We start from the raw sequence: 72089 nt of genomic DNA on the forward strand, positions 1-72089 counted from the left end.
ATCTGTATAAACATGGAAATATCTACACCGCTATCTGTATAAACATGGAAATATCTACATGGCTATCTCTATAAACATGGAAATATATACAGAGCTATCTGTATAAACATGGAAATATCTACACCTGTATCTGTATAAACATGCAAATATCTACAGTGCGATCTGTATAAATATGCAAATATCTACACTACTATCTCTATAAACAAGGAAATGATTACACCGCTATGTGTATAAACATGGAAATATCTACAGGGATATCTCTATAAATATGGAAATATCTAAACCACCCTCTGTATAAACATGGAAATATCTCCAACGCCATCTGAATAAACATGGAAATATCTACACGGCTATCTGTATAAATATGGAAATATCTACACCGCTATCTCTATAATCATGGAAATATCTACCCAGCTATCTGTATAAACATGGAAATATCTACACCGCTATCTCTATAAACATGGAAATATCTACACCGCCATCTGTATAAACCTGGAAATATATACAAAGTCATCTGTATAAACATGGATATAACTACACCGCTATCTGTATAAACATGGAAATATATACACCGCTCTCTGTATAGACACGGAAATAACTACACCGCTATCTGTATAAACATGGAAATATCTAAACCGCTATCTGTATAAACATGGAAACATCTACACGGTTATCTCTACAAAGATTTAATTAACTACACCGCTATCTGTATAAATATGGAAATATCTACACCGCCATCTGTATAAACATGGAAATATCTCCATCGCTATCTGTATAAACATGGAAATATCTCCGCCGCTATCTGTATAAACATAGAAATATCTACACTGCCATCTGTAGATAGATGGAAAGGTCTGCACCGCGATCTGTATAAACATGGAAATATCTGCACCGCTGCTTTTATAAACATGGAAATATCTACACCACGATCTGTATAAAATTGGAAATATCTACAGCACTATCTGTATAAACATGGAAATATCTACACCACTATCTGTATAAACATGCAGATATCTACACCGCGATCTGTATAAATATGGGAATATCTACACCGCTATCTCTATACATATGGAAATATCTAAACCGCAATCTGTATAAACATGGAAATAACTAAACAGTTATCTGTATAAACATGGAAATATCTACACCACCATCTGTGAAATCATGGAAATATTTCCACCGCTGTCTGTATAAACTTGCAAATATCTACAACGCTATCTGTATAAACATGGAAATATCTACAACGCTATCTGTGTAAACATGCAAATATCTACACAGGTATTTGTGTAAACATGGAAATATCTACACCGCTATCTGTGCAAAGATGGAAATATATACACTGCAATCTGTGCAAAGATGGAAATATCTACACCGCTACCTCTATAATCATGGAAATATCTGCTCCGCTATCTGTATAAACATGGATATATCTACACAGCTATCTCTATAATCATGGAAATATCTACATCGCCATGAGTATAAACATGGAAATATCTACAGAGTCATCTGTATGTACATGGATATATCTACACCACCATCTCTATAAACATGGAATTATCTACACTGCCATGTGTATAAACATGGAAATGTCTACACAGCAATCAGTATAAACATGGAAACATCTGCACCACTATCTCTATACACATGGAAATACCCACACTGCTATCTCTATAATCATGGAAATAACTACACCTCTATCAGTATAAAAATGGAAATATCTACACCGCTATCTGAACAAACATGGAAATATCGACACTGCTATCTGTATAAACCTGGAAATGTCTACAGCGCCATCTGTATAAACATGGAAATCTCTCTACCGCTATCTATATAAACATGGAGATATCTACACCGCTATCTGAATGAACATGGAAATATCAATAGCGCTATCTGTATAAACATGGAAATATCTCCACCGCTATCTGTATAAACATGGAAATATCTACACCGCTATCTTTATAAACATGGAAATATCTACACCGCAATCTGTATAAACATGGAAATATCTACAACACTATCTGTTTAAACATGGAAATATCTACACAGTTTTCTGTGTAAACATGCCAATATGTACACTGCTATCTGTGTGGAGATAGAAATATCTACACCGCAATCTGTGCAAATATGGAAATATCTACACCTCTATCTCTGTAAACATGGAAATACCTACACCGCTATCTGTATAAACATGGAAACATCTACACTGCTCTCTGTATAAACATGGATATATCTACACCACGATCTGTATAAATATGGATATATCTACACCGCTATCTGTATAAACACGGAAATATCTACATGGCTATGGCTATATCTATAAACATGGAAATATCTACACCACCATCTATATCAAGAAGGAAATATCTACACAGTCCATCTATATAAACATGGAAATATCGACACCGCTATCTCTATAAACATGCAAATATCTACACCGCCATCTGTATAAACATGGAAACAACTACAATGCCATCAGTATACACATGGAAGTATCTACACAGCCATCTGTATAAACATGGAAATATCTGCACCGCTATCTGTACAAACATGGAAATATCTACAACTCTATCTCTATAAACATGGAAATATCTACAACGCCATCTGTATACACATGGAAATATGTACACAGCCAACAGTATAAACATGGAAACATCTACAACGCTATCTCTATACACATGAAAATACTTACACCGCTATCTGTATAAACATGGAAATATCTACACCTCCATCTGTATATACATGGAAATGTCTACACTGCCATCTGTATACACAAGGAAATATCTACGCAGCCATCTGTATAAACATGGATATATCTACACCGCTATCTGTATAAACATGGAAATATCTCCACCGACATCTGTATAAACATGGAAATATCTCCACTCCCATCTGTGCAAAGATGGAAATATCTACACCGCTATCTCTGTAAACATGGAAATATCTACACCGCCATCTGTATAAACATGGAAATATCAACACCGCTATCTGTATACACATGGAAATATCTACACTGCCATCTGTATAAATATGGAAATAACTGCCCCGTGATCTGTATAATCATGGAAATATCTACACCGCTACCTGTATAAACATGGAAAAATCTACACCGATATCTGTATAAACATGGAAATATCTACACAGCTATCTGTATAAACATGGAAATAACTACACCGCTATCTGCATAAATATGGAACTGTCTACACCGCTATATCTATAAACCTGGAAATGTCTACACCGCTATCTGTAAAAGCATGGAAATATCTACACAGACTTCTGTATAAACATGGAAATATCTATGCTTCCATCTGTATAAACATGGAAATATCTACACTGCCATCTGCATACACATGGAAATACCTACACAGCCATCTCTATAAACATGGAAATATCTCCACTGCCATCTGTGTAAACATGGAAATATCTCCACCGCAATCTGTGCAAAGATGGAAATTTCTACACCGCTATGTCTGTAAACTTGGAAATATCTTCACCGCCATCTGTATAAACATGGAAATATCTACATCGCCATCTGTATAAACATGGAAATATCTACACGGCTATCTGAATAACTGTGGAAATAACTACACCGCTATCTATATAAACATGGAAATATCTACACCGGTACCTGTGTAAAGATGGAAATTTCTACACCGCAATCTGTGCAAAGATGGAAATATCTACACCGCTATCTGGGTAAACATGGAAATATCTAAAACGCTATCTGTATAAACATGGAAATATCTACGCCGCCATGAATATACACATGGAAATATCTACACCGTCATCTGTATAAACATGGAAATATCTACACTACTATCTTTGTAAACATGAAAATATCTACACCACCATCTCTATAAACATGGAAATATCTACACTGCCATCTGTATACACATGGAAATATCTACACAGCCATCAGTATAAACATGGAAACATCTACACCGCTATCTCTATACACTTGGAAACACCAATACCGCTATCTCTCTAAACATGAAAATATCTACACCGTCATCTCCATAAACATGGAACTATCTACTCCGCCATCTGTGTAAACATGGAAATATCTACACCGCTATCTGTATACACATGGAAATATCAACACTGCCATCTGTATAAAGATGGAAATATCTACACCGTGAGCTGTATGAACATGGAAATGTCTACACCGCTATCTGTATAAACATGGAAATACCATCACCGCTATCTGTATAAGCATGGAAATATCTACACCGCTATTTGTATAAACATGTAAATATCTACACCGCTATCTCCATCAACATGGAAATACCTACACCGCCATCTCTATAAACATGGAATTATCTACACAGCTATCTCTATAAATATAGAAATATCTACACCGCCATATCTATAAACATGGAAATATCTACATCGCCATCTGCATAAACATGGAAATATCTACACCGCCATCTGTATAAACATGGAAATATCTACACCGCCGTCTGTAAAAAGATGGAAATATCTACACCGCAATCTGTATAAGCATGGAAATATCTACAACGCTACCTGTAGAAACATGGAAATAACTACACCGGTATCTGTATAAACATGCAAATATCTACACCACGATCTGTATCAACATGGAAATATCTACACCGCTATCTGTATAAACATGGAAATATCTACACTGCCAACTGTATAGATATGGAAATGTCTACAGCACTATCTCTATAAACATGGAAATATCTACACCGCTATCGGTATAAACGTGGAAATATCTACACTGCCAACTGTATAAATATGGAAATGTCTACACCACTATCTCTATAAACATGGAAATATCTAAACCGCTATCTGTATAAACGTGGAAATATCTACATGGCTATCTCTATAAACATGGAAATATCTACTCAGCCATCTCTATTAACATGGAAATATCTACACCGCTATCTGTATAAACATGGAAATATCTACACCACTATCTGTATAAACATGGAAATATCTACACCGCGATGTGTATAAACATGGAAATATCTACACCATCATCTGTATAAACATGGAAATTTAACACCGCTATCTGTATAATCATGGAAATATCTACACCGCTATCTCTATAAACATGGAAATATCTGCACCGCTATCTGTATAAACATGGAAATATCTACACCGCTATCTCTGTAAACATGGAAATATCTACACCGCCATATGTATAAACATGGAAATATCTGCACAGTCATCTGTATAAACATGGAAATATCTACACCACCATCTCTATAAACATGGAAATATCTACACTGCCATCTGTATACACATGGAAATATCTACACAGTCATCAGTGTAAACATGGAAACATCTACACCACTATCTCTATACACACGGAAATAGCTACACCGCTATCTCAATAAACATGGAAATATCTACACTGAAATCTCTATAAACATGGAAATATCTACACCGCCATCTCTATGAACTTGAAAATATATACACCGCCATCTACATAAACATGGTTCTATCTACACCGCCATCAGTGTAAACATGTAAACATCTACACCGCTATCTGTATATACTTGGAAATATCTACACTGCCATCTGTATAAAGATGGAAATATCTACACCGTGATCTGTATAAACATGGAAATATCTACACCGGTATCTGTATAAACATGGAAATACCTACACCACGATCTGTATAAACATGGAAATATCTACACCGCTATCTGTATAAACAAGGAAGTATCTACACCGCTATCTGTATAAACATGCCAATATCTACACCGCTATCTGTATAAATATGGAAATGTCTACACCGCTATCTCTATAAACATGGAAATGTCTACACTGCTATCTGTATAAACATGGAAATATCTACATGGCTATCTCTATAAACATGGAAATATCTACACCGCCATCGGTATAAACTTGGAAATACCTGCACGATCTTCTGTATAAATATGGAAATATCTACACCGTCATCTGTATAAACACGGAAATATCTACACTGCCATTTGTAAACATGGAAATATCTACACGGCCATCTCTATAGACATGGCAATATCTACACAACTGTCTCTATATACATGGAAATATCTACACCACCATCTCCATAAACATGAAAATATCTACACTGACATCTCCATAAACATGGAATTATCTACACCACCATCTGTATAAACATGGAAATATCTACACTGCCATCTGTATAAAGATGTAAATATCTACACCGTGAGCTGTACAAACATTCAAATATCTACACCGATATCTGTATAAACATGGAAATATCAACACCGCAATCTGTATAAACATGGAAATATCTACTCCACTATCTCTATAAACATGCAAATACCTACACCACTATCTCTATAAACATGGAAATATCTACACCGCTGTCTCTATAAACATGGCAATATATACACCGCCATCTCTATAAACATGGAAATATCTACACCGCCATCTACATAAACAAGGAAATATCTACACCGCCATCTGTATAAACTTGGAAATATCTACACTGCCAGGAGCTCAATAGCAGCCTGGGTAATACAGCAAGACCTCATCTCTACAAAAAAGTAAGAAAAATTAGCTGGCCATGGTGGCGTGCGCCTCTAGTCCCTGCTTCTTGGGAGGCTGAGGTGGGAGGATCCACGGAGCCCAGGAGTTTAAGGCTGCAGTGAGCTTGGATAACGTCTGCACTCCAGCCTGGATGACAGAACAAGAACCTGTTTCAAAAAAGAAAAACGAAAAAAACCCTAAAAACTAAAAACTGGATGTAGTTTGCTAATAACTAAACAGCAAATTAATTGTAACATGCTTACATATCAACGATGTCTTTCTTCTTTGATCATAAACCTGCTCACTAAGAAGCTGCTGAAGTCCATGGTAGTGACAGGTACATGTCTGCATCCTTGTCCTGACCTGCATCTTCTTTGATTGTCCCCATCTGTGTCTCCGACTGGCACTGCCGAACCGGCTTGCTACCTGATCAATGTTGTACTGAACCGGACTGCTAACTGATCAATGTTGTTGAGCTCACTGCACAAAGCTGTTCTTACATGGTACATTTCTGCCTGGAATAGTCATACTTACACTGTTTATATTCCTTACTCCTGACCCATCCAACGCAGCACAAGTTCTATTTATTGCCATAGAAACATAGGTCATTTGGAAACACCTCCTTCATTTCTATGGAATTTTCAAACATTTCTGACATTTTGGACTCTGTCCTAGCCTCTTGTTAAATATATCCGGAAAAGAGACAAAGCTTTATGGGGGCGCTATATGCACACATAAGCTATAGAATAAGCTATCTAAATGTTTAAAAATACTTTCCATCTGGCACTGCACCTTAATAGGTAGAGAGAAATTAAGTATGTGTATATCTATCTGTATAGATACGTATAAATATGTATCACCAAAACAAAAACTCATTCTCTTGCTTATACATAGGTAGAATATAGGTGAATATACATATACATTTATAGGTAGAACAAAAAAAACCCTCAGCCTCTTTAGGGCCATGTGTTTTCTCTGAGTAATTGTCACAATTAATTAAAATACATGTGTATGCCTTTTTAGATAAATTGCATCAGACCAGTTTCTGTCTGGTTGGAAAATAATAACTGCCTATTTGCTAAGTGCCCCTGCCCCTATACTATGTTCCAGTGAACTAAAAACCTCTGGCAATCATAGATTTACAACTCAGCAAGATTAAACAATTTATTGTTATTTATGACATCCAAGCTGGATCTTCTGTATCATATTCCACATTAGCATCTATCACTTTACATTTGGGAGATCCTGTCCAAAAAATGATTATGCCTCCTAACCAAACATTCAGCAGGGCTGCAGGAACAGGCCCCCTGAACAAACATCCTGCCAAAGTACTTTAAAGCACCGTGAGCTCCCACAGCTGTGCATTTTCAGATGACTCAGCAGATTAGCGTGGAGTCTCTTAGCCTCTGCTTGGTCTGTTCCTTTCAGTGATCTCTCACATGGCCCAGTCCATTCGGTTTGAAAATCCTCATGAAATGAGCAGATTATGATCTGGCTTCCGTAGAGGGCCATGGGGTGGGCATGGAGGGGAGAGGGTTTGCTCTTAACACAGCCTGAGCCTCAGAAAGGTTTCACATGGAAAAGCATGGCACTGACTCAGCTCATGCTTAACAGGAAATAATGCACAGACCACACCAAAAAAGCCCTTTATGTTGTGTGAAAGTCTATGCCGGAGCAGCTGCTGCCACCTCATGTACTGTGATAGAGTGTGCATGTGTGTGTTTGTGTGTGCGTGAGTGTGAGTATGCACACAAATGTGTGCTGGGAGGGGGAGGAGATCACAACTTCCACAGTCGCCACCTCAGCCTTAGCTAGCAGCATGGAGAAATGCCAAAAGTCAAGAGGAAGCTGCACCAAAGCAACTGTGATCACCACATCAGCAGGCGCTTTCTGGTTAGTAAAGCTACTGGGACTGAAAAACACACACGATCTCGTCCTTCCTTTATTTTAATCAGAGCAAACTATTTTTATAATAATTGTGTTATATGAATAAATAATTCATAATGCTGTAACTCATTATCACATTCAATCCTCCCAACAACCCTAGAAGATATGTAGACAAGTATTATTACTTTCCCTATTTTTATAAATGAGGAAATAAACCCCAGGAGGCTAGGCGACTTCCCCACGGTCATAGAAGTTGCAAACAGTAGTATCATGATTCAAATCCAAAGCTTCTCCTTTTGTCTTTATCATTTTAATTTTGAAGGTAATGCATATGCATGTATGATCTTTTAAATCCAGAGATGGATATGGAATAGATAGGAAAAGGGACTCTCCTTCCCCATTATACACCCCCTCCACCCAAGCTATATACACTGTTGACTAGAGTATGTCCTTTCAATCCTATTTTCTATGCCTACATTATATACAGAAAAGCAGGATTACGTTACACACAATATTCCAGTCATTGCTGTTTTTCACCAACAAGCTATCATTCACATCTTTTTCATACTACATATAAATTTATATCCTTTATTTTAGGGGTGTATATTGTGCAGTTGTGTCATAAATTATGTACCTGTTCTCTGTTGAACATATAGATTTTTTCTGAGTTTTTCCTTAGCAAAATGCTGCAGTGAGTACCCTTGTACACAAATGTTTGTACATTTGTTCTAGAAAAATCTACAGTAAAGATTCTTAGATTAAGAGATTCCCAGGTTATTAGAAAACTACTCTATTAATTTAGATATATACTTCCAAATTGCCTGACCAAAAAGTTATGTCAATTTAACTTCTATGAACAGTATACAAACATGACAATTTTCCATCACCTACACCAACTCTGGGTAATTTCATCTTTTTTACAAGTTGATGGATTGTTTTAATTTATATTTCTCTGGTTATTAATAAGGTTGGCCACCTGTTCATGTGTTATTATTGATGATATTTGTATTGAATTGTTTGAATTTTCTTGATTTCAAAAAACGTTTTACATGTCATAGATATTAAATATTTGTTGTAAAACTCTCCTTCCAGTATTGTGTATGTGTTTGGTTAAGTAGAATAAACTCTCGTCCTCTGATTTCAGATTCCTTTCTCTTTCCATTAGAAATCCCTAAATGTAAAACTACATATTGATAGCTAAAAACCAGGACGTTTACTAGAGAAAAAGAATACAAAGGCAATAATTAAATATTATATTTATACAAAATACCTACTAGTACAAACTTAAAAAGAGAAAGTAAAAGTCAAATGCTTCTACGACTTCAGACTAAGAAAAAGAACTTTTGAGGTTGAATGTTCCTGAAATTTTTCTTTTCATACAACTACGGACATGACTTCAAAAGTTGATATGACTAAAAATGTAAGATATGAAAGACATTTGAAAACTCAGAGAAGGTGGATTTTCATTTTAACAAGTCACATATATATTCTAGATATCCTCTTATTCGTAACTAAGAGAGTCAAATCAGATGAAAGTATCTAAAAATTTCCCTTTGACTGTGTTAAGTAGAATTAGTAGAGGCATATTGGCCAAATCTTGAGTGTTTGCAAATTGACTCTTAAGGCTATAGGCTGGCACAGGTCATTGAAGCCCTAGCTTTTTATCTTTAATTTTAAAATCCCCAAACAATGTATACTAATTTTTCTTGTCCATTATTTCCAAATAATCTTGTTTAAATGTTATTACAGTGCTTGCTCATGTTACTGTTGCTAACAGAAGGGTATCCGGGGCCTTAAAACTGAGAGGGTTAGGATTAATGATTCCAATACCTATGCTTGGACATCTCCAAAAGTGGGTTCCAACTTCTTGTCCTCAAGTCTGTATAGAAACTAGCAAACTTCCAGAGTTCACAAAAGGCTCAAAGAGAACAGATGTTTTATAGAAAATTCTTAGAGCAAGTTTCACGCATAATGTTGCTGATGCCTGTCTGCCTTTTCAATAAACATCACTATGCTTTATCACAAGATTTAATAAAGCAGCTTAGTTAAAAATGCCATCTGGGTCTCTGGACACATTAAACAAAGCTTAAAATAACCACCCCAGCAACTGGGAGGACCCAGCTGTTCTCATAATCTGTCCCACTCCTTTTACTTCCCCATAAAAAGAGTGAATGAAGACCACAGACTAAAAGCATCCAGAAGGAACTGACACAAACAGGGAGATAGATGGAGCCAAGGGCTCCTGTAAGTTTGCTATTGCTCACATAATAGATTTGCTAATTCCACAACCTGCGGATGGTGATTAAGAACGGGAAGCAGAAAGAGGGAAGAGAGAATCATAGAAGGGCTCATTCAAGTTTTCTAATGTATCACAAACCTGTCCTCCCTGATGTCTGGATCATAGCAGCCCATTCCATTCACCTATTCTGTAGTGAACTCCAATAGAAAATACAAAGCCATCACCACCCAGTTCTTTCTCCCTTCTAGAGATGAGCTATTAGCCACCCAATCCCAGATTCTCAGATCCATTCCAGGAAAGAAGCCCTAGGTATTGAAGCACAGCTTTCCCTCCCTCCCTTCTTTCTTCCACGCCAAGATTTGTTCCCCAGATAGTTCTAGTAAATGCAAAACCAAGTATATTCTCATTCTTTAGAGCAACCAGCTTTTCATGGCCAACTGGAATCAAATACAACCTGCACAAACATCTATCTGGAGGACACTCCCAAGGCTCCTACTGAGCCAGCCTTCTGCATACCACTGCATTTCAGCTTCCTAGTTCACAAGACACTGAGACATTCTTGAATTCTGCAAGGTGCACTGTGTGTTAATATCTTTGCTGCTCATCATGTGGCCAATAAAGGGCATGACTAGTCAACAAATAAATTTTCTCTTGGCTAAAACTTGCAACAAAACTGTAAGCTGTTTACCAAGGGGCCCACTACAGGTTATATTCAATATATACAGTCAAATCATAACTATCTGAGATATATTCAGTTGACCATACACCTTTATATTTCAGTAAAAGGTCTTTATATTTCCCAGTGCTATCGATGTTACAAAGTGCTTCCATATGCAGTGCTTCATCTGATTTCCAGGATAATTAAATGATCCTGTCATACCTGATTTTTAGATGAGGAAACAAGCGGTTTCTGGGTATTTCAAGAGGCTAACGCATCTGCCCTCCAACTTGTATGTGAAAACCAAAAACAAAATTCCAAGGCCCTTCAACCATCTGAATGGATTTTGACTCTTTTGGTCAATATATGGCAGAGCTAGGAAAAGAAGGTGAGTCTTCCAGCTGCTGATACAGGGTTTTTCCTGCCATACTCCATTACCTCCAAGGCTAAAGTCAAAAGAGGGTGTGGTTATCACATGAAAAAATCTGGTTTGGATTTCCCAAATGTGTATGTAGTATTTGGTGATTTACCTTAATTTAACCTACAGTTCTTTTGGGTTGTAACAGTCTGACTCCATTTTTGAAAACAAAACAAAATCGACTTTAAATGCTGAATTATAGACCTTTGCTGTCCAGTATGGTAGCTACTAACCACTTATGGTTATTTGCATTTCTATTTTAATTAATTAAAATTCAGTAAAATGCAAAATTCAGTTCTTCAGTTGCTCTAGCCACATTTCAAGTGTTACAGTAGTCACATATGGCTAGTGGCTGGGACAATGCAGATTATAGAACAGTTCCATCATCAAAGAAACTTCTATTGAACAGTGCTATTATATAATGTCATCTCCAGAGAAAGAAGACTTTAGAAAAAGTCAAACGGCCGGGCGCAGTGGCTCACACGTGTAATCCCAGCACTTTGGGAGGCCAAGGCAGGCAGATCCCTTGAGGTCAGGAGTTCAAGACCAGCCTGGCCGACATTGTGAAACCCCATCTCTGGTAAAAATACAAAAAAATAGCTAGGCGTGGTGGTGCATGCCTGTAACCCCAGCTACTCAGGAGGCTGAGTTGGGAGAAGCACTGGAACCCAGGAGGCAGAAGTTGTAGTGAGCCAAGATTGTGCCACTGCACTCTAGCCTGGGTGACAGAGCAAGACTCCATCTCAAAAAAAAAAAAAGAAAAAGAAAAAGAGAAAGTCAGAAACATCTTGAGGCAGGCATAGTGCTGTCATCTGTCCAATATTGAAGATGATTTAAGAATAAGAAAGAAGAAGAGAACAAAGAAGAGAAAAAGAAGTTGCCTTAGGTGTACCTACCCAGAAAAGGACAAAGGCATTCTTGTAGTCATTGTGTTGTATTTTAGCTCTTAAACTTTTTAAGAGATTAGAATAATTTGACACATAGAAGATCTAAACCACTGAAGAGGCTCTGAAGCAGATAAAAGTAGAAAGAAAATAAAAAACGAATTAGTTACAAACTAAGCTTAACCACAATTCGTTTAAACGATACTATTTACTCTTCACATGATTGGTTTTTCTTTTGCTTTATAGTATGACATAGTTTATATCTTTAAAGGGGAATTAAAATATTTCTGGGAATTTTTAAAAGTAAGTTCACACAGCCACATAAAAACTACAGAAACAGATAAAACCTATCTTCTCATTTATTCCCTAATCCATTCAAATTAAATATAAAAATCCAAGCAGCCACAGTGATATTCAAAAAAGCAAAAGTGAGACAAAACAAAATTCATTTGTCACCTGTGGAGGTAGTTAGCTCACATAATCTTCACTCCAAACACCAGTAATTTTTAAAAGACAGAAATAAACATATGTTCTGCCTTCCCGGAAGGAGCTATGTTTCAGGGTAGCCAAATAACCCAGTTGTGAAGAAAATGGTCTGCTTATAGAAAAATGCCAGCTAAAGCATGTAGATAGAATTAGAGAATTAGAAATTCACCATTTTGAAACCCCTAATGAAATAATCAACTCAAGCAAGGATCATTAATAAATGCTAAAACAATCAAGTAACTATTGATACAGAATATAACTGAATATACACATGGTACAAAGTTCACGTCACAGACTACTGGCTTGACCCAAGGGGGAATATAGCAGAGGAGATAGGCAGTGATCACCCTAACCTTGCGATCATCTCACCATCACTAATGATGGGATGTGAATACACATTATTGCCTATGAAATAGTCTTTAAAAAAAGAAGTTGAACCTGAATCTAACTAAACCTTGCAATGGGCTGAACGTGTATGTCTTCCCAAAATTAATATATTGACATCCTAACCCCAAAGGTGCTGGTATTAAAAGGTGGGGCCTTTAGGGGGTCATTAGATCATAAGGACAGAGGCTTCATGATTGGAATTAGTGCCTTTATAAAAGAGGCCCCAGAGAGCTAGCTAGTCTCTCCCACTATGTGAGGGCCCAGCAAGAAGGCCAATCTATGAACCACAAAGTTGGTCCTAACCAGATCTCAAAACCACATGCTGGTTGATTTTAAACTTGCTAGCCCCTAGGACTGTGAGAAATAAATTTCTGTTCTTTATAAGTCATCCAGTTTTTGGTATTTTGTTATAGCAGGCCTAAAAGCCTTTAGAACTAACTTCCAGTTAACCAGGAAAAAAACAGAGTGAAAAGTTAAATGACACCATAAAAAGCAACCAGAAAATTCCAGAAGGGGAAATATTCTACAGGACAACTGACTAGTTTTTCAACAAGTCAATTTCACTAAATAAATACATAAACAAAGAGTATGGGTATTTTCCAGGTTAAAACAGTCTTGTGCTAAATAATCAAATGCAATGTGTGTCCCTTGATTAGAAGAAACTAATTTGAACAAACCAGCCACAAAAGATATTTCAGGGAGACCAAGCTGGAAGGATCACTTGAGGCCAGGAGTTTGAGACCAGCCTGGGCAACGTAGTAAGACGTCCATCTCTACAAAAGCAATAAATTAGCTGGGCATGTTGGTGTGCACCTATAGTCCTAGCTACTCAGGAAGCTGAGGCAGGAAGATCACTTGAGCCCAGGAGTTTGAGGCTGCAATGAGCTATGATTGTTTCACTGCACTTCAGGCTGTGTGAAAGAGCAAGACTTTGTCTCAAAAAATAAAAGGACATTTCATAATAATTGAGGAAATCTGAATGTGGACTGGGTAATAAATGATATAAAAAAGCCATTTTTTATTTTGTTTGAAAAGATGATTTTGTAACTATACAGGAAAATGTTCTTATTTTTTTAGAAATCTGTACTAAAGAATTTAGGGGTAAAATATCATTTTCTTTAATATACTTTCAAACACAAGCAAAAAATAGTCACGGCACAAATATAGCAAAATGTTTACAATCTATGTTCTATGCTTGCCTGTGAGTGCCATTAATCTCATCTCTCTGCTTTTCTGAAAGTTTGAAAATTTCAAAGTTTTATAATAAATTTTTTTACATCCCATAATTTTATAATAATTTTTTTAAAGTTTGAAGCAAATCAACAACTATAGCTTCAAAAATATCCTGACCCACAATAAACATTGAACAGGGTATATTTCTCCCATTTCCTAAAAACATTGGCCCAGGAAGGAGTATGAGAGCTCCCATAGCTCTCCCAAGGCTCATTATTCTCCATCACTCCATGGGAAATCCGAAAATAAATTTTTTAAAAAGTTGTTTGAATTTATAATGTTTTTGTTTCTATAATAATTTTATAATAAAATAATTGTAAAATGTTTTTGATTTTATATTTTTAATTTATAAAAATTTACATGTTTATGTTTGAAATGTCTATTTCAAACTTTATGAGATATTAAAATATAAGTAATATAGTTCATCATTTTAGAAATGCCATGCTTTTCTTCTCCAGCAATTACATAATCAAAGAGTAACTGTAGTTTTTCCTAGAACATTGCTTTGTAGGCTGGGCATGGTGGTTCATTACACATTAGGAGGCCAAGGCAGGCAGATCTCTTGAGATCAGGAGCTTGAGACTAGACTGGGCAACACAGAGAAACCCTATGAGTAGTAAAAACACAAAAATCAGCTGTGCGTAATGGTGTGCACCTATAGCCCCAGCTACTCAGGAGGCTGAGGTGGGAAGATCACCTGAATCTGGGGAGGTCAAGGCTACAGTGAGCCAAGACTGTACCATTGCATTCCAGCCTGGGCAACAAAGTGAGACCCTGTCTCAAAAAAAAATGAAATTTAATTTAAAAAAAGAAAATTGCTTTGTAAAATTAACTTTTTCAATCAAAACCAAGATTTTTCAGATATAGAGAATGCAGCCCACTGGTCAGATTTCTCAGTTCAAAGAGAATAAATTCTAGTTTCCTATTTTTCTAGCCTGCTTATGATTATCCAATAGGATATCAAAAAAGACCAAAGCCTTTGGGATCCATGTTCAGTATTCCTGAGTCTAACTCAGGATGCCAAATCAGGAGACAAGCACATTCTCATCAATTTTCAATCATTCGAGACCAATTTTGCTTATAATTATCCAGTTCTTTTAGACCACCTTTCTCCTGAAGCCAGCCTTATGGCTATTCACTTCACTTTAGCATAAGCCCCCAAGAAGGTGAACAAAATGAGGAAACGATTGGTTAAAGTTGGCATTTGAAATTCTGAAACATGTCCACCATTCCCTTCACCCATGCCCGCCCCTCTTAGAAGTAGTACTTTCATATTATTTAAGAGTCGATGCTTCTATGTGGATTTTGTCATCTGTCCTTTATAACAGCTAGTAGGTTTAATTTGACTCTATTTTAAGCATATATTGACCTATGCTAATTATCTGTTAAAATAAATTCCACTCTTAGAGTTAATAAAGTGTGTTTGTCATGGAAGACCCATTGAAGTAAGAAGCTGAGGAGCCCTTATGGTAAATTGGGACAAGAAATAATAAGACATAATAATTTTCCCATGCAAATCAACAACCGTAGCTTCAAAAATATCCTGACCCACAACAAGTATTGGACAGGCCATGTTTCTCTCACTCCCTAAAAAGTTGGCTCGGGAAGGAGTATGAGAGCTCCCATAGCCCTCCCAAGGCTCATTATTCTCCATCACTCCACAGGAACAGCCTGTCAGAGAAGAGTGAAAGGCCATTTGTCAACCTCTCTTCAACTCCCTGATTCTAGCCAAACTTCATCAATCTCAAGTGAGGAGCCAGAGAGAAATCAAACCCCATATATCCAGCATCATTGTCTACTGGAGTCAAAAATCACAATTCCACTACCCACCCCAACACCACTGGCCCTGTTTCTCCCAATTGCTTTTTATTGTGTTTTTTAAAAAATCCTCTTTCCCCATCCCTGCAACACCGAGAAGGAGGAATTATAGTAGATAAATATGAAGCATGGAGATCCATTAAAAATGTTTTTAATAATAAATGAGAAAATGAAAAGGAGAGGGTTGGGAAGGAAGGAGGGAATTCAAATGCCAGGGAAATGTTCAGTTTCGCTTTTAAAGATGTTAACACTCATTTATACATCTGCAAGACATTCCCCTTAAAGAAAAGTTCTATGAGTGTGGGTCTGTTTGCATGAATAAGGATAAAATTACTTTTTTAGACGATGTTTCCCACATATCATTCAGAGACCCCTGAAGTTAGGTATCCCACTTCTAGATGTCCTTGAGATGCAGCTGGACCTGGGAAAGAGGAAACTGGGATACGGGTCTATGCCAAAAGGTGCTTCTAGTTATAGGACAGAGAGGAAAGGGGCAGAGGGAGAAAAACCCGAAGTCTGAGAATCTGGATTGCAGAAGACTACCGAGGTCGTGGGAGAAGGGAGAGAAAGCAAGGATGAAAAGCGAAAGGGGAAGAGGCATGAAATGTTGTCAAATGTCAAAAGGCATTTGGAGAGAAGTTGGGAATGGCATTAAGAAAACCACTGCCAATCTCATTTCAGACCATTTAGAGATATGCCCCCTGGGAACTGGGAGCTCAGGCGGTTTAGCATCAAACAAATGGATCCACTCCATCCCTACCCTAATTAAATAAATCATTCAGTAATTCCACTGGGTTAAAGAACCAAAATATTAAAAACCTTCAAGGCCTACTCTTGCCAAATATGTCAGGGATCGTGTGTGTGTGTGTGTGTGTGTGTGTGTGTGTGTGTTCTGAGACACCACTACTGTTAAATAGGCAGAGCTAAGACTTAAGGCACTGGCAGATTATTGCAAAAAGGGCACGGGGCAAAGGGACTATGTTGTGAGCCTGGGAAAGAAGTTTGTGTGGGGACTGTGGGCAGTGAACGCGTTGGGAACAATATGGAAAACTGGGAGCTGCCTTGGAATCTACAGGGCCGGGTAAGAGAATGTCTGAAAGAAAAATGAGCAGGTGCGGGATGTGTGCAGAGTCAGAGAAGAGTCCAGGGCGCCCGGAGAGGCTCCAGGAACGACGGACATCCCTCAAGGCTTTTGGGGGCGGTGGGTACTAATAGAACCCAGTGTCCGGGGTGCACCGGGGAGGCTGCGAGCGCGGCGGGATTGGGGCACTGGAGGGTGAGGACGCGGGAGTGAGGAAGCAAAGCCGGGGCCAGGCAGGGTCCTCCCAGCTGGGCCCGGAGGCAGCAGGGGGACAAGGGCTAGGAGAGGGCATGGCGGCGGCGCGGCGGGAAGCGAGGGGCATCTGGACACTCACCCCGTTGGCCGCGGCCATCTGCCCCACGATCTCGATGGCCGTCCTGCTAAAGTACCTGCCGTCGCTGCCCACCACCGTGGTGCAGCCCCGACGGTCGCGCAGGTCGATGGACGACAGCACGCTCTGGATGAAGTTGGGCAGGTAGTTGCACTGGCCCTCGAAGAGGCCGGTAGGTCAACACAGACCCCCGCCGCCGGCCGGCCGCCGGTCCTTGTAGGGCGTGGTGGGCACTGTCAGCACCGGGATGGGGCACCCCTCCGTGGCGCCTCCTGGCCGGTCCTGCTGAGGCTCCCGGGGCCGGAGGGAATCTGCAGCCTGCCGGGGGCCTCCGCCAACCTGGCCACGCGACGGGACTCCACCTCACGCCCGTTCCCCCTCTCCGGCAGGTCGGCACCCTGCGCCCTGCGCCCACCCGCCTGGGGACCGCCCGCCCCTCCTCTCCGCGCGGCCGCTCGCTGACTCCCTTGGCGGAGATTGCTTCTGCCTTCCTGTAAAGTTTTCTCCCGCCCACCTTCTCCGCTGCCAGACCGCCCGAGGTGTCCTCAGTTTCTCCCCAAGTTGGACTCATTTTCGGGGTGTCCCAAAAGCCTGATTCCAGGGCCTGCTAGCCCGACCCCGGTGACGCCTGCACCCGCGCCTGGCCCCAGCCTTCACGCGTGATCGCCACCCTCCGGGGCACACCCTCCGCCAGAAAACAGCCGGCGGGCGGCGAGACTTTGGGCAGAGTCCGGGTTGCTCTCCGGAGCCAGGCCCGTCTCCCTGTCTCCCTGGGAGTGCGCAGCCTACACGCACCAGTTTCTCTTTAGAACAAGCACGGGGAGGGATTTGGGCGGGGACTGAAACCTTTTGCCATCAGCGAACAGCCTCAGCCAAAAATAACCCTGGAAAGGCGAGCTAAGAATGGTTATCTCCTGCCAGCGCTGAAATCGGAGGCTGGGCGCTGCGTGTGGGGTGTGTGTGTGTGTGTGTGTGTGTACCCTCCCACCCCGACCATTTGTTGAAGGGAATCACCACTGTCAGACTTCAATCCAACAGGACCCACTCGAGCCATCTACACTTTACCCAGCCTCCTCCAAAACAGCACACTTTCCGGTATGGACAATTCTTTTTTTTTTTTTTTCACTTGTTTGTTTGTTGTGGTGGTTGCAACAGCAGCAACACAGACGACACATATTTCCCTATTCTTCTCGCCCTTCTCACCCTCCCTACCCAGCTCCTGCCTTAGAAACAGGCTTGGCCTACACTGTATCTGTCCACACTGCCTGAACTCTTCCCTGAATTAATCGTTTTCAATAGGAGGGGGCTAAATCCCTTATTAATGCCCTACCAGGAGTGAATGAATAAAGCCAAGTTAAAGGGGAACTGGGTACCACATACTGTGCTAGGTTCCTTTGCATGTATCCTTTCATTCTGCTGGAGCTAAAGATGTTCTGCCTCCTCTCCATAAAACGCACCCAATCTCCAAAACCAGGAAATTCTCCATAGAAAATAGGAGTGAAGAGAGAAAAGACTAACAGGATAAACCCCAAAGCAGGAAGAAAGTTTTGTCTCCCATTTCGCTCAAGGAATTTTTGGACCCACCAAGGCTACTGTCCTGAAAGATCCTGCTGCTTCTCCTTCCCCAAATATTGTCCACTTCCTGAGAGTAAGGCTGACTTGCCACAGGCTTATAAAGTGTTTGGTCACAGTAAGACAACTGTGAGTAATAACACACATTGTATACTGTTTTGCAATTGATAAAAGGCTTTGCATCTGTTTTTTCTTTGGAGGCTGAAGAAAAGAAGAATGGTATTCACGCAGTTCCCATTTTACAGATGAAAACAAGAGGACTTTTTCTGTGAAGTCAGGAAAGTGGTTACAATGGTACTTTCCACCTGTCCGAATTATGTATTGCCCCTCCCTTTTCTATTAATAACATTGAAGTGTGATGGGACAACCACTGAAGCCGTCAGTTGAAACCTGCTGGGACTTTTTAGCCATTCTCTTCAACATAAAGAGTGGGTGTTTTTGGAGGGTGTGAGAGGAATGGGGAAATGTTGTCAAAGAGTACAATGTTTTAGTTGAGACAGGAAGAATACATTTTGTTGAGACCTACAGCACAGCATGGTGACTGTAGTTAACAATGAAGTATTGTGTATTTCAAAATTGCTAAGACAATAAATTTCAAATGTTCTCACCGCAAAAAAGATAGGTTTTGAGGTGATGAATCTATTAATTCTCTGGATTTAATTATTCCACAATGTATACATATATCATAACATCACATTATACCTCCGTAAATACATACAATTTTAATTTGTCAATTAACATTTTTTTAAAAGAATAGTGTGGCCAGTTGGGGAGGTAGTTTTTTTTTTTTTCCTCTAGTCTCTACTCAGTCTCCAAGATCCCATTCCCCAGAAAGTTCCTGTCACCCAGGTGGAGTGCAGTGGCACAATCATGGCTCACTGCAACCTCTCCCTCTTGGGCTCAAGCGATCCTCCCGCCTACAGGTACATGCCACCACGCCCAGCTAATTTTTGTAGCTCTTGTAGACATGGGGTTTCACCATGTTGCCTAGGCTGGTCTCAAACTCCTCAGCTCAATCAATCTGCCCACTTTAGCCTCCCACAGTGCTGGGATTCCAGGTGGGAGCCACCAAGCCCAACCCATAAAGTTCCTAACTTTTTATCTCCCTGGGAGTGCACAGCCTACACACACCAGTTTCTCTTTAGAACATACTTAAGAGTCTTGGCTTAGCATCCAACAGACAGAACTTTAACACTTCTACAGATCTGTGCACCTGTCTATGGTGTGGGGTTTTTAAGATCTCTTTCTAATGACACTTTATTTTGCAAAGCAGGACAGTTTCATTCCCAGAAGAGCAGGTATGGTAAATCCTTTGTTCCAGTAACGAAGACAATGATCCAAACCCTAAGCCTCAGAGAAGCCCAGAAACCCTCCAGGCCTCCATCTCTCTGCTCCTAGCACCTGCCTCTCTCTTGACATCAACATCATTCTCCCCTCTCACAGCCCAGCTCCTTCCACAGACCCAGGGATTAGGCACCAGCACCTCAGACTAGATTTTAGAGAATTACCATTCAAGAGGCAATCCTCTTCCCTTGGTTCCAATTTCAAGGTTCTCAAAGACTGGAACAGGGCTAGTTTGAGGCAATGTGCCCCATCGCATAGCCAGAAAGAACCTTACAGTGAAAAGGAAAACAATTCTTCCAAAGTAAGGGGGTGCTGATCACCAGGGGGAGGACAGATGGGCAACCAAACAGTAACCGGGCCACCACATGCTTCACACTCACTGATCAAGGATTTCTAAAACCACTTTTCTTTTCTCTGAATTTATATAGGACTTTGTATCACTCATAAAGGAATGTCTTATAGGCTGATAACACCTTTCTATTCATGCTTATACTTAACATTTAGGCTAGGATAATTTCCTAACCTCAGTGTCCTCACTATAAGATGGGAATTATTATAATCCCTACCTCATAAATTGTTGGGAGGATTAAAATACTTAGTAAAGTGCCTGACTAATAGAAAGGCATTTAATAAATGTTAGCTATTCATGGTGTCATCATCATTATATTTACCATTATTACTAATCTCCTGTATTGCAAGAATTACAGTTTATATTTTTGTAGACCATCACTGTAGCTAAAGGGTCTTTGGGCCATAGGTGATATTCCATAAAGGTTGGTTAAATTGATCTGTGGTTTTTGACTCTGGAAAATCAGAAGTCCCTCAAAATGTACAAAACAGATTTACCTGCTAAATAAATCTCTTCAAAGCTGACCCCAGGTTTAATTCAATTAATTCCAATGAATTTGTCACAATGATGGAGAAAGGAAACTTAGAGGGCCCCACAGTTGTTTGCTGGTAAAATGAGAAGTTTGGATTAGAACAATGTTTCCCAAAATATTTTCCTCAGAATGTTAGTGCCCCTCGAATCCTGCACAAAGCAAGAGTTTCATGACCAAGTAGCTTTTAAAACTCCTGTACACTCTACTCCCATTCTTCACAATGCACACTTTCATATTAAAAGTTCTGAGAGGTCCTCAACAGAAGACATCACTTAACTTTTTTTTTTTTTTAAGACAGATTCTCACTCTGTCACCCAGGCTGGAGTACAGTGGCCACCACCCCTGGCCTAAAATTTTTTAACCTGGTGCTTCCCAATCTAAACTCACAGGGACCAGTTTTCTTAATGAAAGAGAATCAGACTAGCTTGTAACCATAGCTGGTGACACTCTCCTGCCCCATTCCTTGTATGTCCTCAGTGGACTAGGTCAGGAATAAATAAATTTTCCTGATTCTCAAGGGCTGGTCACTCCTTTGCACTGAGCTCAAAGCTTCTCTGTAGCATGGGTCACAATGAATGGTAGCCCTGATAGCCTAGAGTAGCCGTTCAGCCTTCTCTGAGCCTCTAAAGACTGAGGATCCTTGGCATGAAATGGAGCAACTGATATACCCTTGCTTCCCCTGGGGACTCTCTTGCTCTCAAAAAGACATCAGCCATCATCTCCATCTAGAGAATATACTAGCTGACTCAGCTTGACCAGCCTGTCCAAAAATGAGAATCTGGGTAAAATAAGCATTGAAACACTTCATTCCTTGTAGATTCAGAAAACATATTAGCATATTAAAGACTATGAAGTTCTGCAGGAAAAAAAAAACCTATTTAACTTTAATCCAACATTGCCAAGTTTTATTTGACCATGGAAGATTTTTCCAAAACACTTACAAACAGATCAAGGACATTAATCTTTCATGAAACACTAGATCCCCAGGGTCCTCTCCAGCTACATCATTCTGTGATTTTCTTTTTTATTTATGATGCATTAAAAGATTAATCTCTATCAGACTTCCATTTAGAAATTCACCAGAATGTTCAAAAGCAGCGGGTAAAATTATTGAAGGGTATTATAAAAATACCCTCCAGTGGTTTTTGAAACTTAAACTGAAATATTTATATAACTATATATTTCAGTTTGTATATTATATATATAACTATATACACACATATATATGTGTGTATATATATTGGTGTATGTATATCTATATCTATGTATATATGGCATTATATCCATTTTACAGATGCAGAAACTGATCTTTAGAGGGGGTGAGCAATTGGTCCAAAGCCACACAGCACACAGGTAGTCATTGATAAAGGTAAAAACAAGAGTTGAAGCCTGAGGTGTAAGGACACAGAGACAAGTACACAAATGTTTACAAGTTACACATATGACACGTGCCTTTAACATGAATTTCTTGAACATTCATTTAGAGGCCTTACAATGAAGACATCAGAGTGGCAGCAAGTTCTGTTGGAATCAGGGGAGCGTGTTCTTCTATAATCCCCTGGCTAAGAGGAAAGCACACTGATTTGGCCCATGGTAGTTATACACTCCCATTGAGTCAGGGGCCACTTCTATGCACACAGGAGGTGCTAAAAATATGCTGTTGACTCATTGCCTCTAAGAGCAGAAGAAATGCCAAAAGTATAGGACAAGAGGCAGAAAAGCACACGGAAAAATGTCGTAGGGCAGTCCTCTGAGGAAGTGTTAGATCCCTTTGAAATCTGTCCAAACACTTTCTTGTGCTGGGGAAAGTCAATTACATATTTCAAGCAAGCCCACATGTCATATGAGTATCTTGTATGTGTTTGTGTACTCGTGTCTGTGAACTTACATCTCAGACTTCAACTTCTCGCTCCCCACCCTTATCAATGACTGCCTGCATGGCCTTGGGCAAGTTGCTTTCCCTCTTCAAAGCTCAGTTTCTGCATCTATAAAATGGACATAATGCTACCTACCTCATGGGGTTAGTGATCACATTTAAGGAGATAATATGTGGAAATTGCTTACACAGTACCTATCACATAATAAGGGTTTAATAAGTGTTTGATGTAATTGTTTTGATTATTACTACTATTACTAAAATAATAATTACTACAATAATAATGATTCTTATTCTCTATATTAGTATTATCTTTGAAAATGGGCATGGATTATGTCTATGTAACACTTTTGGCACAATATCTAGCATTATATCACACACAAATTAGAGAATTCATGTTATTAAGGATGAAAAAATATTTTTACTGACCCTTAAATTCTTCGTAAGTAACTGCAAAAGAAGCCATTATCCAAACACATGAAATAAAAAAAAAATTCAGTTCCTCTGGAGTTTGTTTTTGGAGGTAGCCACAGGACACCTAATTTTTTTTTCTTTTCAGAGAGACCGAGGGGCTCACTAGGTTGACCAGGCTGGTCTTGCACTCCTGGTCTCAAGCCATCCTGCCACCTCAGCCTCCCAAAGTGCAGGGATTACATGCATGAGCCACCACATCCAGCCTACCTAAAATATTGAATGCTGTTAATAAATCTCCTGAGGCCAGCATAAGAAGGTGATGGGCAAAACTAATGCAGGTATGTTTTTCTGGCTTTTTCATGTATTGGGCCAAACTTTGAAAAGCACTTACTATTAATGGCTAACTTGCAAAATTTGTGATTTATTAAAGGCAGATTTTAATTGTTTTACCTAAAAATAATAGGCCTCTGATCTGCCAAAGATGAAAATTTAATTTCTAGGTGTTCCCCACAATACCTAGAAACATCAGTGGAATCCATTATTAAACACTTTAGAAGTATTCTCATCAAAGTTCTTTAATATATAATACAGCAAAAGAAAAGTTTCTTTTCTAAAGGCTTCTCTATACTTTTTTTAATAGTTGAATTTCATTTCTGAAGGCTCCTAAAAAGAATAGAATTTAGATCTTTATTAAAGAGGAAATATATTTTCCATGTTAATTTAAATTACATTCCATCAGTCATTTGCAATCTTAGCCTACACGGAATTTTTTTTTGGTAGTTTTTATGTTTGGGCTTTAGGAGGGGATTCCCAATAATCTCTATATAAATATTTCTAATCTCTATATAAATATTTTAACATTTCAATGTAAATTAGTTTTTTAAAGCTATTTTATCCATAAAAATAATGAATTTGCATGGCTGAGGGTGAAATAATGTGTTATCAGGACCCGTCAGTTTTGGGGGTTGTGAGTAGATCCCATCTTCATGTTCCTCCAGCCCAGCCCAAGCCTGGCTCAGGTCCTCCTCCCCCATTTGTCAGGAACCACCATCCCCAGGGATTCTATGTGCCCTGCCTGACCAGTGTTCTCCATCAGAGTTTACCAATCTTTTGTTCATTCCCTCAGAGCACAGCTAAGCAAGAGTACACTAATTTGAAAATTAACTCAAGCAAATAGAGGAACAATATCCCCAACACATTGCATTTTAACATAGGGTTTCCTGGACACACTGTTTCAACCCAAGTGTTGGGCTAATAGTAGGAGTTCCATCTGCAAAAATACGGCTGTCAGCTTCAGAGGGAAATTCATGAACGTCTTCGTAGTTTGTTTTTACGTTTCACTTGTCACTGTTTCTAAAATTTCCTCTGAAGTCAAAAAATAAGTTATTTCCCAGCACACTGGGCACTTTTCATTTATCATTGGATTGATTTTTGTAACTTGCAGTAGGAGCTGAAATCGACCAGGGGGTTCTTATCCAACAGACAGCAGCAAAACTCTTTGTGTATCTGCGTTCCTTTCAACAAGCGTGACTTCCTCAATGGCATCATTCGTGAGCGTAACACAGAGCTCAGCAATAACGTTTCTTCACTAACCCTACCAGGTATCCAACATAGGATGTTACTTCCTTTCACTGTTTTCCGACTCCTGGCAGATATTAATCATTGGGATTTGGGAACAAGGAAATAGAACTTCTGAGAATGCTTGGGAATTCCCAAATTCATATGATTTTCATAACACTTCACTTACAAGTTTTTGAAAAATAATAAGTGACTATAATAACAAGCAAATAGTCGTTTTTTTCTGTAACAGGATTATATGAAAAGTTTTAGTAGTCTTCTGTTTTAAAGAGATATGATAACAAATGATGATTTATTATTATTATGAGCCAACATATTGTAACAAGATTATAAAATCCAATAGCATTAATAGAGAAAACATTAAAAAGAAATGAATATTATCACAAAATAAATGCTAAAGAAAAGTCCTTTAAAGATTGAAAGGTAACACCACAAATACTTAATGCTTTAATCATTGTTTACATGGCATTTTTAAACAAGGCATCAATCATCCCTTCCAATACCATTTAAATAACATAACATTCTGATCTCCTGGCAAGATGAATAGCACTAGAAAGAAGCAACTGTCAAAATGGCCGATTTAAGGGCATATTTTGTTTCTAAAACTTGGCATTGCTTAGAAAACCTCTCATAGGATTTGTAAAACATATACTATGCCTATGAACACATTAATATTTATTTGCAGAAATGGTTCACTGTTAGCAGTGGACAAGGCCATGAACACACACTTGTAACACAGCAACAGATACAAGAAAGTCTGACTGAGGCTCCTTTACTGCTCCTGTCCTGTTCAGCTTAACTTTCATCTCCACATGTCAGTGCTTCCTCATCTTGCTTGACTTGAAGTCAGTGCATTTCTTCAAGCCAGTAAGTTCTCTATACTGACTATTAAGCTGTAATTTTCACAGGAAAATTAGAATGTTCCTTCCCATTTTCCTAATTTCTCAACTGATTTTTCTCAGAATTCAGAATCCATAAATATTGAAATGCCAGGAGAGAATTTCCAAATGGAAATGCTGTTCCCTTCGTCCATTTTCAGAAGAAACCGTAGGATAGTGTTATCCTTCTCTTCTCCAATTTTTTTTTCCTGCAAACTTATGTTTATCACCTCTTTAAGTGAGTAGCTCACAATTTTGCCTCCCCTGCAAATGGTCCCAAAACAGTGAAGTGGGTCCTCTTTAGCTGTGTCTTTAGTACATAATCCTGCATTTCTGACCATATGCAGGGAGTGTGACCCAGGGAAGGATCCCTGACTCAATGGGATTTCTCTTGTTGTCTCTAGAATTTGAACACCGGAACCCAGACGTACAGAGGCTGGGAGCCATCGTGGTGTGCTATATTGATGACGGCAGCAGTGGGTGGTGTGGGGGCAGTTAATTGACAGCTACCTGTTGCTGACATCCCAGGAACTGCCTGAACCTCCTCTTTCCCAGTCATAAGATATCTAAGATTCTGCAGTATTCTTCATTAAATCCTAGCATGGTTTAAGCTAGCCAGAATTAGGTTCTGTTGCTTTCAATCAACAGAACCTTAGCTAATACATTGTTATTTCCTGGTCTTTGTTCCTTTAATTTTCCAGGAAAAGAAGGGAAAATGGCTTACTGGTTTTAAAAAGAGACAAGGGACAACATACCATTTATGCAAAATTTAGAAGCACTCAAAGGAAACTCTGGAAAGTTCCTGAGACATATATAGGTAGGATCAGCATAAAACTTGAACAGTGTATCTAGATCATGGTTGCCATGGTTGCCTTGACACAATGAACATCTGTATCAAGATCATATTTTCTTGGTGGGACAGAGAGAAGCACAAGGCGGGACTCACATTTACAGTAATCCTTGTTTTCCAGGGACCATACAACCCAGTTTGTCCAGAGCTGTGCATCTTAAGTTTGTTATCCCACCATAATTATAAATAGAACCTCCTTTTTCTCTCAAGAATATCCCACTTTGGATGATAATTTCTGTGACTACCCATTAAGAATATTTAATAACTATAGAAAACTGCTTCCCTATATTTTTTGTATGTTTGAAACATTTTATAACAAAAATATCTTTAAAGTTATCACCTACACAGAATATAGCTGCCAAATGCTCCTACTCTGCTATTCTAACCATGAATCACTCTAGGGCCCCTTCCTCCTACGGCGCTTGTGAGGATGAAATGAAATAAGCTCTATGAAGTGTCCAACAGTGACCAACACTGAATAAAATACAGCCACCATAGGTGGCCTTCCCTTATGTTCACCAAACTCCTGATAAGTTATTCGGTGATGTTTTAATCTTAATATTTTATGTAGATTATACATTCATCTGATTCAAAATGCAAAAGGTACAAAAGCGTATACAGTTAAAAGTTTCCCAACCCACTACCATTTTTCTCCCTGGAGGCAACTGTTTCCTGATTTTTGAATATCCTTAAAGAATATCATATGTATGGAAAAGAAAGATTATATATTATGGGGTTATATTCCAATAAACTTATGAAAATATTGTAAGCTGAAAATGCATTTAATACACTTAACCTACTAAACATCATAGCTTAGCTCGGCCTACCTTAAACACTCACATTAACCTACAGTTAGGCAAAATCATCTAACAGAAAGCCCATTTTATAATAAAGTGGGCTTTGAATATCTCATGTAATATAATGAATACTGTACTGAAAGTGGAAAACGGAATGGTTGTATGAGTACTCAAAGTACAGCTTCTGCTGCATGTGTATTGCTTTCAAACTATCTTAAAGTTGAAAAATCGTAAGTCAAAATATTCTAAGTCAGGGATTGTTTGTACTTCTACTTTACATCATGAAATTGAGCCTTGAAAAGATTAAGTGACTCGCCCAAGGTCACATAGGCAGTTAAATAGTGAAACTTGGATCCAAATTGTTCAGTCACTACATGTATTGTCTTGAAATTTGAAAAAGAGGAAGAGGAATTAAACTACTAAATTGAAGGACTACTTTAGGCATAGAAGAAGCAGATGCCTTCATGTCCAAGTGATTGTGAAAAGCCCACTTGCCCCAAAATATGTCTCCTGGTCACATGAAATTCCACCATTTCAGATTTTTACCTGGGGATTTAGAGTAATCTGCTGTTTTCCTAGAGCTCCCCTAAAATAGAAATAGAAAATTTTGGAAGGCTAAATATATGCTAACATTGGAAAACTCATTTTCTCCCCTTTGTAAGGCAAGGTACTGAAGGAGGGGGCCCTACGGGCTGTGCAGGGACATCCTGGAGGCATGGGGAGAAGAAACTGAAAGGCAAGTTTGTATGGAACAAAGAATACCGATCTCAGGATTCTCCCTTGAACCTGCCCTAACTTTGTTCAAATAGACTTAGCCACTGACCTGCTGTCAAAAGACCACAGCCAATCTGACTTGTTTTCAATATAATGATGAATATTGATTTGGTCCCTTCATCCAACATTCTCAGCTGGATCTTTTTTGACCAAGGATATACATTACTAGGTGAGTACAGGCAGTTAATTCTTCCACACGGGACTTCGGAGTTTCTGAGTTAACCAGAATCACCCACCTTAACATCTGCCAGTTTATACCCCAAGTCCTGACCAGTGCCCCCTACCTGCTATGCCTCATGTTTTCAATAGAGCATAAAATCAGAAATGAAAGATGAAACATCATAGCCAATATCACAGAAATACAAAGGATCCTAAGAAACTGCTAGGTATAATTACACACTAACTAATTGGATCATCTAGAAGAAATGGATAAATTCCCAGACACATAAAACCTACCAAGATTGACTCATGAAGAAATTTAAAAATCTGAACAGACTAATAGCAAGCAAGGAGGTTGAATCCGTAAGAAAATGTCTCCTATCAATGAAAAACCCAAAACCAGATGGCTTCCCAGATTAATTCTACCAAATATTTTAAGAAGAACTAATACCAGTCCTTCTCAAACTCTTCCAAAAAGCTGAAGTGGAGGGAATACTTCCAAACTCATCTTACAGGGCCAGCATTACCCTGATTCCAAAGCCAGACAAGAACACTACAAGAAAGGAAAATGACAGGCCAATATCCTTGATCTACATAGATGCAAAAATCCTCAACAAAATCCTAGCAAACCAAATTCAATAGCACATTGAAAGAATCATTCACCATGATCATGTCATGGTTCAACATAAGCAAATCAATACATATAATATACCATATTAGAAAAATAAAGGATAGAAAATATATGGCCATCACAATAGATATAGAAAAAGCTTTTGACAAAATTCGAAACCCTTTCGTGGTGAAAAAAAAAACACCCAACAGATCACGTATTGAGGGACTGTATCCCAACAAAATAAAGGCCATATATGACAAACCCATGGCTAACACCATGATCAATGGTGAAAAGTTGAAACTTTTCCTCTACCATCAGGAACAAGACAAGGATGCCCACAGACACCACTTCTCAGGGTAATTAGGCAAAAGAAAGAAATAAAAGGCATCTTAATAGGAAAGGAAGAAGTGAAACTGTCTCTACTGATGGCATGATCTTGTTATATATAGAAAACCCTACAAACTTCACTAAAAAAAGGTTAGAACTCAACACAAAGAAGGGAACAATAGACACTGGGGGACTCCAAAGGTGGGAGGGAAGGATGGTGGGAGCAAGGGTTGAAAAACTACCTATCGATTACTATGCTCACTGCTTGGGTGGTGGGATCATTAGAAGCCCAAACCTCAGCACCATGCAATATACCTGTTTAAGAAACCTGTACATCTACGCTCCTGACTCTAAAATGAAACATGCAATATTTAAAAAACAAAAACAAATAAATAAAATTTGAAAACTGTTAGAACTGAACTGATAGGTGATATCAGTAAAGTTGTAGGATACAAAATCAACATATAGAGCCTTGAACACAGCAACATCCAGCTGTCTGACACGAAAGTCTCAGGGGCAAGAAAACCTCTATATGAACTCAGAAACAATGAGCTAAGTTGTGTTTATGTCTGAAAGGATGTTAAGAACTTCATTCATGTTACATCAGAGCCAACAGAAAGAACCAACAGGAAACCTGTACCCAACAAACAGAAATGACAAGATGAAGGGAAAGCAGAGGTAAGGGCTTACCTTAGAAAGGGCAAGTGATTAGCTCAATATGCAATACAATGTTTGCTCCTGAGCCAAAAATTTGTACAATAATTTGGATATTACTTGCACAACCAGAAAAATCAGCCACTCATTAGGAAAATGTGTTTCTGTAGAAGTCTTAGGACTCAGCTATCTATAATAACATGAAAAGACAATATTTTCATCCAAAATGAGTATTTTTGTTTGTCTTGGCTTGTTATTCTAACGTCAACAGCCTCTAAATAAACTGTTGAAGTACATGATATAACCACCTCTTTCTCCATCTTTCCCATTGCTCCCATAGGGTTTCAGTTGTGCAATTTCACCATTAGCAAAGCTTTTTGCTGAAATCTGGCTTTTCAAAGGGAGAGTATCCAGAAACAGAAGATGCTGATCTGGGAGGCTCTTCCTAATAGAACTGCTGCTTCAGTTTAACTTGAAAAAGCCCACACCCAGTTCCTAATGACAAACATCTGAACACCGGGTCTTCCCCTGAGCAAGACCATGCTATGCCTCCTGCTCGCTCTGTTCTATAAGCAACCCACAGATTGCTCCCTGTGAAGAGGAGCCTGCCAGGGGAGCAGCATTCCACCAGACCCTGATTTAGCAAGATATTTCCGTATCATTCCCCCAACCAGCTGGAAGTCCTCCACTGCTCTTGTGTAAAAATCTAACTCATCTCGCTGAATTTCCTGATTTAAAAGTCTAATTCATTTCACCAAAAGTGTGACAGAAGGAAACCAAGTACACCATCTCTCTCTTACCAAACCAAAGCTATTGCATGTGCATTCTGGGGGGAAAACATGGTCCAAATATGTTATGGAGGGGGTGCCAGCCCAGTGTCATCCTCTTACTATTGCCATAGGATCTTGGCTGATGGCATCAGAGGAAAAACAAGTTTATCGATTACTTTCAACCATTAAGCTCACTCCTCCATGAAAAATAAGTCACAAGTCCAATGTCTCTTATTAAAATAAGCACTGCAAAATATAAAGGAGTCACAGTTTTAAAATGGGACACACGTTCTCTAAGCAGTGAACCATGTTAGAGGTGCACTGTTTACATTGTATAAAGTCCCCTGGAGCCAGGGTTAGGAAGCGCATCTGTTCTTTGGTGTTCTGGGATGAAGGAGAAAGGAAAATGTGCTGCCAGAAGTGAGTGGGAAGGAGCCCATGAGATAAAGGAAGTAAATCCATTTGCTGATTGCAATAATAATGGTAATACACGAAGCTATACATACATACATACATACATACATACATGCAAATTTTCACATTTTTTAAAAAAAAGAACTTAAGGCTTCCACTCATGTAATCAGCCCTTATGAACTCTCCTGATTAGCTGCAAGGAAAATCTTCCTTTCTCCTCTTTCTTGCACCATCCTGGGCTCCCTTTTGACTTGTTTTTTTTTTTTTTTTTTTTTAACTTATAAACGATCAGCTCATATTCTGAAGTTTGTAGTCCCCTCCCGCCCCCTCTCTCTCTATACGGCTCATTTACATTGGCAGCTGTCGTGCTGCTGGGCATCCTCAAACCCACAAGTTTCCCTTTAATGTTTGAGCAGACAAACATGATCATGCACTAGGCATCACTGTGCCACTCAAAATGCTTTTTTGTTTTTTTTATTGCATCTGAGAGAAATCTCAAGGTTGCAAACCTGGAGTCAGAATTGTCTCCATGTGTCTCAGTGGGAAGAGTATCGTGTGAAGAAACAAGTTGATTCTACTAATCAAAAGGAATTTTTTTTGATATCAGGTCATCCTCCGAATGAATTTATATTACCGAGTGGAGGGTCACATGAAGAAAATGGTCAAACAGCACCACCTAGAGCAAGAGCTGAGAAGTGCAGCGGAGCCGGGCTGTGTCAGGAAAGAAAAGCAAGCTGGGGCCTGGCTCAGCGCTCTCCCCTCTGCTCCTGTCTGCATGGAAAGATTAGGATGACAGTGGCAGGAAGCCTGTGCACCTAGTATGCATCACTTGAAGGGAACACACAGATTCTAGTAAACAATTGGAAGGAAATGTTAATACCAGGCTCTGCTAAACAATATCAAATGAGTCCTAGATGAGACAAGCGACTTTCATCAAAGTTTCCTGATACCTGAAAAGACAGCCCAGGGGATCCTGCACTACATGTGGTGTATGTAAATTAAGCGGGTTTTTTCCCCTTTGTAATCAAGGCTCATACACAAACAAAATCACACTTTAGAAACGGCCTATTTCAACTTGTAACTAGCTTGCTTTCAGGGGCTCCAGGTCAAAAAGAAATAGAGCACAAAGACGCTTTCTCCTTAGGGATCATACACAAATTCACTCTGTCCGTTTCTTTCCCACATGGAGCAACAAAGCCGTCAGACCTCTCCATCCACCCATCGGGTCCTTCCTGATTAAAGTGAGATAAATCACAGCCCTCTCTCTCCAGATGGCAGGCGACAAGAGGGGGATGCTTGCCTCAAGAAGTCCTCCCCATCCCTCTGCATTCATGCAAGCCTGAGCAGAGAGATGCAAGAAATTACGGATGCATTTTAATTCCCCAGACCCTGCAATTAAAAATGGAAATTTTTTGGCCACGCGTGTTGGCTCACGCCTGTAATCCCAGCACTTTCAGAGGCCGAGGTCGGCGGATCACCTGGGGTCAGGAGTTCGAGACCAGCCTGGCCAACATGGTGAAACCCTGTCTCTACTAAAAATACAAAAATTAGCTAGGAATGGTGGTGGGCGCCTGTTGTCCCAGCTACTCGGGAAGATGAGGCAGGAGAATCACTTGAACCCGGGAGGCAAAGTTTGCAGTGAGCCAAGATCGCACCACTGCACTCCACTCTGGGTGACAAAGGAAGACTTCATCTCAAAAAATGTTTTTAAAAAATGGAAGTGTTGTTCTTTCATTTGTAAATCTGTTTTGGTAAAAGAGGGGCAGTTTAAGCAACCCTTTCTATTGTCTACATTGTTAAAATTCATCCGACATGGACTCTTGACTCCGTTTTGCCTGGGCAGACCCAATTCAAGCATTTACAACAGCTATAACCTCCTCAAATCAAAAAGAGGAATCAGCATTATTGCTAAGTTCAAATAAGGTCTTGTTTTATTTCATTTTTATTTTTGAATGCAGCCATTCCTCCAGGTGCTGCCATCAGGGAAGATTGTCAGTCCTGATTACATAAAGGTATTATTACAAAATGCAATTCTTAAACATTCAGTGTCTAACTACACTTTTAATAAGCCTTTCCCCCTCCCCTATGTATTCTCCCTTAGACACCCCTTCTCAAATTTAAAATCACAGAAACTAAAATATGATGCCTAAAGAGAGCCTAGCGACTGCCCAGTCCTCTAATTTGATGAGTGGGAGTACTGAAGCCCAGAGGAGGTCAAGTAATTTGCTCCCAATGTCTTAGATAAGAAGAAAATGACCAGCTGGGAAATCCCACTCATGTCAAGGCAGAGGAACAGGGCCACAGACTGTGATTGAATTGTGCCACACTCCTACATCCTTCTTTAGGAATCACAGAACATTCCTGTGTTGAGTCGGAGTCACTGACTTCCTTTTCAGGCTGATTGAGTTCTGTCCTTACAGGCTGCGACAAGAAGTTTTGGTATTATACTACACCAAGACCATTTCTCTAGTTCAAGAAATGCACAGTCCTTAGAGCCCAGCAACTTTCCCCATGTCCAGTAAATGTAGCTTCTCCATTAGAAGCTGTCAGAATGGAGCCTTCTGGCTCATCTTGATTTTGATTTGTGCAAGAATGAATGGTTGTGCTAAGACAGCTTTCCTAGCTGATAGAGAGCGAAACTTTTTTCTCATAATCTATAAAAAAATTAAATTAGAACTTTTTTCTCATAATCTGTGAAAAAATATTAAATTAAATCTGGCTCGTCTTGATTTTGATTTGTGCAAGAATGAATGGTTGTGCTAAGACAGCTTTCCTAGCTGATAGTGAGCAAAACTTTTTTCTCATAATCTATAAAAAATATTAAATTAGAAGCATAGAGTTTATTTCATGACTTTTATCTTCCTGCAATTTTCTTGTGGGCATAAATGATTTGTTTTTATCCTGCCTGACCCCAATCCCTTTTCCAAGAGACTAAAAGAGTATCTAGTGCAAAGTAGGGACTCAAATATTTTTTAATAAACAGTGATCCCAGCCACCCAGTGCATGTTGCCAAATGCCAACCCCATAAATAATCAAACACATCATCTCATTCAGCCAATCAAAATCAAGTGCTACCTATTTTTTTAAGTTTTCATAGCCCTTTGGCATCTGCTTTCTCAACATTTCCCAAACTTGAGTCATTCTCATCCTGCCTTCCTAATTTTGATCTGTCAATTACCTCTACTATTGTTTATTTCATATATTTTTAAATAGACCCACTTTTGAAACTTAAATACACGCCTTTTAAAAGGAAGCTTTCTTACTACTATACATCAAAAGCCATTATTACTTGTTCTAAGTACTCATAACAAGATGGTCACAACTATTAAAATTTACTGATGTGCATCCACATACTCTCTAAATTCATGGAGCATCTGCACACACTTTAAGAAACAATTCTGCATTACTCACTCAATTTTCTTGACATCCTTCTGAGGCAGGACAAACCTTGGGCCCAAAGAATTGAGGTAGGAGTCCAAGCAAGTTGCCAGCCACATAAAGGCAAACCTTGGCTCGGAAGGCAGGACTACCAGCCCCTAGGTTATGGTTCATGCTCTTTCCTCTGCTCTCCAGAACCTCCTATCTCCAAGTGTAGTTAGCAGCCCAGATGCAGCAGCATCCTCTAGAGACTTGTTAAAAATGCAGAAGCTCAGGCTCCACCCCAGGCCTATGCAGACTGAATCTGCATTTTAACAAGGTCCAGGTAATTCACGTGCACATTAAGGTTGAAAAGGCCTGGTCTAGATCAGCGGTTCTCTAACTTAGCAGCACATTAGAACCATCTGTAGAGACTTTAAAAATACCAGAGCCTGGGCTTCACCTCCCAGAGAATCTGACTTAAGTGTCTGGGGTTTGCCCTGAGTCTAGGTATTTTTAAAAACTCCTCAGCTTATACAAAGCTGGCAGGGCCGGGCACAGTGGCTCATGCCTATAATCCCAGCAGTTCGTGAGGCCAAAGTGGGCAGATTGCTTGAGTCCAGGAGTTTGAGATTAGCCTGGTCTAAAACCCCATCCCTACAAAAAAAAAATACAAAAAGTAGTTGGGCATGGTGGTGGCACATACCTGTAGTCCCAGCTACTCAGGAGGCTGAGTCCTCGCTTGAACCCAGGAGGTCACAGTCTGGTCAACAGAGCAAGACCCTGTATCAAAACAAACAAACAAGCAAACAAAAAATGCTAGCAGCTTACCAGCTAGGGAGGCCTGTTGAGCCAAGTTTTCCAAAAGGGGCTACATTAGTTGTTCCAGAACTTTAGCTGCATCAAAACCACCTGGATGGCTTGTTCAGCTACAGAGGGTCTGGCCATGCCCCTAGAGTTTCCAGCTGAGGGTCTGGAATGAGGCCCGATGATTTGCATTTCTAACAATCTCCAGGTGATGCTGATGCTGTGGGTCCAGGGACCACATTTTGCGAATCTATGCTAAATGAATCGGAGAAGACCAAAGCTCAAACTTATTCCAAGAACTTTTCAAGGCCCACCTGCAAGTTGTAGTGGAAGTAAGCATCTAAGGGTGCAAAAAGTTTCACTGTAGACTAAGGCCTTTTACCTGAGCTCTCAAATGTTCACATTTCTCTTATCAACCTAAATAACAAACAGAAAGAGGCTCTCCACAAGAAAAAGATATTCGTTTGGAAACAGAGCCTTGCAATAGAAACAGGCAAGCCAGAGTAAACTATATGCATATTCACGGAGGTAAAGGAAGACAAAAGAAAAAATGAGGAAGATTATATGATCATTTGGAAATGATTATCCTTGGCTACAAAGATCAATAACAAAGGTGATGCCAGGCCCAGGTTGGACAGGCAGTTTTTTGGCAAATATCCTTCAGAAGCATTGTTGTGTGCAAAGTTGCAATGGGCTTTGTGCAAGATTGTGTTTTTTGCAGTCTTCTGTGATAAGTTTTTGTTATCAGGCATACAAGCCCAAGAATCCTTTATTGCATGGCCTTCCCTGGCTCTATTTGTCAGGGTTTTGGTTAGGGGAGGGGTATTTTTAACACTCTCAATGTAAAAAATGCCATAAGGTAGGTACTCCAATTGCTTGTTTCGTCTTCATAAAATAACTTTTCCACCCGAACAAAGTCTACACATAAATTGGAAAAATACCATGGCATGCAGTCCCTGGAAGAGTCTGGAGTCATTCTCGGGGTTCCCACCCAGGTGGGCAAGCGTAGCCACCACAGATAAACACAAAGTAGGGGTCCCCGCTGGGGTTCAGCAGCAGGCAGTGGCCCTGGTTCTGATATTTGGCTGAAAACACAGCTCCTCTTTGTCACCCTCAGGACATTTCAGCTATTTCCTAGATAATAATCTCACTTCACCCTGCACAAAACAGGCACATGATGATGTCACTCTGACCTGGTTTGAGTCCAAGGAGAATTTTGTTTTTAAAATAATTTAGGTTAGTAGTTAAAATATGAACTTTGGGCCAGGAGTGGTGGCCCATGCCTATAATCCCAACACTTCGTGAGGCCAAAGTGGGCAGTTTGCTTGAGTCCAGGAGTTTGAGACTAGCCTGGGCTAAAACCCGATTACTACAAAAAAAAAAATACAAAAAGTAGTTGGGCATGGTGGTGGCACATACCTGTAGTCCCGGCTACTCAGGAGGCTGAGTCCTCGCTTGAACCCAGGAGGACACGGTCTGGTCAACAGAGCAAGACCCTGTATCAAAACAAAGAAACAAACAAAAAATGCTAGCAGCTTACCAGCTAGGGAGGCCTGTAGAGGCAAGTTTTCCAAATGGGGCTACATTAGTTGTTCCAAAACTTTAGCTGCATCAAAACCACCTGGATGGCTTGTTCAGCTACAGAGGGTCTGGCCATGCCCCTAGAGTTTCCAGCTGAGGGTCTGGAATGAGGCCCGATGATTTGCATTTCTAACAACCTCCAGGTGATGCTGATGCTGTGGGTCCAGGGACCACATTTTGAGAATCTATGCTAAATGAATCGGAGAAGACCAAAGCTCAAACTTATTCCAAGAAATTTTCAAGGCCCACCTGCAAGTTGTAGTGGAAGTAAGCATCTAAGGGTGCAAAAAAGTATCACTGTAGACTAAGGCCTTTTACCTGAGCTCTCAAATGTTCCCATTTCTCTTATCAACCTAAATAACAAACAGAGAGAGGCTCTCCACAAGAAAAAGATATTCGTTTGGAAACAGAGCCTTGCAATAGAAACAGGCAAGCCAGAGTAAACTATATGCATATTCACGAAGGTAAAGGAAGACAAAAGAAAAAATGAGGAAGATTATATGATCATTTGGAAATGACTATCCTTGGCTACAAAGATCAATAACAAAGGTGATGCCAGGCACAGGTTAGACAGGCAGTTGTTGGGCAAATATTCTTCAGAAGCATTGTTGTGTGCAAAGTTGCAATGGGCTTTGTGCAAGATTGTGTTTTTTGCAGTCTTCTGTGATAAGTTTTTGTTATCAGGCATACAAGCCCAAGAATCCTTTATTGCATGGCCTTTCCTGGCTCTATATGTCAGGGTTTTGGATAGGGTAGGGGTAATTTTAACACCCTCAATGTAAAAAATGACATAAGGTAGGTACCCCAATGACTTGTTTGGTCTTCATAAAATAATTTTTCATAAAATCTCTGTAAACGTGGAAATATCTACACCGCATTCTGTATAAATGTGGAAATATCTACACCGCTATGTCTGTAAATGTGTAAACATTTACAACGCTACCTGTATAAACATGGAACTATTTACACCGCCGTCTCTATAAACATGGAAATATCTATACCGCTATCTCTATAAACATGGAAATATCTACACCGCTATCTCTATAAACATGGAAATATCTACACCGCTATCTGTATACACATGGAAATATCTACACTGCTGTCTCTATAAACATGGAAATAACTACACCTCTATCTGTATAAACATGGAAATGTCTACACCCCTGTCTCTATAAACATGGAAATATCCACAATGCTATCTCTATAAACACGCAAATATCTACATCACTGTCTCTATAAACATGGAAATATCTACACCGCTATCTCTATAAACATGGAAATATCTACACCGCTGTCTCAAGAAACATGGAAATAACTACACCGCTATCTCTATAATCGTGGAAATATATACACCGCTATCTCTAAAAAGATGGAAATATCTACACCGCTATCTCTATAAACGTCGGAACATCTACACCGCTAACTCTATAAACCTGGAAATATCTACATCGCTATAAGTATAAATGTGGAAATATCTACACCACTATCTGTATAAACATGGAAATATCTACACCGCTATCTCTATAAACATGGAAACACTTACACCGCTATCTGTATGAACATGGAAATATTTACAAAGCTATCTCTATAAACATGGAAATATCTACACCGCTATCTCTATAAACATGGAAATATCTACACCACTGTCTGTAAAACATGGAAATATCTACACCGCTGTCTGTATAAACATGGAAATATACACACGGCTATCAGTTTAAACATGGAAATATCTACACCACTGACTGTATAAACATGGAAATATCTACACCGCTGTCTCTATAAACATGGAAATATCTACAACCGCTTTCTGTGGAAACCTGGAAATATCTACACCACTATCTCTATAAACCTGGAAATATCTACACCGTTATCTGTATTAACGTGGAAATACCTATACCGTTATCTGTATAGACGTGGAAATATCTACATCGCTATGTCTACAAACGTGGAAATATCTACACCGCTATCTGTATAAACAAGGAAATATCTACACCGGTATGTGTATAAACGTGGAAATATCTCCACCGCTATGTGAATAAACATGGAAATTTCTACACCGTAATCTGTATCAAAGTGGAAATATCTTCACCGCTATCGGTATAAACGTGGAAATATCTACACCGCTATCTCTATAAACGTGGAAATATCTACACCGCTATCTGTATAAACGTGGGAATATCTACACCGCTATCCCTATAAACGTGTAAACATTTACACGGCTATCTGTATAAACATGGAAATATTTACACCGCTATCTCTAAAAACATGGAAATATCTACACCGCTATTTCTATAAACATGAAAATATTTACACCGCTATCTGTATATTCAAGGAAATATTTACACCGCTATCTGTAAAAACTTGGAAATATTTACACCGCTATGTCTATAAACATGGAAATATCTACACCGCTATCTCCATAAACATGGAAATATCTACACTGCTGTTTGTATGAACATGAAAATATCTACACCGCTATCTCTATAAACATAGAAATATCTACATTGCTGTCTGTATAAACATGGAAATATCTACACTGCCATCTGTATAAACATGGAAATAACTAAACCGCTATCTGTATGAACATTGAAATATCTACAGTGCCATCTGGATATACATGGAAATACCTACACAGTCATCTGTGTAAACATGGAAATATCTACACAGCCATCTCTATAAACATGGAAATACCTACACCGCTAGCTCTATAAACATGAAAATAGCCACACCGCAATCTGTATAAACATGGAAATATCTACACTGCCATCTGTATAAACATGGAAATATCTACACTGCCATCTGTATACACATGGAAATATCTACACAGTCATCTGTATAAACATGGAAATATCTCCACCGCTATCTGTCTAAACATGGAAATATCTCCACCGCTATCTGTCTAAACATGGATATATCTCCACCGCTATCTGTATAAACGTGGAAACATTTACATCGCTATCTGTATAAACATGGAAATATCTACGCTGCCATCTGTATACACATGGAAATATCTACACTGCCATCTGTATACACATGGAAATATCTACACAGTCATCTGTATAAACATGAAAATATCTCCACCGCTATCTGTCTAAACATGGAAATGTCTACACCGCTATCTCTATAGGCATGGAAATATCTACACCACTATCTGTATAAACATGGAAACATTTATATCGCTATCTGTATAAACATGGAAATATTTCCACCGCAATCTGTATAAACATAGAAATATCTAAACCGCTATCTTTATAAACATGGAAATATCTACACAGCAATCTGTAAAAACATGGATATACCTACACCGCTATCTGTATAAACATGGAAATAACTACACTGCTATCTGTATAAACATGGAAATATCTACATGGCTATTTCTATAAATATGGAAATATCTATACTGCCATCTGTATAAACATGGAAATATCTACACAGCCATCTCTATAAACATGGAAATATCTACATCACTATCTGTATGAACATGGAAATAGCTAAACCGCTGTCTGTATAAACATGGAAATATCTACACCGCTATCTCTATAAACATGGAAATATCTACACTGCAATCTCTATAAACATGGAAATATCTACATCGCTATCTGCATAAACATGTAAATATCTACAGCGATATCTGTATAAACATGGAAATATCTCCACCGCTATCTGTATAAACATGGAAATATCTACACCGCTATCTCTATAAACATGGAAATATCTACACTGCAATCTCTATAAACATGGAAATATCTACAACACTATCTGTGTAAACATGGAAATATCTACTCAGCTGTTTGTGTAAACATGCAAATATGTACACCGTTATCTGTGTGAAGATGGAAATATCTACACGGCAATCTGTGCAAATATGGAAATATCTACAACTCTGTCTCTGTAAACATGGAAATATCTACACCGCTATCTGTATAAACATGGAAATATCTACACTGCTATCTGTATAAACATGGAAATATCTACACCACCATCTGTATAAACATGGATATACCTACAGAGCTATCTGTACATACATGGAAATATCTACACCGATATCTGTATAAACATGGAAATATCTACACCGCTATCTGTATAAATATGCAAATATCTACACCGCTATCTCTATAAACATGGAAATGTCTACACCGCTATCTGTTTAAACATGGAAAATCTACATGGCTATTTCAATAAATCTGGAAATACCTACACTGCCATCTCTATAAACATGGAAATATTTACACCGCTCTCTGTATAAACATGGAAATATCTACACCAGTATCTCTATAAACATGGAAATACCTGCACCGCTATCTGTATAAAGACGAAAATATCTACACCGCCATCTCTATAAACATGAAAATATGTCCACCGCTATGTGTATAAACTTGAAAATACCTCCACTGCTATCTGTATAAACATGGAAATATCTACACCGCTATCTGTATAAACATGGAAATATCTACACCGCTATCTGTATAAACATGGAAATATCCAGACCGCTGTCTGTATAAACATTCAAATATCTACATTGCTATCTGTATAAACATGGAAATATCTCCTCCGCTATCTCTATAAACATGGAAATATCTACACCGCTATCGGTATAAACATGGAAATACCTACACTGCTATCTGTGTAAATATGGAAATATCTACACCGCTATCACTATAAACATGGAAATGGCTACACCGCTATCTGTATAAACATGGAAATATCTACATGGCTGTCTCTTTAAACATGGAAATATCTACAACGCCGTCTGTAAAACATGGAAATACCTACACAGTCATCTGTATAAACATGGAAATATCTACACCACTATCTGTACAAACACGGAAATATCTACACTGCCATCTGTATAAACATGGAAATGTCTACAACTCCATCTGTAGAAACCTGGAAATATCTACACTGCCATCTCTATACACATGGAAATATCTACACTGCCATCTATATATGCATGGAAATACCTACACCGCTATCTCTATAAACATGGAAATATCTACACTGCAATCTCTATAAATATGGAAATATCTACAACACTATCTGTTTAAACATGGAAATATCTTCAGAGCTGTCTGCGTAAACATGGAAATATGTACACCGCAATTTGTGTGAAGATGGAAATATCTTCACATCTGTCTCTGTAAACATGGAAATATCTACACCACAATCTGTATAAACATGGAAATATCTACACCGCTATCTGTATAAACATGGAAATATCTACACCACAATCTGTATAAACATGGATATATCTACACCGCTATCTGTATAAACATGTTAATATCTACACGGCTATCTGTATAAACATGGAAATATCTACTCCGCTATCTCTATAAATATGGAAATATCTACACCGCTATCTATATAAACATGGAAATGTCAACACCGCTATCTGTATAAACATGGAAATATCTACATGGCTATCTCTAAAAACATGGAAATATCTTCACCGCCTTCTGTATAAACATGGAAATATCTACACTGCCATCTGTATAAACATGGAAATAACTAAACCGCTATCTCTATAAACATTGAAATAATTACACTGCCTTCTGGATATACATGGAAATACCTCCACAGTCATCTGTGTAAACATGGAAATATCTACACAGCCATCTCTATAAACATGGAAATACCTACACCGCTAGCTCTTTAAACATGAAAATAGCCACAGCGCAATCGGTATATACATGGAAATATCTACACGGCCATCTGTATAAACATGGAAATATCTACACTGCAATCTGTATACACATGGAAATATCTACACAGTCATCTGTATAAACTTAGAAATATCCACACCACTATCTGTATAAACACGGAAATACCTACACTGCCATCTGTATAAACATGGAAATATCTACACAGAAATCTGTATAAACATGAAAATAGCTAAACCACTATCTGCATAAACATGGAAATATCTACACCGCCATCTGAAAAATATGGAAATACCTACACAGTCATCTGTGTAAACATGGCAATATCTACACATTCACCTCTATAAACATGGAAATACCTACACCGCTATCTCTATAAACATGAAAATAGCCACACCGCAATCTGTATAAACATGGAAATATCTACACTGCCATCTGTATAAACCTGGAAATATCTACACTGCCATCTGTATACACATGGAAATATCTACACAGTCATCTGAATAAACATGGAAATATCTCCACCGCTATCTGTCTAAATATGGAAATATCTCCTCCGCTATCTGTATAAACATGGAAATATCTACACCGCTATCTGTATAAACATGGAAATGTCTACACCGCTATCTGTATAAACATGGAAATATCTACACCACTATTTGTATAAAGATGGAAATATCTACTCCGCTATCTGTATAAATATGGAAACATCTACACCGCTATCTCTATAAACATGGAAATGTCTACACCGCTATCTGTATAAACATGGAAATATCTACATGGCCATCTCCATAAACATGCAACTATCTACACCGACATTTGTATAAACATGGAAATACCTACACAGCTATCTGAATAAACATGGAAATATCTACACCACTATCACTTTAAACATGGAAATACCTACACCACCATCTCTATACACATGGAAATATCTACACCGCTATCTCTACCAACATAGAAATATCTACACCGCCATCTCTGTAAACAACGAAATATCTACACCAACTTCTGAATGAACATGGAAATATCTACACCGCTATATTTATAACCATGGAAATATCTAAACCGCTATCTGTATAAACATGGAAATATCTTAACTGCCATCTGAGGAAAATGGAAATATCTACACCACGATCTGTATAAATATGGAAATATCTACAACACAAACTGTGTAAACAAGGAAATATCTGCACCGCTAACTGTACAAACATGGAAATATCTACACAGTCATCTCTATAAAAATGGAAATATCTACCCCACCATCCCTATAAACATGAAAATATCTACACCGCCATCTCCATAAACATGGAACAATCTACACCGCTATCTGTATAAACATGGAAATATCTGAACCGCTATTTGTATAAACATGGAAGTATCTACACCGCTGTCTGTGCAAATATGGAAATATCTACAACGCTATCTCTATAAACATGGAAATATCTACACCACCATCTGTATAAACATGGAAATATCTACACCACAATCTGCATAAACATGGAAATATCTACACCGCTATTTTTATAAAGATGGAAATATCTACATCACTATCTCTATATACATGGAATTGTCTACACCGCTATCTGTACAAACATGGAAATATCTACACCGCTGTCTGAATAAACATGGAAATATCTACACCGCTATCTGTATAGACATGGAAATATATACACCGCTATGTGAATAAATATGGAAATACCTACACCGCTATCTCTATAAACATGGAAATGCCTACACCGCTATCTGTGTAACCATGGTAATATCTACATGGCCATCTCTATAAACATGGAACTATCTACACCGCCATCTGTATAAACATGGAAATACCTACACAGTCATCTGTATAAACATGGAAATATCTACACCACTATCTGTATAAACATGGAAATATCTACAATGCTATCTCTGTAAACATGGAAATATCTACACAGCTATCTTTGTAAACATGGAATTATGTACACCGCTATCTGTGTAAAGATGGGAATATCTACACTGCAGTCTGTCCAAATATGGTAATATATACACAGCTATCCCTGTAAACATGGAAATATCTACAACGTTATCTGTATAAACATGGAAATTTCTACAGCGCGATCTCTATAAACATGGAAATATCTACACCGCAATCTGAATAAACATGGAAATAGTGACACCGCTATCTGTATAAATATGGAAATATCTACACTGCTATCTCTATAAACATGGAAATGTCTACACCGCTATCTCTATAAACATGGAAATATCTACATGGCTATCTCTATAAACATGGAAATATCTGCACCGCGATCTGTATAAACATGGAAATACCCACACAGTAATCTGAATAAACCTGGAAATATCTACACCACTATCTGTATAAACATGGAAATATCTACACTGCCATCTGTATAAACATGTAAATGTCTACACAGGCATCTCTATAAACATGGAAATATCTACACCGCTATCTGTAAAAACAAGGAAATATCTGCAACACCATCTGTATAAACATGGAAATATCTACACCGCCATCTGTATAAAGATTGGAATATCTACAGCGCTATCTGTATAAATATGCAATTATCTACACCTCTATCTCTATAAACTTGGAAATATCTACACCGCTATCTTTATAAACATGGAAATATCTACACTGTTATCTCTATAAACATGGAAATATCTACACCGCCATCTGTATAAACATGCAAACATCTACACAGTCTTCTCTATAAACATGGAAATATCTACACCACAATATCTATCAACATGGAAATATCAATACTGACATCTGAATACACATGGAAATATCTACAAAGCCATCTGTAGAAACGTGGAAGTATCTACACCGCTATCTCTATATACATGGAAATACCTACACCGCCATCTTTATAAACATGGGAATATCTACACCGCAATCTCTATAAACATGGAAATATCTACACCACCATCTCTATAAACATGAAAATATCTACACCACTATTAGTATAAACATCGAAATGTCTACACTGCCATCTGTATAAAGATGGAAATTCCTACACCGGGAGCTGAATAAACATGGAAATATCTACACCGCTATCCGTATAAACATGGAAATAACTACACCGCTATCTGTATAAACATGGAAATATCTACATCGCTATCCCTATAAACATGCAAATATGAACACCGCTATCCACATAAACATGGAAATATCTTCACCACTATCTGTATAAACATGGAAATATCTACACCGCTATCTGTATAAATATGGAAAAATCTACACCGCTATCTTTATAAACATGCAAATATCAACACAGTCATCTGTATAAAAATGGAAATAACTACTCTGCCATATGTGGAAAGATGGAAATATCTACACCAAGATCTGTATAAACATGGAAATATCTACACCGCTACCAGTATAAATATGGAAATATCTACACCGCTATCTGTATAAACATGGAAATATCTACACCACGATCTGTATAAACAAGAAAGTATCTCCACCACTATCTGTATAAACATGGAAATATCAACACCGCTATCTGTATAAACATGGAAATATCTACACCGCTATATGTATAAACATGGAAATAACTACACCGATATCTCCATAAACATGGAGATATATACACCGCCATCTGTATAAACATGCAAATATTTATGCAGTCATCTGTATAAACATAGAAATATCTACACCGCCATATCTATAAACGTGGAAATATCTACACTGCCATCTGTATACACATGGAAATACCTACACAGCCATCTGTGTAAACACGGAAATATCTCCTCCGCTATCTCTATAAACATGGAAATATCTACATGCTGTATCAATAAAGATGGAAATATCTAAACTGCAATCTCTATAAACATGGAAATATCTACTCCGCCATCTCAATAAACATGGAAATATCTACATCGCTATCTGTATAAACATGGAAATACCTCCACCGCTATGAGTATGAACATGGAAATATAAACACCGATATCTGTATAAACATGGAAATATCTACACCGCTAGCTGCATAAACATGGAAATATCTAAACCGCTATCTGTATAAACAATGAAATATATACACCGCTATCCCTGTAAACATGGAAATATCTACAACGCTATCTTTATAAATATGGAAATATCTACACCGCTATCTGTATAAATATGGAAATATCAACACCGCTGTCTCTATAAATATGGAAATGTCTACACCGCTATCTCTATAAACATGGAAATATCCACATGGCTATGTCTATAAACATGGAAATGTCTGCAGTGCCATCTGTATAAACATGGAAATACCTACACAGTCATCTGTATAAACGTGGAAATATCCACACCACTATCAATACAATCATGGAAAACCTACACTGCCATCTGTATAAACATGGAATTATCTACAAAGCCATCTGCATAAACATGGAAATATCTACACAGCCATCTGTATAAATATGGAAATATCTACACCTCCATCTGTATAAACATGGAAATATCTACACTGCCGTCTGTATAAACATGGAAATATCTACACAGCTATCTCTATATACATGGAATTGTCTTCACCGCTATCTTTATAAACATGGAAATATCTACCCCGCTATCTGTATAAAAATGGAAATAACTTCACCGCTATCTGTATAAACATGGAAATATCTATACCGCTATCTGTATATATATGGAAATATCTACACCGCTATCTCTATAAACATGGAAATGGCTACACTGCTATCTCTATAAACATGGAAATATCTAAATGGCTATCTCTATAAACATGGAAATATGTACACCACCATCTCTATAAACATGGAAATACCAACACAGTCATCTGTATAAACATGGAAATACCAACACAGTCATCTGTATAAACATGGAAATATCTACACTGCCATCTGTATAAACATGGAAATATCTACACAGCCGTCTCTATAAACGTAGACATATCTACCCCACTATCTGTATAAACATTGAAATATCAACAAGGCCATCTGTAAAAACATGGAAATGTCTACACAGTCATGTGTATAAACCTGGAAATAAGTACACGTCCATCTGTATAAACATGGAAATGTCTACAATGTCATCTGTATAAACTTGGAAATAACTACACCGCTATCTATATAAACATGGAAATACCTACACCGCAATCTGTATAAACATGGAAATATCTACATCGCTATCTTTATAAACATGGAAATATTTACACCGCTATCTGTAAAAATATGGAAATATCTACAACGCTATCTCTATAAACATGGAAATGGCTACACTTCTATCTCTATAAACATGGAAATATCTAAATGGGTATCTCTATAAACATGGAAATATCTACACCGCCATCTGTGAAAACTTGAAAATATCTTCATATTCATCTGTATAAACATGGAAATATCTACACCTCCATCAGTATAAACATGGAAATATCTACACCGCTATCTCTATAAACATGGAAATACCTACACTGCAGTCTATATAAACATGGAAATATCTACACGGCTATTTCTATAAATATGGAAATGTCTACACCGCTAGCTGCATAAACATGGAAATATCTACAAGGCTATATCTATAAACATGGAAATATCTACACCGCTATCTCTATAAACATGGAAATACCTCCACTGATATCTGTATAAATATGGAAATATCTCCACCGCTATCTGTATAAACATGGAAATATCTACACCGCTATCTTTATAAACACGGAAATATCTACACGGCTATCTTTATAAACATGGAAATATCTACACCGCTATCTATATAAACATGGAAATATCTACAAAAGTATCTGTGTAATCATGGAAATATCTACACAGCTGTGTAAACATAGAAATATGTACTCCGCTATCTGTGGTAAGATGGAAATATCTACACTGCAATCTGAGCAAATACGGAAATAACTACAGTGCTATCTCTGTAAACATGGCAATACCTACACCGCTATCTGTATAAACATTGAAATATCTCCACCGCTATCTCTATAAAAATCGAAATGTCTACATCGCTATCTATATAAACAAGGAAATATCCATTTGGCTGTGTCTGTAAACATGGAAATGCCTACAATGCCATCTGTATAACCATGGATATAAATATACAGTCATCTGTATAAACGTGGAAATATCTACACCAATATCTGTATAAACATGGAAATATCAACACTGCCATCTGTATAAACATGGAAGTATCTACACAGCCATCTGTACAAACATGGAAATATCTACACAGCCATCTCTATAACCATGGAAATATCTACACCGCCATCTGTTAAAACATGGAAATATCTACAGAGTCATCTGTATAAACATGGAAATATCTACACCTCCATCTCTATAAACATGGAAATATCTACACAGCCATCAGTATAAACATGGAAATATCTACACCGCTATCTACATAAACATGGAAATATCTACACCGCTATCTGTATCAATATGGAAATATCTACACCGCTATCTGTATAAATATGGAAATATCTACAACGCTATCTGTGTAAACATGGAAATATCTACACAGCTCTCTGTGTAAAAATGGAAATATCTACACCGCAATCTGTGCAAAGATGGAAATATCTACACCGCTATATGTGTAAACATGGAAATATCAACACCGCAATCTGTATAAACACGGAAATATCCACAACGTTATCTGTATAAACAGGGAGATATCTACACCGCCATCTGTATAAACATGGAAATATCTACACTGCCATCTGTGGAAAGATGGAAATATCCACACCGCGATCTGTATAAACACAGAAATATCTACAACGCTACCTGTTTACATATGGAAATATCTAGACTGCGATCTGTATAAACATGGAAATATCTACACCAAAATCTGTCTAAACAAGGAAATATGTCCACCACTATCTGTATAAACTTGGAAATATCTACACCGCTATGTGTATAAACATGGAAATATCTACACCGCTATCTCTGTAAACATGGATATATCTTCACCGCTATCTGTATCAACATGGAAATATCTACACTGCTATCTGTATAAACAAGGATATATCTACACCATCATCTGTATAAACTTGGAAATACCTACACCGCCATCTCTATACACATGGAAATATCTACACCGCTATCTGTATAAACATAGAAATATCTACACCAACATCTCTATAAACATGGAAATATCTACACCGCCACCTGCATGATCGTGGAAGTATCTACACAGCCATGTGTATAAACATGGAAATATCTACACTGCCATCAGTGGAAAGATGGAAATATCGACACCGCGATATGTATGAACATGGAAATATATACACCACGATCTGTATAACCAAGGAAATGACTCCACCACTATCTGTATAAACATGGAAATATCTACACCACTATGTGTATAAACCTGGAAATATCTACACCGCTATCTGTATAAACATGGAAATACATACACCTCTATCTCTATAAACATGGAAATATCTACACCGCCATCTGTATAAACATGCAAATATCTACACAGTCATCTGTATAAACATGGAAATAACTACAACACCATCTCTATAAACATGGAAATATCTACACTTCCATCTGTATACCCATGGAAATACCTACACTGCCGTCTGTATAAACATGGAAATGTCTTCTCCGATATCTCTGTAAAGATGGAAATAGCTACACCGCTATCTCTATAAATATGGCAATATCTACACCGCTATCTCTATAAACATGGAAATATCTACACCGCCATCTCTATGAACGTGGAAATATCTACATCGCTATCTGTATAAACATGGAAATATCTCCACCACTATCAGTATAAACATGGAAATATCTGCACCGCTATCTCTGTAAACATAGAAATATCTACACAGCCATCTGTATAAACATGGAAATATCTACACAGTCATGTCCAGAAACATGGAACTATCTACACCGCCATCTGTATAAACAAGGAAATATCTACATCGCCATCTGTATAAACATGGAAATATCTACACCGCCATCTGTATAAACATGGAAATATCTACACATTTATCTGTATAAATATGGAAATATGTACACCGCTATCTTTATAAACATGGAAATTTCTACACCGCTAAATTTATAAACATGAAAATATCTACAACTTTATCTCTATAAACATGGAAATATCTACACTGCCATCTGTATAAACATGCAAATATCTACACAGTCATCTGTATAAACAAGGAAATATCCACCCTACCATCTCTATAAACATGGAAATCTCTACAATGCCATCTGTATACACATGGAAATAACTACACAGCCATCTGTACTAACATGGAAATAACTACAGCGCTATGTCTATAAAGATGGAAATACCTACACCGCTATCTCTATAACCATGGAAATATCTACACCGCAATCTCTATAAACATGTAAATATCTACACAGGCATGTCCAGAAACATGGAACTATCTACACCGCCATCAGTATAAACATGGAAAGAACTTCACTGCCATCTGTATAAAGATGGAAATATCTACACTGTGAACTGTATAAACATGGAAATATCTACACAGCTCTCTGTATAAACATGGAAATACCAACACTGCTATCTGTATAAACATGGAAATATCTACACTGCTATCTGTATAAACATGGAAATACCTTCACCAATATCTATATGAACATTGAAATACCTACACCGTCATCTCTATGCACATGGAAATATCTACAACGCTATCTCTATAAACATGTAAATATCTACACCGCCATCTGTATAAAGATACAAATATCTACACAGTCTTGTGTATAAACATTGAGATGCCTACACAACCATCTCTATAAACATGGAAATATCTACACTGCCATGTGTATACACATGGAAATATCTGCACTGCCATCTGTATAAACATGGAAATATCTATACCACTATCTCTATAAATATGGAAATACCTACACCGCTATCTCTATAAACATGGAAATATCTACATGGCAATCTCTATAAACATGGAAATATCTACACCACCATCTCCTTAAACATGAAAATATTTACACCGCCATCTCCTTAAATATGGAACTATCTACACCGCCATCTGCATAAACATGGAAATATCTACACCGCTATCTGTATATACATAGAATTATCTACACTGCCATCTGTATAAAGATGGAAATATCTGTACCGCGAACTGCATAAAGATAGAAATATCTACACTGCTATCTGTATAAACATGGAAATACCAACACCGCTATCTGTATAAACATGGAAATACCTACACCACTATCTGTATAAACATGGAAATATCTACAACACGATCTCTGTAAACATGGAAATACCTACACCGCCATCTCTGTGGACCTGAAAATATCTACACCGCCATCTGCATAAACATGGAAATGTCTACACCGCTATCTGTATAAACTTGGAAATATCTATACAGCTATCTGTATAAATATGGAAATATCTACACCGCTATCTGTATAAACATGGAAATGTCTACACCGCTATCTGTTTAAACATGGAAATATCTACACCTCTATCTCTATAAACATGAAAATATCTACACCGACATCTGTATAAACATAGAAATACCGACACCGTCATCTGTATAAACATAGAAATATCTACACCAACATCTGTGTAAACATGGAAATATCTATACTGCCATCTGTATAAACATGGAAATACCTAAACCGCTATCTGTAGAAATATGGAAACCTCTACAAAGCTATCCCTATAAACATGGAAATATCAACAATGCTATCCTCACAAACATGGAAATATCTACACCGCTATCTGTTTCAACATGGATATACCTACACAACTGTCTCTATAAACATGGAAATACCTACACCGCCATCTCTATAAACATGGAAACATCTATACCACCATGTCTATAAACTTGGAAATATCTACACCGCCATCTGCATAACCATGGAAATATCTACTACGCGGTCTGCATAAACATGGAAAAAACTACACCGCCATCTGTATAAACATGGAGATATCTGCAACGCTATCTGTGTAAACATGGAAATATCTGCACCGCTATATGTGTAAACATGGAAATATCTACATCGCTATCTGTATAAACATGGAAATATCTACACCGCTATCTCTATAAACATGGAAATATCTACAACGCTATCTGTATAAACATGGAAACATCTACACCGCTATCTCTATAAAGATGGAAATATCTACACCGCCATCTGTATAAACATGGAAATATCTACACAGTCATCTGTATAAACATGGAAATATCTGCACCACCATCTCTATAAACATGGAAATATCACGACTGCCATCTCTATATACATGGAAATATCTTCACAGCCATCTGTATAAACATGGAAATATCTACACCGCTATCTCTATAAACATGGAAATACCTACACCGCTATCTGTATAAACATGGAAATATCTACACCGCTATCTGCATAAACATGGAAATATCTACACTGCTATCTCTGTAAACATGGAAATATCTACACCGCAGTCTGTATAAACATGGAAATATCTACACCGCTATCTGTATAAACATGGAAATACCTACACCGCTATCTGTATAAACATGGAAATATCTACTACGCTATCTGTGTAAACATGGAAATATCTACAACGCCATCTGTGTAAACATGGAAATATCTACACAGCTATCTTTGTAAACTCGGAAATATCAACACCACTATCTGTGTAAAGATGGAAATAGCTGCACCGCAATCTGTGCAAAGAGGGAAATATCTACACCGCTATCTCTGTAAGCAAGGAAATATCAACACCAACATCTGCATATACATGGAAATATCTACACTGCCATCTCTATAAACATGGAAATATCTACACAGCCATCTGTATAAACATGGAGATATCCACACCGCTATCTGTATTAGCATGGAAACAACTACACCGCTATCTGTATAAACATGAAAATATCAACACCGCTATCCGTATAAACATGGAAATATCTACACCGCTATCCGTATAAACATGGAAATATCTACACCGCTATCACTATAAACATCGAAATTCCTTCACCGCTATCACTATAAACATGGAAATATCTACACCGCTATATGTATAAATATGGAAATATCTACACCGCTATCTCTATAAACATGGAAATATCTACACCACTATCTGTATAAACATGGAAATGTCTACACCGCTATCTCAATAAACATGGAAATATCTACACCGCCATCTGTGTAAACATGGAAATATCTACACCGCTACCTGTATAAAAATGGAAATATCTACACCGCTATCTTTAAAAACGTGGAAATATCTACACCGCTATCTCTTTCAACATGGAAATATCTACACCGCCATCTCTATAAACATGGAAATATCTACACCGCCATCTTTAAAAACATGGAAATATCTACACACTCATCTGTATAAACTTGGAAATATCTACACCATCATCTGTATAAACATGGAAATATCTACACTGCCAGGAACTCAAGACCAGCCTGGGCAATACAGCAAGGCCTCATCTCTACAAAAAAATTAGAAATATTAGCTGGCCATGGTCATGTGCACCTGTAGTCCCAGCTTCTTGGGAGTCTGAGGTGGGAGGATCTACGGAGCCCAGGATTTTAAGGCTGCAGTGAGCTTGGATAACGACTGCACTCCAACCTGGATGACAGAACAAGAACCTGTTTCAAAAAAGAAAAAGGAAAAAAAAAACCTAAATCTAAAAACTGGATGTAGTTTGCTAGTAACGAAACAGCAAATTAATTGTAACATGCTTACATATCAATGATGTCTTTCTTCTTTGATCATAAACCTGCTCACTAAGAAGCTGCTGAAGTCCATGGTAGTGACAGGTACTTGTCTGCATCCTTGTCCTGACCTGCATCTTCTTTGATTATCCCCATCTGTGTCTCCGACTGGCACTGCCGAACCGGCTTGCTACCTGATCAATGTTGTACTGAACCGGACTGCTAACTGATCAATGTTGTCGAGCTCACTGCACAAAGCTGTTCTTACAAGGTAGATTTCTGCCTGGAATAGCCATACTTACACTGTTTATATTCCTTACTCCTGACCCATCCAACGCAGCACAAGTTCTATTTATTGCCATAGAAACATAGGTCATTTGGAAACAGCTCCTTCATTTCTATGGAATGTTCAAACATTTCTGACATTTTGGACTCTGTTCTAGCCTCTTGTTAAATATATCCAGAAAAGAGACAAAGCTTTATGGGGGGGCTATATGCACACATATGCTATAGAATAAGCTATCTAAATGCTTAAAAATACTTTCCATCTGTCACCGCACCTTAATAGGTACACAGAAATTAAGTATGTGTATATCTGTCTGTATAGATACGTATAAATATATATCCCCAAAACAAAAACTCATTCTCTTACTTATACATAGGTAGAATATAGGTGAATATACATATACATTTATAGGTAGAACAAAAAATCCCTCAGCCTCTTTAGGGCCATGTGTTTTCTCTGAGTAATTGTCACAATTAATTAAAATACATGTGTATGCCTTTTTAGATAAATTTCATCAGACCAGTTTCTGTCTGGTTGGAAAATAATAACTGCCTATTTGCTAAGTGCCCCTGCCCCCATACTATGTTCCAGTGAACTAAAGACCTCTGGCAATCATAGATTTACAACTCAGCAAGATTAAACAATTTATTGTTATTTATGACATCCAAGCTGTATCTTCTGTATTATATTCCACATTAGCATCTATCACCTTACATTTGGGAGATCCTGTCCAAAAAATGATTATGCCTCCTAACCAAACATTCAGCAGGGCTGCAGGAACAGGCCCCCTGAACAAACATCCTGCCAAAGTACTTTAAAGCACCGTGAGCTGCCACAGCTGTGCATTTTCAGATGACTCAGCAGATTAGCGTGGAATCTCTTAGCCTCTGCTTGGTCTGTTCCTTTCAGTGATCTCTCACATGGCCCAGTCCATTCAGTTTGAAAATCCTCATGAAATGAGCAGATTATGATCTGGCTTCAGTAGAGGGCCATGGGGTGTGCATGGAGGGGAGAGGGTTTGCTCTTAACACAGCCTGAGCCTCAGAAAGGTTTCAGATGGAAAAGCATGGTACTGACTCAGCTCATGCTTAACAGGAAATAATGCACAGACCACACCAGAAAAGCCCTTTATGTTGTGTGAAAGTCTATGCCGGAGCAGCTGCTGCCACCTCATGTACTGTGATAGAGTGTGCATGTGTGTGTTTGTGTGTGCATGAGTGTGAGTATGCACACAAATGTGTGCTGGGAGGGGGAGGAGATCACACCTTCCACAGTCGCCACCTCAGCCTTAGCTAGCAGCGTGGAGAATTGCCAAAAGTCAACAGGAAGCTGCACCAAAGCAACTGTGATCACCACATCAGCAGGCGCTTTCTGGTTAGTAAAGCTACTGGGACTGAAAAACACACACGATCTCGTCCTTCTTTTATTTTAATCAGAGCAAAATATTTTTATAATAATTGTGTTATATGAATAAATAATTCATAACGCTGTAACCCATTATCACATTCAATCCTCCCAACAACCCTAGAAGATATGTAGACAAGTATTATTACTTTCCCTATTTTTATAAATGAGGAAATAAACCCCAGGAGGCTAGGCGACTTCCCCACGGTCATAGAAGTTGCAAACAGTAGTATCATGATTCAAATCCAAAGCTTCTCCTTTTGTCTTTATCATTTTAATTTTGAAGGTAATGCATATGCATGTATGATCTTTTAAATCCAGAGATGTATATGGAATAGATAGGAAAAGGGACTCTCCTTCCCCATTATACACCCCCTCCACCCAAGCTATATACACTGTTGACTAGAGTATGTCCTTTCAATCCTATTTTCTATGCCTACATTATATACAGAAAAGCAGGATTACGTTACACACAATATTCCAGTCATTGTTGTTTATCACCAACAAGCTATCATTCACATCTTTTTCATACTACATATAAATTTATATCCTTTATTTTAGTGGTGTATATTGTGCAGTTGTTTCATAAATTATGTACCTGTTCTCTGTTGAACATATAGATTTTTTCTGAGTTTTTCCTTAGCAAAATGCTGCAGTGAGTACCCTTGTACACAGATGTTTGTACATTTGTTCTAGAAAAATCTACAGTAAAGATTCTTAGATTAAGAGATTCCCAGGTTATTAGAAAACTACTCTATTAATTTAGATATATACTTCCAAATTGCCTGACCAAAAAGTTATGTCAATTTAACTTCTATGAACAGTATACAAACATGACAATTTTCCATCACCTACACCAACTCTGGGTAATTTCATCTTTTTTACAAGTTGATGGATTGTTTTAATTTATATTTCTCTGGTTATTAATAAGGTTGGCCACCTGTTCATGTGTTATTATTGATGATAGTTGTATTGAATTGTTTGAATTTTCTTGATTTCAAAAAACGTTTTACATGTCATAGATATTAAATATTTGTTGTAAAACTCTCCTTCCAGTATTGTGTATGTGTTTGGTCAAGTAGAATAAACTCTCGTCCTCTGATTTCAGATTCCTTTCTCTTTCCATTAGAAATCCCTAAATGTAAAACTACATATTGATAGCTAAAAACCAGGATGTTTACTAGAGAAAAAGAATACAAAGGCAATAATTAAATATTATATTTATACAAAATACCTACTAGTACAAACTTAAAAAGAGAAAGTAAAAGTCAAATGCTTCTACGACTTCAGACTAAGAAAAAGAACTTTTGAGGTTGAATGTTCCTGAAATTTTTCTTTTCATACAACTACGGACATGACTTCAAAAGTTGATGTGACTAAAAATTGTAAGATATGAAAGATATTTGAAGACTCAGAGAAGGTGGATTTTCATTTTAACAAGTCACATATATATTCTAGATATCCTCTTATTCGTAACTAAGAGAGTCAAATCAGATGAAAGACTCTAAAAATTTCCCTTTGACTGTGTTAAGTAGAAGTAGTAGAGGCATATTGGCCAAATCTTGAGTGTTTGCAAATTGACTCTTAAGGTTATAGGCTGGCACAGGTCATCGAAGCCCTAGCTTTTTATCTTTAATTTTAAAATCCCCAAACAATTTATACTAATTTTTCTTGTCCATTATTTCCAAATAATCGTGTTTAAAGGTTATTACAGTGCTTGCTCATGTTACTGTTGTCTAACAGAAGGGTATCCGGGGCCTTAAAACTGAGAGGGTTAGGATTAATGATTCCAATACCTATGCTTGGACATCTCCAAAAGTGGGTTCCAACTTCTTGTCCTCAAGTCTGTATAGAAACTAGCAAACTTCCAGAGTTCACAAAAGGCTCAAAGAGAACAGATGTTTTATAGAAAATTCTTAGAGCAAGTTTCACGCATAATGTTGCTGATACGTGTCTGCCTTTTCAATAAACATCACTATGCTTTATCACAAGATTTAATAAAGCAGCTTAGTTAAAAATGCCATCTGGGTATCTGGACACATTAAACAAAGCTTAAAATAACCACCCCAGCAACTGGGAGGACCCAGCTGTTCTCATAATCTGTCCCACTCCTTTTACTTCCCCAGAAAAAGAGTGAATGAAGACCACAGACTAAAAGCATCCAGAAGGAACTGACACAAACAGGGAGATAGATGGAGCCAAGGGCTCCTGTAAGTTTGCTATTGCTCACATAATAGATTTGCTAATTCCACAACCTGCGGATGGTGATTAAGAACGGGAAGCAGAAAGAGGGAAGAGAGAATCATAGAAGGGCTCATTCAAGTTTTCTAATGTATCACAAACCTGTCCTCCCTAATGTCTGGATCATAGCAGCCCATTCCATTCACCTATTCTCTAGTGAACTCCAATAGAAAATACAAAGCCATCACCACCCAGTTCTTTCTCCCTTCTAGAGATGAGATATTAGCCACCCAATCCCAGATTCTCAGATCCATTCCAGGAAAGAAGCCCTAGGTATTGAAGCACAGCTTTCCCTCCCTCCCTTCTTTCTTCCACCCCAAGATTTGTTCCCCAGATAGTTCTAGTAAATGCAAAACCAAGTATATTCTCATTCTTTAGAGCAACCAGCTTTTCATGGCCAACTGGAATCAAACACAACCTGCACAAACATCTATCTGGAGGACACTCCCAAGGCTCCTACTGAGCCAGCCTTCTGCATACCACTGCATTTCAGCTTCCTAGTTCACAAGACACTGAGACATTCTTGAATTCTGCAAGGTGCACTGTGTGTTAATATCTTGGCTGCTCATCATGTGGCCAATAAAGCGCATGACTAGTCAACAAATAAATTTTCTCTTGGCTAAAACTTGCAACAAAACTGTAAGCTGTTTACCCAGGGGCCCACTACAGGTTATATTCAATATATACAGTCAAATCATAACTATCTGAGATATATTCAGTTGACCATACACCTTTATATTTCAGTAAAAGGTCTTTACATTTCCCAGTGCTATCGATGTTACAAAGTGCTTTCATATGCAGTGCTTCATCTGATTTCCAGGATAATTAAATGATCCTGTCATACCTGATTTTTAGATGAGGAAACAAGTGGTTTCTGGGTATTTCAAGAGGCTAACGCATCTGCCCTCCAACTTGTATGTGAAAACCAAAAACAAAATTCCAAGGTCCTTCAACCATCTGAATGGACTTTGACTCTTTTGGTCAATATATGGCAGAGCTAGGAAAAGAAGGTGAGTCTTCCAGCTGCTGATACAGGGTTTTTTCTGCCATACTCCATTACCTCCAAGGCTAAAGTCAAAAGAGGGTGTGGTTATCACATGAAAAAATCTGGTTTGGATTTCCCAAATGTGTATGTAGTATTTGGGGATTTACCTTAATTTAACCTACAGTTCTTTTGGGTTGTAACAGTCTGACTCCATTTTTGAAAACAAAACAAAATCGATTTTAAATGCTGAATTATAGATCTTTGCTGTCCAGTATGGTAGCTACTAACCACTTATGGTTATTTGCATTTCTATTTTAATTAATTAAAATTCAGTAAAATGCAAAATTCAGTTCTTCAGTTGCTCTAGCCACATTTCAAGTGTTACAGTAGTCACATATGGCTAGTGGCTGGGACAATGCAGATTATAGAACAGTTCCATCATCAAAGAAACTTCTATTGAACAGTGCTATTATATAATGTCATCTCCAGAGAAAGAAGACTTTAGAAAAAGTCAGAAACGGCCGGGTGCAGTGGCTCACACGTGTAATCCCAGCACTTTGGGAGGCCAAGGCAGGCAGATCCCTTGAGGTCAGGAGTTCAAGACCAGCCTGGCCAACATGGTGAAACCCCGTCTCTAGTAAAAATACAAAAAATTAGCTAGGCGTGGTGGTGCATGCCTGTAACCCCAGCTACTCAGGAGGCTGAGTTGGGAGAATCACTGGAACCCAGGAGACAGAAGTTGTAGTGAGCCAAGATTGTGCCACTGCACTCTAGCCTGGGTGACAGAGAAAGACTCCATCTCAAAAAAAAAAAAAAAAAAAAAGAAAAAGAAAAAGTCAGAAACATCTTGAGGCAGGCATAGTGCTGTCATCTGTCCAATATTGAAGATGATTTAAGAATAAGAAAGAAGAAGAGAACAAAGAAGAGAAAAAGAAGTTGCCTTAGGTGTACCTACCCAGAAAATGACAAGGGCATTCCTGTAGTCATTGTGTTGTATTTTAGCTCTTAAACTTTTTAAGAGGTTAGAATAATTTGACACGTAGAAGATCTAAACCACTGAAGAGGCTCTGAAGCAGATAAAAGTAGAAAGAAAATAAAAAACTAATTAGTTACAAACTAAGCTTAACCACAATTCGTTTAAACGATACTATTTACTCTTCACATGATTCGTTTTTCTTTTGCTTTATAGTATGACATAGTTTATATCTTTAAAGGGGAATTAAAATATTTCTGGGAATTTTTAAAAGTAAGTTCACACAGCCACATAAAAACTACAGAAACAGATAAAACCTATCTTCTCATTTATTCCCTAATCCATTCAAATTAAATATAAAAATCCAAGCAGCCACAGTGATATTCAAAAAAGCAAAAGTGAGACAAAACAAAATTCATTTGTCACCTGTGGAGGTAGTTAGCTCACCTAATCTTCACTCCAAACACCAGTAATTTTTAAAAGACAGAAATAAACATATGTTCTGCCTTCCCGGAAGGAACTATGTTTCAGGGTAGCCAAATAACCCAGTTGTGAAGAAAATGGTCTGCTTATAGAAAAATGCCAGCTAAAGCAAGTAGATAGAATTAGAGAATTAGAAATTCACCATTTTGAAACCCCTAATGAAATAATCAACTCAAGCAAGGATCATTAATAAATGTTAAAACAATCAAGTAACTATTGATACAGAATATAACTGAATATACACATGGTACAAAGTTCACGTCACAGACTACTGGCTTGACCCAAGGGGGAATATAGCAGAGGAGATAGGCAGTGAACACCCTAACCTTGCGATCATCTCACCATCACTAATGATGGGATGTGAATACACATTATTGCCTATGAAATAGTCTTTAAAAAAAGAAGTTGAACCTGAATCTAACTAAACCTTGCAATGGGCTGAACGTGTATGTCTTCCCCAAATTAATATGTTGACATCCTAACCCCAAAGGTGCTGGTATTAAAAGGTGGGGCTTTTAGGGGGTCATTAGATCATAAGGACAGAGGCTTCATGATTGGAATTAGTGCCCTTATAAAAGAGGCCCCAGAGAGCTAGCTAGTCTCTCCCACTATGTGAGGGCCCAGCAAGAAGGCCAATCTATGAACCAGAAAGTTGGTCCTAACCAGATATCAAAACCACATGCTCCTTGATTTTAAACTTGCTAGCCTCTAGGACTGTGAGAAATAAATTTCTGTTCTTTATAAGTCATCCAGTTTTTGGTATTTTGTTATAGCAGGCCTAAAATCCTTTAGAACTAACTTCCAGTTAACCAGGAAAAAACAGACTGAAAAGTTAAATGACACCATAAAAAGCAACCAGAAAATTCCAGAAGGGGAAATATTCTACAGGACAACTGACTAGTTTTTCAACAAGTCAATTTCACTAAATAAATACATAAACAAAGAGTATGGGTATTTTCCAGGTTAAAAAAGTCTTGAGCTAAATAATCAAATGCAATGTGTGTCCCTTGATTAGAAGAAACTAATTTGAACAAACCAGCCACAAAAGATATTTCAGGGAGACCAAGCTGGAAGGATCACTTGAGGCCAGGAGTTTGAGACCAGCCTGGGCAACGTAGTAAGACCTCCATCTCTACAAAAACAATAAATTAGCTGGGCATGGTGGTGTGCACCTCTAGTCCTAGCTACTCAGGAAGCTGAGGCAGGAAGATCACTTGAGCCCAGGAGTTTGAGGCTGCAATGAGCTATGATTGTTTCACTGCACTTCAGGCTGTGTGAAAGAGCAAGACTTTGTCTCAAAAAATAAAAGGACATTTCATAATAATTGAGGAAATCTGAATGTGGACTGGGTAATAAATGATATAAAAAAGCCATTTTTTATTTTGTTTGAAAAGATGATTTTGTAACTATACAGGAAAATGTTCTTATTTTTTTAGAAATCTGTACTAAAGAATTTAGGGGTAAAATATCATTTTCTTTAATATACTTTCAAACACAAGCAAAAAATAGTCATGACACAAATATAGCAAAATGTTTACAATCTATGTTCTATGCTTGCCTGTGAGTGCCATTAATCTCATCTCTCTGCTTTTCTGAAAGTTTGAAAATTTCAAAGTTTTATAATAAATTTTTTTACATCCCATAATTTTATAATAATTTTTTTAAAGTTTGAAGCACATCAACAACTATAGCTTCAAAAATATCCTGACCCACAATAAACATTGAACAGGGTATATTTCTCCCATTTCCTAAAAAAGTTGGCCCAAGAAGGAGTATGAGAGCTGCCATAGCTCTCCCAAGGCTCATTATTCTCCATCACTCCATGGGAAATCCCAAAATAAATTTTTAAAAAAGTTGTTTAAATTTATAATGTTTTTGATTCTATAATAATTTTATAATAAAATAATTGTAAAATGTTTTTGATTTTATAATTTATAAAAATTTTTATACATGTTTATGTTTGAAATGTCTATTTCAAACTTTATGAGATATTAAAATATAAGTAATATAGTTCATCATTTTAGAAATGCCATGCTTTTCTTCTGCAGCAATTACATAATCAAAGAGTAACTGTAGTTTTTCCTAGAACATTGCTTTGTAGGCTGGGCATGGTGGTTCATGACACTTTAGGAGGCCAAGGCAGGCAGATCTCTTGAGATCAGGAGTTTGAGACTAGACTGGGCAACACAGAGAAACCCTATGAGTAGTAAAAACCCAAAAATCAGCTGTGCGTAGTGGCGTGCACCTATAGCCCCAGCTACTCAGGAGGCTGAGGTGGGAAGATCACGTGAATCTGGGGAGGTCAAGGCTACAGTGAGCCAAGACTGTACCATTGCACTCCAGCCTGGGCAACAAAGTGAGACCCTGTGTCAAAAAAAAAAAATGAAATTTAATTTAAAAAAGAAAATTGCTTTGTAAAATTAATTTTTCAATCAAAACCAAGATTTTTCAGATACAGAGAATGCAGCCCACTGGTCAGATTTGTCAGTTCAAAGAGAATAAATTCTAGTTTCCTATTTTTCTAGCCTGCTTATGATTATCCAATAGGATATCAAAAAAGACCAAAGCCTTTGGGATCCATGTTCAGTATTCCTGAGTCTAACTCAGGATGCCAAATCAGGAGACAAGCACATTCTCATCAATTTTCAATCATTCGAGACCAATTTTGCTTATAATTATCCAGTTCTTTTAGACCACCTTTCTCCTGAAGCCAGCCTTATGGCTATTCACTTCACTTTAGCATAAGCCCCCAAGAAGGTGAACAAAATGTGGAAACGATTGGTTAAAGTTGGCATTTGAAATTCTGAAACATGTCCACCATTCCCTTCACCCATGCCCACCCCTCTTAGAAGTAGTACTTTCAGATTATTTAAGAGTCGATGCTTCTGTGTGGATTTTGTCATCTGTCCTTTATAACAGCTAGTGCGTTTAATTTGACTCTATTTTCAGCATATATTGACCTATGCTAATTATCTGTTAAAATAAATTCCACTCTTAGAGTTAATAAAATGTGTGTGTCATGGAAGACCCATTGAAGTAAGAAGCTGAGGAGCCCTTATGGTAAAGTGGGACAAGAAATAATAAGACATAATAATTTTCCCATGCAAATCAACAACCGTAGCTTCAAAAATATCTTGACCCACAACAAGTATTGGACAGGCCATGTTTCTCTCACTCCCTAAAAAATTGGCTCGGGAAGGAGTATGAGAGCTCCCATAGCTCTCCCAAGGCACATTATTCTCCATCACTCCACAGGAACAGCCTGTCAGAGAAGAGTGAAAGACCATTTGTCAACCTCTCTTCAACTCCCTGATTCTAGCCAAACTTCATCAATCTCAAGTGAGGAGCCAGAGAGAAATCAAACCCCATATATCCAGCATCATTGTCTACTGGAGTCAAAAATCACAATTCCACTACCCACCCCAACACCATTGGCCCTGTTTCTCCCAATTGCTTTTTATTGTGTTTTTTAAAAAATCCTCTTTCCCCATCCCTGCAACACCGAGAAGGAGGAATTATAGTAGATAAATATGAAGCATGGAGATCCTTTAAAAATGTTTTTAATAATAAATGAGAAAATGAAAAGGAGAGGGTTGGGAAGGAAGGAGAGAATTCAAATGCCAGGGAATTGTGCAGTTTCGCTTTTAAAGATGTTAACACTCATTTATACATCTGCAAGACACTCCCCTTAAAGAAAAGTTCTATGAGTGTGGGTCTGGTTGCATGAATAAGGATAAAATTACTTTTTTAGACGATGTTTCCCACATATCATTCAGAGACCCCTGAAGTTAGGTATCCCTCTTGTAGATGTCCTTGAGATGCTGCTGGACCTGGGAAAGAGGAAACTGGGATACGGGTCTATGCCAAAAGGTGCTTCTAGTTATAGGACAGAGAGGAAAGGGGCAGAGGGAGAAAAACCCGAGGTCTGAGAATCTGGATTGCAGAAGACTACCGAGGTCGTGGGAGAAGGGAGAGAAAACAAGGATGAAAAGAGAAAGGGGAAGAGGCATGAAATGTTGTCAAATGTCAAAAGGCATTTGGAGAGAAGTTAGGAATTGCATTAAGAAAACCACTGCAAATCTCATTTCAGACCATTTAGAGATATGCCCCCTGGGAACTGCGAGCTCAGGCTGTTTAGCATCAAACAAATGGATCCACTCCATCCCTACCCTAATTAAATAAATCATTCAGTAATTCCACTGGGTTAAAGAACTAAAATATTAAAAACCTTCAGGGCCTACTCTTGCCAAATATGTCAGGGATCGTGTGTGTGTGTGTGTGTGTGTGTGTGTGTGTGTGTGTTCTGAGACACCACTACTGTTAAATAGGCAGAGCTAAGACTTAGGGGACTGGCAGATTATTGCAAAAAGGGCACGGGGCAGAGGGACTATGTTGTGAGCCTGGGAAAGAAGTTTGTGTGGGGACTGTGGGCAGTGAACGCGTTGGGAACAATATGGAAAACTGGGAGCTGCCTTGGAATCTACAGGGCCGGGTAAGAGAATGTCCGAAAGAAAAATGAGCAGGTGCGGGATGTGTGCAGAGTCGGAGAAGAGTCCAGGGCACCCGGAGTGGCTCCAGGAACGACGGACACCCCTCAAGGCTTTTGGGGGCAGTGGGTACTAATAGAACCCAGTGTCCGGGGTGCGCCGGGGAGGCTGCAAGCACGGTGGGAGTGGGGCGCTGGAGGGTGAGGACGCGGGAGTGAGGAAGGAAAGCCTGGGCCGGGCAGGGGCCTCCCAGCTGGGCCTGGAGGCAGCAGGGGGACAAGGGCTAGGAGAGGGCATGGCGGCAGCGTGGCGGGAAGCGAGGGGCATCTGGACACTCACCCCGTTGGCCGCGGCCATCTGCCCCACGATCTCGATGGCCGTCCTGCTAAAGTACCTGCCGTCGCTGCCCACCACCGTGTTGCAGCCCTGACGGTCGCGCAGGTCAATTGACGATAGCACGCTCTGGATGAATTTGGGCAGGTAGTTGCGCTGGCCCTCGAAGAGGCCGGTAGGTCGCCGCAGAACCCCGCCGCCGGCCCGTCGCGAGTCCTCGTAGGGCACGGTGGGCACTGTCAGCACCGGGATGGGGCTCCCCTCCGTGGTGCCTCCTGGCTGGTCCTGCTGTGGCTCCCAGGGCCGGAGGGAATCTGCAGCCTGCCGGGGGCCTCCACCAGCCTGGCTGCATGCCGGGACTCCGCCTCGCGCCCGGGCCCCCTCTCCGGCAGGTCGGCACCCTGCGCCCTGCGCCCGCCCGCCTCGGGACCGCCCGCCCCTCCTCTCCACGCGGCCGCTCGCTGACTCCCTCGGCGGAGATTGCTTCTGCCTTCCTGTAAAGTTTTCTCCCGCCCACCTTCTCCGCTGCCAGACCGCCCGAGGTGCCATCAGTTTCTCCCCAAGTTGGACTCACTTTCGGGGTGTCCCAAAAGCCTGATTCCAGGGCCTGCTAGCCCGACCCCGGTGACGCCTGCACCCGCGCCTGGCCCCAGACTTCACGCGCGATCGCCGCCCTCCGGGGCACACCCTCCGCCAGAAAACAGCCGGCGGGCGGCGAGACTTTGGGCAGAGTCCGGGTTCCTCTCCGGCGCCAGGCCCGTCTCCCTGTCTCCCTGGGAGTGCGCAGCCTACACGACACGCACCAGTTTCTCTTTAGAACAAGCATGGGGAGGGATTTGGGAGGGGGCTGAAACCTTTTGCCATCAGCGAACAGCCTCAGCCAAAAATAACCCTGGAAAGGCGTGCTAAGAATGGTTATCTCCTGCCAGCGCTGAAATCGGAGGCTTGGTGCTGCTTGTGGGGTGTGTGTGTGTGTGTATGTGTGTGTGTACCCTCCCACCCCGACCATTTGTTGAAGGGAATCACCACTGTCAGACTTCAATCCAACAGGACCCACTCGAGCCATCCACACTTTCCCCAGCCTCCTCCAAAACAGCACACTTTCCGGTATGGACAATTCTTTTTTTTTTTTCACTTGTTTGTTTGTTGTGGTGGTTGCAACAGCAGCAACACAGACGACACATATTTCCCTATTCTTCTCGCCCTTCTCACCCTCCCTACCCAGCTCCTGCCTTAGAAACAGGCTTGGCCTACACTGTATCTGTCCACACTGCCTGAACTCTTCCCTGAATTAATCGTTTTCAATAGGAGGGGGCTAAATCCCTTATTAATGCCCTACCAGGAGTGAATGAATAAAGCCAAGTTAAAGGGGAACTGGGTACCACATACTGTGCTAGGTTCCTTTGCATGTATCCTTTCATTCTGCTGGAGCTAAAGATGTTCTGCCTCCTCTCCATAAAACGCACCCAAACTCCAAAACCAGGAAATTCTCCATAGAAAATAGGAGTGAAGAGAGAAAAGACTAACAGGATAAACCCCAAAGCAGGAAGAAAGTTTTGTCTCCCATTTCGCTCAAGGAATTTTTGGACCCACCAAGGCTACTGTCCTGAAAGATCCTGCTGCTTCTCCTTCCCCAAATATTGTCCACTTCCTGAGAGTAAGGCTGACTTGCCACAGGCTTATAAAGTGTTTGGTCACAGTAAGACAACTGTGAGTAATAACACACATTGTATACTGTTTTGCAATTGATAAAAGGCTTTGCATCTGTTTTTTCTTTGGAGGCTGAAGAAAAGAAGAATGGTATTCACGCAGTTCCCATTTTACAGATGAAAACAAGAGGACTTTTTCTGTGAAGTCAGGAAAGTGGTTACAGTGGTACTTTCCGCCTGTCCAAATTATGTATTGCCCCTCCCCTTTCTATTAATAACATTGAAGTGTGATGGGACAACCACTGAAGCCGTCAGTTGAAACCTGCTGGGACTTTTTAGCCATTCTCTTCAACATAAAGAATGGGTGTTTTTGGAGGGGGTGAGAGGAATGGGGAAATGTTGTCAAAGAGTACAATGTTTTAGTTGAGACAGGAAGAATACATTTTGTTGAGATCTACAGCACAGCATGGTGACTGTAGTTAACAATGAAGTATTGTGTATTTCAAAATTGCTAAGACAATAAATTTCAAATGATCTCACCACAAAAAAGATAGGTTTTGAGGTGATGAATCTATTAATTCTCTGGATTTAATTATTCCACAATGTATACATATATCATAACATCACATTATACCTCCGTAAATACATACAATTTTAATTTGTCAATTAACATTTTTTAAAAGAATAGTGTGGCCAGTTGGGGAGGTAGTTTTTTTTTTTTTTCCTCTAGTCTCTACTCAGTCTCCAAGATCCCATTCCCCATAAAGTTCCTGTCACCCAGGTGGAGTGCAGTGGCACAATCATGGCTCACTGCACCCTCTCCCTCTTGGGCTCAAGCGATCCTCCCGCCTACAGGTACATGCCACCACGCCCAGCTAATTTTTGTAGTTTTTGTAGACATGGGGTTTCACCATGTTGCCTAGGCTGGTCTCGAAGTCCTCAGCTCAATCAATCTGCCCACTTTAGCCTCCCACAGTGCTGGGATTACAGGTGGGAGCCACCAAGCCCAACCCATAAAGTTCCTAACTTTTTATCTCCCTGGGAGTGCACAGCCTACACACACCAGTTTCTCTTTAGAACATACTTAAGAGTCTTGGCTTAGCATCCAACAGACAGAACTTTAATACTTCTACGGATCTGTGCACCTGTCTATGGTGTGGGGTTTTTAAGATCTCTTTCTAATGACACTTTATTTTGCAAAGCAGGACAGTTTCATTCCCAGAAGAGCAGGTATGGTAAATCCTTTGTTCCAGTAACGAAGACAATGATCCAAACCCTAAGCCTCAGAGAAGCCCAGAAAACCTCCAGGCCTCCATTTCTCTGCTCCAAGCACCCGCCTCTCTCTTGACATCAACATCATTCTCCCCTCTCACAGCCCAGCTCCTTCCACAGACCCAGGGATTAGGCACCAGCACCTCAGACTAGATTTTAGAGAATTACCATTCAAGAGGCAATCCTCTTCCCTTGGTTCCAATTTCAAGGTTCTCAAAGACTGGAACAGGGCTAGTTTGAGGCAATGTGCCCCATCGCATAGCCAGAAAGAACCTTACAGTGAAAAGGAAAACAATTCTTCCAAAGTAAGGGGGTGCTGATCCCAGAGGGAGGACAGATGGGCAACCAAACAGTAACCGGGCCACCACATGCTTCACACTCACTGATCAAGGATTTCTAAAACCACTTTTCCTTTCTCTGAATTTACATAGGACTTTGTATCACTCATAAAGGAATGTCTTATAGGCTAATAACACCTTTCTATTCATGCTTATACTTAACATTTAGGCTAGGATAATTTCCTAACCTCAGTGTCCTCACTATAAGATGGGAATTATTATAATCCCTACCTCATAAATTGTTGGGAGGATTAAAATACTTAGTAAAGTGCCTGACTAATAGAAAGGCATTCAATAAATGTTAGCTATTCATGGTGTCATCATCATTATATTTACCATTATTACTAATCTCCTGTATTGCAAGAATTACAGTTTATATTTTTGTAGACCATCACTGTAGCTAAAGGGTCTTTGGGCCATAGGTGTTATTCCATAAAGGTTGGTTAAATTGATCTGCGGTTTTTGACTATGGAAACTCAGAACTCCCTCAAAATGTACAAAACAGATTTACCTGCTAAATAAATCTCTTCAAAGCTGACCCCAGGTTTAATTCAATTAATTCCAATGAATTTGTCACAATGATGGAGAAAGGAAACTTAGAGGGCCCCACAGTTGTTTGCTGGTAAAATGAGAAGTTTGGATTAGATCAATGTTTCCCAAAATATTTTCCTCAGAATGTTAGTGCCCCTCGAAACCTGCACAAAGCAAGAGTTTCATGACCAAGTAGCTTTTAAAACTCCTGTACACTCTACTCCCATTCTTCACAATGCACACTTTCATATTAAAAGTTCTGAGAGGTCCTCAACAGAAGACATCACTTAACTTTTTTTTTTTTTTTAAGACAGATTCTCACTCTGTCACCCAGGCTGGAGTACAGTGGCCACCACTCCTGGCCTAAAATATTTTTAACCTGGTGCTTCCCAATCTAAACTCACAGGGACCAGTTTTCTTAATGAAAGAGAATCAGACTAGCTTGTAACCATAGCTGGTGACACTCCCCTGCCCCATTCCTTGTATGTCCTCAGTGGACTAGGTCAGGAATAAATAAATTTTCCTGATTCTCAAGGGCTGGCCACTCCTTTGCACTGAGCTCAAAGCTTCTCTGTAGCATGGGTCACAATGAATGGTAGCCCTGATAGCCTAGAGTAGCCTTTCAGCCTTCTCTGAGCCTCTAAAGACTGAGGATCCTTGGCATGAAATGGAGCAACTGATATACCCTTGCTTCCCCTGGGGACTCTCTTGCTCTCAAAAAGGAATCAGCCATCATCTCCATCTAGAGAATATACTATCTGACTCAGCTTGACCAGCCTGTCCCAAAATGAGAATCTGGGTAAAATAAGCATTGAAACACTTCATTCCTTGTAGATTCACAAAACATATTAGCATATTAAAGACTATGAAGTTCTGCAGGAAAAAAAAAACCTATTTAACTTTAATCCAACATTGCCCAGTTTTATTTGACCATGGAAGATTTTTCCAAAACACTTACAAACAGATCAAGGACATTAATCTTTCATGAAACACTAGATCCCCAGGGTCCTCTCCAGCTACATCATTCTGTGATTTTCTTTTTTATTTATGATGCATTGAAAGATTAATCTCTATCAGACTTCCATTTAGAAATTCACCAGAATGTGCAAAGGCAGCAGGTAAAATTGCTGAAGGGTATTATAAAAATACCCTCCAGTGATTTTTGAAACTTAAACTGAAATATTTATATAACTATATATTTCAGTTTGTATATTATATATATATGTATATACACACATATATATGTATGTATATACACACATATATATGTGTGTATATATATTGGTGTATGTATATCTATATCTATGTATATATGGCATTATATCCATTTTACAGATGCAGAAACTGAGCTTTAGAGGGGGTGAGCAATTGGTCCAAAGCCACACAGCACACAGGTAGTCATTGATAAAGGTAAAAACAAGAGTTGAAGCCTGAGGTGTAAGGACACAGAGACAAGTACACAAAAGTTTACAAGTTACACATATGACACGTGCCTTTGACATGAATTTCTTGAACATTCATTTAGAGGCCTTACAATGAAGACATCAGAGTGGCAGCAAGTTCTGTTGGAATCAGGGGAGCGTGTTCTTCTATAATCCCCTGGCTAACAGGAAAGCACACTGATTTGGCCCATGGTAGTTATACACTCCCATTGAGTCAGGGGCCACTTCTATGCACACAGGAGGTGCTAAAAATATGCTGTTGACTCATTGCCTCTAAGAGCAGAAGAAATGCCAAAAGTATAGGACAAGAGGCAGAAAAGCACACGGAAAAATGTCGTAGGGCAGTCCTCTGAGGAAGTGTTAGATCCCTTTGAAATCTGTCCAAACACTTTCTTGTGCTGGGGTAAGTCAATTCCATATTTCAAGCAACCCCACATGTCATACGAGTATCTTGTACGTGTTTGTGTACTCGTGTCTGTGAACTTACATCTCAGACTTCAACTTCTCGCTCCCCACCCTTATCAATGACTGCCTGCATGGCCTTGGGCAAGTTGCTTTCCCTCTTCAAAGCTCAGTTTCTGCATCTATAAAATGGACATAATGCTACCTACCTCATGGGGTTAGTGATCACATTTAAGGAGCTAATATGTGGAAATTGCTTACACAGTACCTATCACATAATAAGGGTTTAATAAGTGTTTGATGTAATTGTTTTGATTATTACTACTATTACTAAAATAATAATTACTACAATAATAATGATTCTTATTCTCTATATTAGTATTATCTTTGAAAATGGGCATGGATTATGTCTATGTAACACTTTTGG

The sequence above is a fragment of the Pan paniscus genome, chromosome 16 (assembly GCF_029289425.2).
Source record: "Pan paniscus chromosome 16, NHGRI_mPanPan1-v2.0_pri, whole genome shotgun sequence".
NCBI classification, from domain to species: Eukaryota; Metazoa; Chordata; class Mammalia; order Primates; family Hominidae; genus Pan; species Pan paniscus.